Here is a 72,089-nt window from a genome sequence, read left to right on the forward strand (position 1 = left end):
TGTCACATTCCATAGACTCACGATGCTACGGCTGTTGGGGCAAAGTGCTGTAAGCGGGTAATATACTATTAATAATAATATAATAATAACCTGGGGTTTCTACAACAGCGCAATAGCGCAACAAAGGCCTCAAATCGTGTTTACACGAAGCTATGTTGAGTTATGGAGAAAGCCTGTTGCGTAAATTCACCTGAGTTCTAAAACGCGATTTAAAAAAAAATAGTAGTAGACTCAGGTGCCCTCATGGACCGCGAAGGAAGGAAATTCCACGATTGTTGACCCTGGTCGCAAGATAAAACGCCTCTGTCTCCCATCGAACACAGTCTTGTCTCTGTGGAATATTCGTGAGTTTTAAACAGGATCGACAGATCTGGGTTTTCGCAGTGGAATATGCAACTTTGGCAGATGGGCGGTGAGATGTTTAGGAGCCAACTCATTCAAGGCGTTAAACGTGAGCAGAAGAATACGAATCTTGGAGTGGAGGCAGAGGAGGAGGCCCAGAACATTCGCCACTGCTATTGGTCTCGAGCGAGAATCAAACTCGGAAGCTGGTGCGCTAACCATTGCACCACCGCTCCCATTGTATTTGTCACACACACAGAGGTTCACCACATTCGTACATAATAACACTGAGTCTGTGTGTGTATGCGTATGGCCTTAAAATAATCAAATATATAACAGAGCGACGTTTCGGGCAATGGTCCTCGACGTGCTATGAGTAAGGGGAGGCCATTGCCTCAATGACCTCAATGAGGCCATTGCCCGAAATGTCGCCTATTGGCGAGCGAGCCGATTGACTTCTTAATTTTGTTGATTGTGCAGCAGCTGCAGCGGCATCGTCATTTGTTTCATTCCGAGACACAGAAAGCGGGGGGGAGGGGTTGGTGGTTGGGGTGACTGCGTCGCGCACGCAATGCCCTTATATGGGTGGGGGGTGGGGGGGGGAGCTTCCGATCCATTCCGACCGCAGCTGCGGAGGCGCCGTGACGTCACGAGGCGTGGGGTGAGGGGCTCCCTCCATTGCGAGCAGAAACAGCACGAATTAGTTTTTTTTTCTCGTTCCCCGATTAAAACCTCGAGATAACGGGACTCGGTCCATTACGTAATGCCTTTTTATAGGTGCCTTTTTATAACGACGACGATGACGACGATGATGATGATTATTACTTGCGCGCGGCTTGAATTCGCTTTCAGTCCCATTGATGTCACTCTCTCGACGGGACGGCGGGTGGATCCCCCCCCTACCACCCCCCCCCCTCTTGCCGTGACTTAAACCACGCGTGGCCGTCACGTCTGGCAAGCTAAGCAAGGGCTGGAGCCTGGCGAGAACGTGCATCGCAGGAGCTTCGTGCGTGACGGGCAGTGACTGGTAGCCAGCACCACCACCTCCACCACCACCACCTCCTTCTCCTGCACCGCTCATTGCTCAACCCGCATTTGGGTGACCCCCATAGGGGTGACCCCATAGGGGTGACCCCATAGGGGTGACCCCACTGAAGTGAGCCAATTGGTGTGACCCCATAGGGATGACCCCATAGGGGTGACCCCATTGGAGTACCCCAATTGGCGTGACCCCAATTGGTGTGACCCCATAAGGGTGCCCCATAGGGGTGACCCCACTGGAGTGCCCCAATTTGTGCGACCCCATTGGAGTGAGCCAATGTGTGTGACCCCATAGGGATGACCCCATGGGGTTGACCCCATTGGAGTGACCCCATAGGGGTGCCCCTGAGGTCACTGCTGGGATTCCTCTCTCCCCCTCTCCGGAGTTCTCACCTAAATAAACTCTTTAAACTATCAGTGTTTATTTGAGCTCTTTTTCAGAAGCGACCTGGCCACAAATGATAGCTCAACGAAGCGGCTTATCACGTGGACATTTATCGCGCGTTTCTAGATGTGGAGGGAAAACCCGGAGGGTCCGGAGAAAAAAAAATCCACACGCGACCACGATAAAATGCAAACTCCAATTAATGATTTCCAAAAATCTACAGCAGCAGCAGCAGCAGGCGTCAGGGTCGGAGATCGAGCCCGCGACCTCCTGCACACCATGCGAGGTGGTTAACATCTCCTGACCACCGCGGAGCCCCCACCACCTGGCTGACCAACATCGACACACGCGCGACTCCACAGAGGGACTACTGTGATGTCGTCTCGCTGTGGTCTGGGGCTGCTGCTGCTGTTGTTGTTTTGCTGCCCTGCCCATGCTCGCATTTGGTGTTGACAAATCGGCAGGAATGTGTATATACTTACGCAATGTATAATTAAATACTGTACTTTATATGTCTTTAAGTGACTCGCTTACCTGCTATTAACTTTGCACTGCTATTGTGTGTGTGTGTAGTGTTCGTTGTTTGATATTCGCTGACGCCCGTGCCCATGCTGGACATCTACGAAAATAAAGAGCTTCACAGCTCTTCGGATTCCCCCTCCAGTCTACAGACAAGGTTCTGATCCTGAACTTTTATTTATAAAAAAAAAACGAACGACCCAGCGGGATGGGTTTAACAGGCAGCAGTCATCCTGCAGACGAACCCCTGAGAGTTCTAGATTTGAAGCTTTCGTGACTGCAAGGATTCATATTCTTAGGTTTTTTCGGTTCCACCTGAAGACGGAAGCTTGTGTTACCTCCGAAACGTCGTGATTTTTATTTAATTTTTATTTTTGTACCTACGTGACTTTACCGAAAAAACCTAAGAATATGAACCCCTGAGAGGTCAAAGGAGGCCCAGGGGTTCGCTGATAAATGCTGATGGGGAACAATGGTTCAGTAGCCTCGTAGGCCGATGGGATAAAATAAATATACTCTTATATAAGCGCACAACTTTATCTATCTGTGATGAACGCTGCAATTTCCATCGTCTTCATGCAGGGGGCGCTGCAAACCTACGCGCCCCCTGTATGAACGCAGGCACAGACGATCGCTTACGTTGGAATCGATCTGTAGACGGCAGCCTTCTCGCACGACCAGCAGCTCTGTGTCGCCTTATCTCGATCCCGCAATCCCAAACAGGTGACAGTCCGCATCGAACCGAACCCCCAGCAAGGCCATCGACTTAACGGCGAGAGGAAATTGACACGAAATATCGTTTTCAATGAAATCTTCCAGATGTAAAATGATATCAGCGTTTAATGAAGAAATACAATTATCTAATTCAAAACATAATACAATTCAAAGATGTTTCATTTTAAAACTGCAAAGCGGAGCATCGGGCGCTTGCGCGAACGCTCCGTTCGCGTGCAATTTTTTTGTGACTTTCCTGGCCGAAAGCCGTAAATGGTTGCCTCAGACAGCAGACGCCCCCAAACAACCCCTAGATATTTATTTATATATATTTGGTTGGTGAAACAAATCCTGGTCCGTTTAAATAGCAGATCTCGATGAGCGTGAGCGGAGGTCGCTTTCGCCAACAAGTCTAACTTTATAAAGAACAAAACGAGATGGGGTTTATTTTGCCAGGTTGGATGTCCGCCTGCCTAACACGTGGCGCGCCTGCACGGCGGTGACGTCACCGCGCGCATCTCCGCGAAGACGTCACCCGCATCCGACAACGCTTTTGAGCCGGGTTCGCGGAGCCGTCGACCAGTGCAGGATGATACCAGTAGCAAAAGTAGCTACACGTGTAGTAGTAGCTACACATGTAGTAGCTACACATGTACTAGCTACACATGTAGTAGCTAGGGGCCCCGCGCAAAATGCTTTCAAGCTATCAATTACGGTTCAGTGATTCTGCACTTGCTCTATTACTGTAGTACTATACCGCCTTCAACTTTTATGAACGGCTGGGTGTTTAAGGTTAGCGATTTATCTATTATCTGGCTGTATAGCATATAAGAAAATACAATTACTTTACTGTGCAAGTAAAAAAATTATGTGTTTTTAAATGTACGTATTTTTGTTTTATTTAGGGCCCCTGTATAACATACGCTACAGGCCCCAAACTAGCTTAATCCGGCACTGCTGTTAACCCACACGGCTTACCCCGTGTTCTTGTACAGGGAAATTGAGTTGTCAGGTCCATACGGCGTACAGGCGTTTCAATGCGGGCAACATTTTGTTTGTCTATTTGATTGTGTTTCTCTCTTGTGATGGGACTTTGCAGGATGAACGTTGAGATGTCTAAGGGGCACGGGGTGACCAGTAAGGTCTGAATTGGTGTGTAATAAGGTAGGGCACTGATAAGGGGTTGACAGGTATGTAGTGGTGAGTGTAGTGGTGAGTGTACTAGTGGTGAGTGTACTAGTGGTGAGTGTACTGGTGGTGAGTGTAGTAGTGAGTGTACTAGTTGGTGAGTGTAGTGGTGAGTGTAGTGGTGAGTGTACTAGTTGGTGAGTGTAGTAGTGAGTGTACTAGTGGTGAGTGTACTAGTGGTGAGTGTAGTGGTGAGTGTACTAGTGGTGAGTGTACTAGTGGTGAGTGTACTAGTGGTGAGTGTAGTGGTGAGTGTAGTGGTGAGTATATTAGTGGTGAGTGTACTAGTGGTGAGTGTACTAGTGGTGAGTGTTCTAGTGGTGAGTGTACTCGTGGTGAGTGTACTCGTGAGTGTACTAGTGGTGAGTGTACTCGTGGTGAGTGTACTAGTGGTGAGTGTACTCGTGGTGAGTGTACTAGTGGTGAGTGTAGTAGTGAGTGTTCTAGTTGGTGAGTGTAGTGGTGAGTGTAGTGGTGAGTGTACTAGTTGGTGAGTGTAGTAGTGAGTGTACTAGTGGTGAGTGTACTAGTGGTGAGTGTACTAGTGGTGAGTGTACTCGTGGTGAGTGTACTGGTGGTGAGTGTAGTAGTGAGTGTTCTAGTTGGTGAGTGTAGTGGTGAGTGTTGTAGTGAGTGTACTAGTTGGTGAGTGTAGTAGTGAGTGTACTAGTGGTGAGTGTACTAGTGGTGAGTGTACTCGTGGTGAGTGTACTAGTGGTGAGTGTAGTAGTGAGTGTTCTAGTTGGTGAGTGTAGTGGTGAGTGTAGTGGTGAGTGTACTAGTTGGTGAGTGTAGTAGTGAGTGTACTAGTGGTGAGTGTACTAGTGGTGAGTGTAGTGGTGAGTGTACTAGTGGTGAGTGTACTAGTGGTGAGTGTACTAGTGGTGAGTGTAGTGGTGAGTGTAGTGGTGAGTATATTAGTGGTGAGTGTACTAGTGGTGAGTGTACTAGTGGTGAGTGTACTAGTGGTGAGTGTAGTGGTGAGTGTACTAGTGGTGAGTGTACTAGTGGTGAGTGTAGTGGTGAGTGTAGTGGTGAGTATATTAGTGGTGAGTGTACTAGTGGTGAGTGTACTAGTGGTGAGTGTACTAGTGGTGAGTGTACTCGTGGTGAGTGTACTAGTGGTCATTGTCTATTTGTGTTTCTCCCTTGTGATGGGACTTTGCAGGATGAACGATGAGATTAATGAGAACACGCGGCTGGACTAATGAGGTCTAAATTGGTCTGTAATGAGGTAGGGCACTGGTAAGGTATCGGTTCGTCGCACAATTGCGAGAGATACGCCATTACGCTTTACTCTATATCAGATAGTAAATGAGAGAGGGAGAGAAAAAAAGTTTTGCTCACTGGCTGGCTGGCTGGAGGAACGGAGAGACCCACGTCCAAATGGCGTGGGTCGTCTGTCTCTCCGTTCCTAAGCAATAGAATCTATGAAAAGTCCTCGCCTTTGGCACAGCTTGCATGAGGCTCTGAGGCCATCAGAATCGGTGAACGTTTTTAAACGAAATCTTAAAACGTACATTTTAAAGATTGGCTTTTAATTAGGATGCTTTAATCACCTGTTTATTATGCATTTTATTATACTTTTTGTTCATTATAATGCGATGCCATTTGTCCAATGCATCACTCTAATTGTTGCGTAACATTCTGTCAGCCGCTGCATCTGGTCCTGTGAAGCACTTTGCGTCGCGTTCTGTGGGGCCGTCCATAAATGACGTCACGCGATTTTGGACGATTTTTGACCCCCCCCCCCTTCCTTCGTCACAAGGCGTCACAAAAAGTCAGCCCCCCCTCAAATATGACGTCACAAAGCTTTGCCCCCCCCCCCCCCAAAAAAAAAACATGCTTCAAATCGCTTTAAACTATTGTCATTGTTATGCGTATTTAATGTGGCGCTGCACTCTGATGTTGTAGGAGAAAACATTTATTTAAAAGTCTATTTAATTAAGTAGAACGTGTTGTCTATCTTTATTTAAAGTCGCGCATTTTGATGTGACGTCACATTTCTAACCCCCCCCCCCTCGTCCCACATCGTCACAAATATCTGACCCCCCTAGGTGCGTGACGTCATTTATGGACGGCCCCTTTGCACGAATCGTGCTACGTGAGCGAAGTTCCATTGCTCGATTGAAAAGTAACGCTCACCCTTCCGCTCATTGCCACCGAACGAGGCCGTAGACCTGCGGGGAAAGTTTCACCAGCGCAGCGCTTGCTCGCTCGGTCGCTCCATCGCTCGATGGCTCGTGTGGGGGGGGGGGGTGGTGGTGGTGGGGGGCACACGACGGGAACTCCGCCGTGCCGTGATCCCACTCGCACCTCGGGGGGGACCTTTGGAGATTAATTGCGAGGAAACTATTTCTGGCGGGGATTAGGGCCGAGTCGGGTTCCCTCGCTCTTGTATTTACCCCGGCGGTTCTCACCTAATTAGTTTGGACCCCCCCCCCCTATTAAGAGCACTGCCCCCCCCCCAAACCCACCAAAGACCCCCACCCCACCCAAAGACCCCCCACCCCACCCAAAGACAAGAACAAACATAGACCCGCCCCCCCCACCCCCGTATACCCGTCACGGACTGTTGGGGCAAGTGCCGTTAGCGAGCACCCATTGAAGGTCAACACAACACGTGACGGGGTGGTGTGGCCAGCACCGCGCTCGGTCGCCTTTGTCTCCCCAATTACTGGTCAAGATATTTCATCACCGACGTTGATCGCTGGGTGTGGGTCCCTTAGCGCAGCGCGAACGACTAAGCCGTCGCTTCCCACATTTGGCCCAAACCCCGCAGGCCCCGCTCGTGGTATTAGCAGCATTCTCTACGAGTTGGTCGAGCAAAACAAAATTCGCCCGGGGGGGGGGGGGTGTTTGCCTCCTTTGTCTGCCACTCCGTGGTTAGTCTCGACCAATGGCCATCATCGTTTTCGGTTTGGCCATGTTTGTTTGTTGTAGTACAGAGTTAGACTGATGGCCTTATTCTAAGTTGTCTTGTGGTTGTTGTTGTTGTTTGACTTGCATCCCACTGGGATTTTTGCACACAGTGTTGGTGTACGGTGCTTTTTCTGCAATATTTTGCTGTCTTTTCTTGGATTTTCTGTTTGCACATAGTCACTGTAAGATGTTTTCCTGTTCATGTTTTTGTTTTTTGTTTGTTGCGGTTGCACCCGATTCAAGAGCCGAATGGCTCACAGGGCTATACCAAATAAATGAACTTGAACTTGATCGTCCAATACCAATCCCCGCCACTCGCCACTGAGTGACGATGACGTCACCACGGCGCCTGTGCCAGGCTAGGTGCACTGTGCGGCCACGTGAAGTGTCGAAGGTTCGCTGACAGGAGGTCTTAGGACAGACCCAGCAGGTGCCATGGGTCGGCTGACTGAGATGAGTGTTAGATGCACCAGCTGTGCCCCCTACGGTGCCAACTTGCTAAATTTAATCCGCCCGGCGCTCCGCTCGTTGTTGTGAGCGTCGCTCCTCCGCCCACTGTTGTTGCTGGAGGGCGAGTGCCTCCAACTGCCCAGTAGCAGCGTCCTTCACGAGCCTCCTCCATAGTGGCCGATCTTGACACCGCTGGTAGCAGTTGTCGGCAAGTCCACTCCGCTCCACATCCTCCCGTACCGCCATCATCATCACCATCATCACCACCACCATCATCACCACCATCACCACCCCCATTGATTACTCGCCTTGCTGTGTCCCTTCCTACTGTGACGCTTCTTTACCCAGCAAAGCCTCCCCCGAGTCTCTAGACGCGTATGTAGGAGAGTCCTGCCAGGTTGTGTTCGCAGCAAGGAGGTCATGGGGCCATCGAAGACGCTGCTGGCTGCGATCCCAGTCGAAGTACATTTTTCGTCGTGGGTTTTTTTTCGATAGAAAAAAATTATGGTGTCCTCTAAAGCGGGGACATTGCCCGAAACGTCGCCTATTGGCGAGCGTGCTGAGTTATATTATTGATTGTGCACCGCTTGCGAAACGCAGCAGCGATTGGCACCAATGTCGACCTAATCAATATCATGCACGTCATCATCACGCACGTGGAGACAGGGGAGTTGTGATGCGTCACGAGTTCGTGCGTTTTGGGGCAGTCCGGACGAGGCCCCACGGTTGCGAGCTCGCCGCTTGCTGCAGAGAGGATCGCGGTTCGGTTTCCGGCGGCCGCCCTGGTTAACACTGCCGTGTGAGTGCACGAAGCGTGGATGATGACGCTATGACGCGACGGCTGCTCCACCCGCCGCGGACATTCAATATCCCATTGGCGTCATTCGCAAGAGCGGGCCCTCGTGTGCCCACGTCGTGGTACAAATTTTGCCCAAATTCGAAACTTAACTCGGCAAACGACTCGACTGGGATTGCACAGCAGCCATCGTCGAGCCCCGATACTACAAACAGCCTGGGCGGGACCCTGCTGTAAACGAGTCACCGAGATCCAGCGAGGCCTTCCTGGGTAAAGAATCGCATCAGTGATGAATAAATAATCACCACGATAGAGAGCTGTTGTAGTGACCACGTGGTCAGTGGTTACCCCCCCCCTCCCCGGCTATTCCCCCCCTCCCCACCCATAATTTGCTGCGCTCGTGGAAATTGGAGGAGGGGTTTTCTTATGGAAAAGGAAACACATTTAGACGCTATTTGACAAATTTCCCTGTGATCACTCAGTTCTGGAGAGGTGACCGCACACACGCGCGCACACACAGACACGCACGCAATGTACGGAAATGGTCCCGCCATGCAGCGCACGGCTTTGCGACTCGAGTACGCAGCTCACGGGTACTTCCATGAGCAAGCGAAAGTGAAGTCAAAGCTCCCGGCAGGTCGCGAGTGCTGGGGGACTGCTCTGTGCTTGTGGACGATGGCAGCAGCAGCAGCAGCGTTGTGGTCTAGTAGCTCCATGCCAGTGTGAAGTTCTCGCTGCTGCTGCAATGAAGAGACTTTGACTTTCAACAACTTTGATTGCCACCAGCAGCAACAGCACTGGAGGCGATTTCGATTCGAAATACACAAAGTCACCAGCAAACAAATGAAAATAAACGCTACAAATCCACGCGCTGTGGCGCTACAAGCACCGCGCACATTACAAAAGAAAAGTCACGTGGCTGTGGTGGTCAGAGGGAGGGCTTCAGCAGAGAGTTCGGGCCGTCGGAGGAGGAGCGCAGACCACAGTGGGTCCCTATACGGTGGGGTAAAGTGTGGGTACTTCCCACCTCTTCCAAACACATTCTGGCCAGGCGTGGAAGGGAATGCGGGAAGGCCTCCCGCATGTAGCGACGTGAGCAGGACATTGCAGGGGCCGCGCCTTGAGCTTCATCAATCCCCTTGAACCCGAACAGCCGGGACCGGAATGCCTGACCTTTTGTTTCATGTGGGAGACAGTGACCTAACTTGCTGTACTACTTACACAGGCGGCACGGCAAGTGATTTTTTTATTTACCCAGGCGAGTGTTGGCGAGTCTCGGGGACCATTTCCAAGAGAGTCCTGCATTGGGATGTTTGGCCAATTTTTTTTGTGCGGCTATTTGGCTTCGCATGTGCGATGTAGAAAACCGCGCCACGCGTATGAGAGAATGCGGTGACGTGTACAACCTACTTGCTGTGCCGCCATTGCAGGCCACCCCCTTGAGACTCACAAGGCAAGCGTGAAGCATCACCTGGCATGCCAGGCGATTAAATGTGTTTGTGTGTGGTAGCTGGTGGTGTAGCGGTTCGCCCGGTTCGCCCGCTGCACTACGAACCCAGCGTCACGGGTTCGATTCCCGCTCACCGGCCAAGAGCAGTGACGATTATCTGAACCGGTCCTGGGCCTCCCCAAGGTCAACTCAGCCTCAAATGAGTACCTGGTGCGGTGTGTAAACATCGCCACTGGGGAGACAAAGGCAGCCGGGCGTAGTGCTGGCCACCGACCCCCTCGTGTGCCGTCCCGGCCTTCATAGGTGCTACTAGCTAACAATACTTGCCCCAACAGTCTGATAAGGCTATACGGGGGATCTTTGTCTTCTTTAGGTAGCTGGCATGCCAGGCGATTAAGGAAGACTCCGTTTTTGGTGGTTAGGAAATTGAACTGAAACAAAGTGCACTAAGGAATAATACAAATATCCGCCCTGTAGTCCTAACAGGCCGCGTGCTGTAAACGAGTAGCACCCGTTAAGGTGGGCACGACGTCGCAACGACGAGAGGTCGGTGTGACCAACGACGCCCGGCCGCCTTTGTCTCCCCAATGGCGATGTGTACACACCACAGCAGGTACTGATCAATCAAGGCTGAGTCGACCTACGGGACGCCCAGGATCGATGCAGATATTGGTCACCGGTGTTGGCCGCGAGCGTAAATCGAACGCCAAATTTGCATCGCAGCGCGCTAACCGTTGCTCCACCGCTCCCACTGCGCCCCCGCTGCCCTAGGCACGCACGCACTGACAGCCCGCGTGAAGGCGGCGCCTCCCTCCCCGTCACAGACCCCCCACACCCCTCGTGTGCCCAAGGCTTAGGGCAAGGCAAGTGCAGGTGAGGAGGCGAGTGTGTGCGTGTGCGGGGAGCGGTGGGCGCCGTGGTCAGCGCGATGCGCTACGAACCCGGCGATCCGAGCTCGATTCCCGCTCACAGCCAACACCGGTGACGATTTTATGAATTGCTGGGGAGACAAAGGCTGCCGGGCGTGGTGCTGGCCACCCACCCCCCTCGTGTGCCGTGCCAGCCCTCATGGGTACTCGCCAACAGCACTTGCCCCGACCGTGTGTTAAGGCGATATGGAGGATCGTTGTATGTGTGTGCAGGTGACCAACTCCGGTTCGACAGCAGAGGTGTCACACCGAATGAGTCGGGCGTGTCTCAACACGAAGCTTCGGGACTGCTCGGCCACAATGATGCCCTCCCTCTCTCGATGTTTACGAAACGTGGACCCCTTTAATGGAACATCTGCCAGGTCTGAAATATTCAGACTGGCCTGCCTACGATCCATCCTGGATATAACCAGGGGGCATTTCGTGATAAGCTCGCAAGGTCTTCTGGCAGGCAAGGCTGCCTGCGTTGGTTGGGTCATGTAGCCCGAATGCCCAGCTACCGCATGTCCAAGTTGGCCGGATAGAGGGGGGCTATTCGGGCGCGGCAGGCGCTAGAGAAGAGATGGGCTTATGTGGTACAATCGGATGTGTAGCTGAGTGAATTATCCTAAGACTAGCATCAGCGGTGTCAAAATCGCCCGAAATGGAGAAGGCTCGTGAAGGACGTTTCTTCGCATATTGAGGCAGGTAAGTGTGTGTGTGTGCAGGCGAGTGTAAGCATGTGCGCAGGTGTGTGGTGTGCGTGCTGGTGTGTATGTTCGTGTGTGTGCAGGTGGTGACTTCAGCTGAGTGAATACCGGTCAAGGCAGGTGAGCTCAGGTGAGCGGCAAGGGGAACCTCTTAGAGCCGCGCGCGTCAGCCGAGACACGGCTAATGCGCGTGCGTGCGCAGGCTGCGCGTCTGCCGACGCTCTGTGTACACACGCACACACACACGCGCACACACACACGCGCGCACGCACGCACGCGCACACACCCAATTGCTCTAAGCGGCGCTGCGCGCAGTCTTAGAATAGCCTGGGCTCGCATTGTGTGCGCTGCGTCGTTGACGCAAGAGGTTACGTCACGACTCGGCTGCCCTGCCCGCCGCGTGACGCAACGGGCTGCGTCGTGTGCGGGGCAGGTGAGGGTGGACGTGGGGCGTGGGGGGGTTGCCAGGTGTGCTGACGGGGAGTTGTCAGGCTGAGAATAGAAGAGAATCTGGCGGGCAGGTATGATGATGGTGCCTGCCGTATCTGGCTGCGACGGTAGCCAGAATGCTCGGTATGCGTGTAAACAACACCGACCGGTGACTCGCGTCCTCCTGCACGTATCAATATGCATGCAGAAAAAGAAACACGCTCCATCAGCCACACCGGCTTTCTTTTAAAAAAAACCATAATAATATCCCCCCCCCCTTCCAATCCCCCACCGTCAGATGACACTTCGTTTGGATAAAGTCCAGCTCTGCGATATTTATATTCCGCGTGCGATAGCGTTGTGTTTTTTTGTTCTGATCGCTCTTTGCTGGTGTCAGTTTGGTGACCCCACTGGCCGCTCTTGCAAACGAGACTCCTATCCTGGCCTCTTGCTCGAGACCTCACTTGGTTCAACAAAAATAATCTGGAAACAACTCGCTGGTTGTCGTAGTCTGCAAACTGTTCCGATGAAGTGCAATAGGACGGCAGCCCACATTCTGTAGCACGGCCACGGGTAGAAGAGGCAGCGCCAGGTGGTGTGGTGGACAAGAGGCAAGCGACTCCCATCCTGGCCTCTTGCTTCAGACCTCACTTGTTTCAACACAAGCACAACTCCGGACACCTTTTGGCAACCAGGGTCTCATCGGCAGTCATGCTTACAGGAAACCAATGCTGGTGAACTGGCAGATGGCAATAGGCAGCTTACGACGTGGCATGCAAGTGCATTGGCTGACGGGCAGGTAAGCGGGTGTCCAGGTCGAGCCATGGGTGATCAGGTGTACAGGTAGACTCATGGGTGAGCAGGTGTGCAGGTAGACCCATGGGTGAGCAGGTGTTCAGGTAGACCCATGGGTAGTCAGGTGTCCAGGTCGAGCCATGGGTGATCAGGTGTTCAGGTAGACCCATGGGTAGTCAGGTGTACAGGTAGACCCATGGGTAGTCAGGTGTTCAGGTAGACTCATGGGTAGTCAGGTGTTCAGGTAGACTCATGGGTAAGCAGGTGTACAGGTAGACCCATGGGTAGTCAGGTGTTCAGGTAGACTCATGGGTAGTCAGGTGTTCAGGTAGACTCATGGGTAAGCAGGTGTACAGGTAGACCCATGGGTGAGCAGGTGTTCAGGTAGACTCATGGGTGGTCAGGTGTACAGGTAGACCCATGGGTAGTCAGGTGTACAGGTAGACCCATGGGTAGTCAGGTGTTCAGGTAGACTCATGGGTAGTCAGGTGTTCAGGTAGACTCATGGGTGAGCAGGTGTACAGGTAGACTCATAGGTGAGCAGGTATTCAGGTAGACTCATGGGGAAGCAGGTGTACAGGTAGACTCATGGGTGAGCAGGTGTACAGGTAGACTCATGGGTGAGCAGGTGTTCAGGTAGACTCATGGGTAAGCAGGTGTACAGGTAGACCCATGGGTAGTCAGGCTGACGTGTAGATGACGAGAGTAGGCAGGCAGGTTGAACACAGGCAGGTCCACTGCTGGATGTAGGCCTCCCCACGCCTTGACCATACTTCACCACGCTGGTACATGCATACAAAGACCCCCCGTATAGCCTTAACAGACTGTTGGGGCAAGTGTTGTTAGCGAGTACAAATGAAGTTCGGCACGGCACGCGAGGGGGTTGGTGGCCATCACCGCGCCCGGCCGCCTTTGTCTCCCAAGTGGCGATGTTTACACACCTCACCAGGTACTCATTTGAGTCTGAGTCGACTTAGGGGAGGCCCAGGATCGGTTCAGATAATCGTCACTGGTGTTGGCCGTGAGCGGGAATCTAACTCGGGTCGCCAGGTTCGTAGCGCAGCGCGCTAAAATGCTACACCACGCGCACACACACACAATGTGACATACACACACATAGATACACACGCGCATTCGTCGTTATCATCACGACTCTCATCATCCGTGATCTATCAACTGCCGGACGGAGCAATGTGTTTCACTCCGTCTCCACGGTGGCCGTCCTCTCGGGCGCGTGCTCACTCCCCCTTTCCCATCTCTACCCCCCCACCCCCCGGCCTCCAACTCCATCTCCAGCGGCCGTCCACTACGGTTGCGACCCGCAGCACCTGTAGGCGCGACTCCCTCCGCCCCGGAGTCGGTGTGCGAACAGCGCCGCGCGGGTAACTCAGCGTGCGAGCCGGATCCAAGGGCTCCCAGACAGAGACGTCTTCGCAAACAAGATTTAGAAAGGTCACTCGGACGAGGTGGGCGGTGGTGGTGGGTGGGGGATGGGTGCCTCAGGGGTCAGAGACCTTGAGCCACAGCGCCGCAAAGGGACCTGGGTTCGCATCCGGGTTGAAGTCACCGCTTGTGATGGAAGCCTCAGAGAGAGAGGGAAAGATAGGGTGATGGTATCAGCAGGGTCTCACAAATTCCTGCAAAATAAAAAATATTTTAAAAAATACCCACCCCACCATCGGATCTGAAGCCCTGCAGATTATGGGGATGGTGGTGATGATAGTGATGATGATGGCGATGGTGGTGGGGTTGGTGGTGATGGTGGTGATGATGGTAGTGGTGGATAAAGTCCAGCTCTGCAATACTTAGATTCCTCGTGCGATAGAGTTGTGTTTTTTGTTCTGATCGCTCTTTGCTGGTGTCAGTTTGGTGACCCCACAGGCCACTCTTGCAAACGAGACTCCTATCCTGGCCTCTTGCTCGAGACCCCACTTGGTTCAACAAAAATAATATCGAAACAACTCGCTGGTTGCCGTAGTCTACGAACTGTTCCGACGAAGTTCAATAGGACGGCAGCCCACATTCTGTAGCACGGCCACGGGTAGAAGAGGCAGCGCCATGTGGTGTGGTGGACAAGAGGCAAGTGAAATGATCTCGGCAGTAGTTCTGGGGAGTCAGCTTCCAGAGGCACTTATCTGGTACAGGGTGGCGCCTGCTTGCTGTGCGAGAATTCGGAAATGACATTCAATTCCTTCATGGCGTTCCCGTCGAAATATAACTCGGGACAATACGGGAACACTCATTCCAATGTCGTGGAGTGTTACGGTACTTGAAGAAGGCCATTGAACCAAGATGTGTTTGGCCGTGAGACGTTGGGCGGGCGGTGGTGGCTAAACACGACTGGAACCCAGTGCTGTGGAGGAAGCAGCGAGGGTTCGTGGATCACACACGGATGTTGTGAAACTCCTTTCCCATGGGCGTCCACGAGGAGCCGTACCCTGACTCGCCCAGAAAGCATTCCAGTGAAAATGTGGAATCCACCGGTTCCATCTCAAAATGGGATATAGTGTTTCCCCCTCGCACGCGTGGGTTTTCTCCGAGTGCTCCGGTTTCCTCCCACATGCAAACACTCATTCATTGGAAAACAACGCATTCATGCATAGAGGACTGCAGAGCTTGGCCAATTATTGTTTGAGCCGGATTCTCATTTGCGTGGCAGCTGCTGCTCCCTTTCCACTTGTCTGTGCTTCCTCCTCCTGGCGCCTCTGAGTCGCCACCCCCCCCCCCCCTCTCTCTCTCTTTGACAGTGAGCGAATAGTGTGCGCGTTATACGTTGAAATTATATATAATATATATTTAGATATTACATAAGCAGGGCAACCTGGCGTGGATGAGCGCCTGGATGTCTGGCTTTTGGCCAGTTCTCTTAGATGGGTGCAGCTGCCAAGCGATGATTTGTTGCTATCCTTGTTCCTGTGTTTCATTCAAATGTTTGGTTCCACGTTTGTTTATCGCAAGGCTAGGGCCAAGATCAAGATGCGATCATGGCCGAGACGGGTTAGTGCCATCACGCAATGACCTCGTTTCCTTAATTTCGCCGGATAATTGTTGCATAGTTGACATTCGACCTTCAAGGACCCTTCTCCTGCAGTTTCATCACCATCATCACCACCGTCATCACCACCATTGCCATTATCACCACCATCACCACCATAATCACCGCCATCGTCACCACCATTGCCATTGTCACCACCATCATCATCACCACCATCGCCATCATCACCACCATTGCTCTTATCACCACCATCACCACCATCATCACCACCATCATCACCATCATCACCACCATCGCCATCATTACCACCACCACCATCACCACCATCATCACCACCATCACCATCATCGCCATCATCACCACCACCATCATCACTATCATCACCACCATCGCCATCATCACCACCACCATCATCACTATCATCACCACCATCGCCATCATCACCACCACCATCATCACAATCATCACCACCATCATCACCATCACCATCATCGCCATCATCACCACCACCATCATCACAATCATCACCACCATCATCACCATCACCATCATCGCCATCATCATCACCACCACCATCATCACAATCATCACCACCATCACCATCATCTGCAGGGCTTCAGATCTTTCCCTCTGGTAGCCGACATCTGTAATGGCCGTCTTGGTAACCTGCCCTCCGCATCCTGCACGCGTGTCCCACCCATCACCATCAACCACCACCAACTCCTCTTTCTCGTTACATCTGTAAGAGATGGCCCAGAGGCAAACACAATTAAGAAATAATAAATAATAAACAATACATAATTGCTCACCGTGTCTAACGACTCTTGAGTTTGAATCGAGCACTTGACTCTCATTGGTGGGGAGCTGTCACAGGGGGCGGAGCTGACGTGGGCCACCAAATCTGATTGGACGGCGGAGAGTCACTCACATCGGATTGGTCGTCAGAGAAAACTAAATGAGGGGTCGGTTGGAAGAGACCATTATAGGAGACATTAATTGGATTGGTGGGGAGTCGTGGAAAGTTCCAGAGAGGATGGGGAAGAGAATAAAAGGAGAGAGAGGAAAAAGGGGGTTCGGGGTGGCGCCTGAACGGAGCGATGCCTTGACGCGTGACGCACTGTCGGGAAGACGGAATGAAGACGAAGTTCAAGACTCGCCCGGCTGGAACTCCTCCTGTGCGTGTCTATAGAACGTCCCTGCCATGATCCACCCGGTAACTCCAAGTTGTCTTCGCCCGTTCCTCCTCCACCCTGCACACATGTCCTACCCATCACAAACATCACTCCAAGTTGTTCACCCCATCGCTACCATAACATTCCCGGCAAGCACGTGTACTCAAAATCCAGAAGCTTCCCTAGTTTGTATGACTTGCCCTTACAGAACCTACGCATGCAAGACATTATATATTTATAGCTTTTCAAACATACGTCGTTGAATTAAACAAGCGGATCAAAATGAAGTGTGTATTAAACAAACAGCAACATTTACCCAGTGACTTAATGCCCGTGTGGAAGGAGCGGTGGCGCAGTGCTTTGCGCGCTGCGCTATGAACTCAGTGACCTCCATTCGATTCACAGTCACGGCGAACGTCAGTGGCGAGTGAACCGGGCTTTGAGTCCCCGCCCTCCCACCCGCACTTTTACCAAGCCGCACTGATCAGCGTGGTGAAGTATGTTTAAGCAAGCCCCATGATCATCACAGAGTGGGGGGCCTTCATCCAGAAGTGAATGGATAACACCAGTAATCCATTACTCCTGTAATTCATTACTGACGTCTGAAATTCATCACGATTGCAATCCGTTATTCGAGCCTGCAATCCAATACTGAATTTGTAATCCATTACTGATACCTGTGTAGTGACATATATGGGGTCACCACGGCACTTTGCGCCAGTTACAGTCCCAAGGAGAACCAGGGGGTGTGAATGGCCCTCTCTGTCAGCGGCGTGTGCTGGGGCTCCAAGGAGAGTCCATGAGGGATATGGCTCTGGTGACCGCAGAGAGGGGGCATGGGAGGACATAACAGTCTGGGTGAACCCGAGAGGGCACGTGACCGGACAGAAGAGGTAATGGTACGCGTGGTGTAGGGTCCTCGTTCTTCTGGTAAGATCCAGAAGGGGGCGTGCCCGAGGGCGGAGCCAGGCCACGCTTAGGAGCATAAGAGCTGAGTCCCGAGAGCGATCTGGGCTGTCTTCTGGGAATCAACTCGCCGTCTATGTCTCTTCGGTCTCCGGGCTTCGGGGCTTGTTAGTCGTGGACCAGGCAGTGTGTTAACTGACCTGGTCCGGTTATATAGTTACCCCGTGGTGGTTACCACTATGTAGTATCCCGTTGCGTGGTTAGGTAGTGGACCCGAGTACAGAGTTACCTGTTTTGCGTTTATGTAGTTACCCTGTTGAGGCGTTAGAATAAACATGTTGCCTCCAAGAACAAGTGTGTGTCTCCGTGGATGCCACTACACCTGTAATCCACTACTAAGGGGTGTAATCCAGTGAGGCGTATACTCCACTACTGAGGCCTGTAATCCACTTTGAGGGCTGTAATCCACTTATGATGTCTGTAATCCACTATTGAGGCCTGGAATCCACTGCTAAGGCCTGTAATCCACTATTGAAGCCTATAATCCACTTCTAATATCTGTAATCCACTACTGAGGCCTATAATCCACTTCTGATGTCTGTAATCCACTACTGAGGCCTGTAATCCATTACTGATGTCTGTAATCCACTTCTGAGGCCTGTAATCCACTTCTGAGGCCTGTAATCCATTACTGATTTCTGTAATCCACTTCTGAGGCCTGTATGTGTTGTGATAGTGGGTTACGCTTCTCGCTAAGGGACATCGAGCGCTGTCCCCTCGGCGGTGTTGGGTTCTCTCCGGGTTCTCCCGCTGCCCCCCACACGGAGGCAAAGTCCAATTGAGGAAAACAAAGCGACGATGTGCTCTCGTGGTGCATTGTGAGCATCATCGATAAAGTCATTTACAAACTAAGTAATTGCTCAAACATCGCATATCCGTCTCTCTCCGCACGTACGTGGGTATCCGCGTATATCTATCGGCCTTGTAAATTACATAGTCGATATGTAAATGTATGGATCTTTATGCATTTTAATAGGTCTCTTTGTAAGTCTATGGGTCATGATAAGTGTCCGTAAATATGTTGGACTCTATGTGAGTTTATGAGTCTCTAGATGGGGTGTCTGTGGGTCATCTGTGTAATGCTATCTAATCTAAACTAAAACGAAGCTGTTTTTTTTTATTTCACCAGGTAAGGCCCACTGACCTATATAGCTAATTTTCCAGAAGCGAACTGGCGACGAAGAATTGCTCAACGAAAGTGGCTTATCACGTGGAAATCTATAGCAGCTAAATACTCAGAAACGCACGTTTCTAAATATGGAGGGAAAAACTGGAGGACCCGGAAATATATCCACGCGACCACGGGGAGAGAAACATGCAAACTCCAAATATACAGCAGTCGTCTGAGTCGAACCCACGCTCTCCTGCATACCCAGACGAGGGAGATGGCATCTCGCCACTGAGGCCGCATGATCAATCCCTGTCTACGTCCATGGGTCTCTGTGTAAGCCTACGGGGGGGGAGGTTGTGTAATATTATCAATCTCATACTCTTAGTTCTTTCGGTAAAGTCACATGAAATAATAAAAATAAAACAATAAAAATCACGACGTTTCGGAGGCAACACAAGTCTCCGTCATCAGGTGGGACCGTCACTGATGACGGAGACTTGTGTTGCCTCCGAAAGGTCGTGATTTTTATTGTTTTATTTTTATTAATTTTTATTTCATTTTTTACCTACGTGACTTTACCGAAAGAACTAAGAGTATGAATCCTTGCAGTCACAAAAGCTTAAAATCTAGAATTATCAATCTCTGTATATACGGCTATGGGTATCTGTTTAAGTCTATAGGTCTTCGTTTAAGTGCACGGGTCTCTGTGTAAGTATATGGGTCTGTGTAAATCTACGTGTCTCAACGTAAGTTTATGGGTTTCTATGCGAATCTATGGGTCTCAATGTAAATATGGTTCGCTGTATAAGTCGTCTATGGGTGTCTATGACGTACTGTAATATGGGTCTCTTAGTCTTTTGGTCTGCATACGTCTTTATAGTTGCCTGTATATACGACGATGGTTCTCTTCTCTGTCTAAGTAAATGGGATTCTGCAAAAATTGTGGGTCTCTGTAAATCGATAGGTCTCTGTACTGCATTTGTCTATTCTACGTACATATGTATGTCTCCGTAAGTCTTCCCTGCCCCTGTGTACGTCTATGGGTCTCTATCGCAGATCGAGGCGAGTCTACGGGGTCTCACTATGCGAGTTAAGTTGCTCAGCGTGTTTGCCGAGGGGAGCTCCGGTGCGAGAAATTAAACCGAGGATTCCTCCCCCTCCCCCGGCCAGCTAAATGGGGTCCCCCTGCCTCCCTCCCTCCCTCTCTCCCCCGGCCTCCAAATCTCCCTCTCCCCTCTCTCGCATCGCAAGTCCCGCCGACTGCCCACTCCGCGGGCTACGCCACCGTTTCCGCCACACACAGAGGGGGTAACTTCGCCCCCTCCCTCCCCCTCTAGCCCCCCCCCCACCACCATGCACACAGAGAGGGTAACCCCCCCTACCCACCTACCATGCATGCATAGAGAGGGGGTAACTTGCCCCCTCCCTCCCCCCTCCCTCCCCCCTCTAGCCCCCCCACCACCATGCACACAGAGGGGGTAACCCCCCCCCCTACCCACCCACCATGCGTAGAGGGAGGGTAACTTCCCCCCTCCTTCCCCCCTCTAGCCCCCACCCCCCACCATGCACACAGAGGGGGTAACCCCCCCTACCCACCCACCATGCGTAGAGGGAGGGTAACTTCCCCCCTCCTTCCCCCCTCTAGCCCCCACCCCCCACCATGCACACAGAGGGGGTAACCCCCCCTACCCACCCACCATGCGTAGAGAGAGGGTAACTTCCTCCCCCCTCCCTACCCACCATGCGTAGAGAGGGTAACTTCCCCTCCCCCTTCCTTCCCCCTCCCTCCCCCCTCTAGCCCCCCCCCCCACACAGAGGAAAGGCAATTTCCCCCCCCACCACCACCCGCATTTGCCTGCCGCGTTGCTTATCACTGGAAAGTGCCTCTCCGTGTGGAGCGACGGGGAAGAGAAGTGGGCGGGGGAGGAAAAGTGGGGAGTGGGAGGGGCACGCGAGAAGCCGTGACGCAGCTTGCGTGGCTCTGTGACGCGCACACGACGGCGTGGGAGTCGCTGGGGGGGTGGGGGCGCTAATTAGAGAGAGGGGGTTGGTGGTGGTGGGGGCTGGTGGGGGGGGGTTGGTGGTGGGGGGTCGTGGAGTCTCGCGCGGCTATTTCCGAAGCCCCGCGCGCGTTGTCACCGAGCGGCGCGCGCGTGTCCCCAATTCTAAATCAGGCCCGGGCTTTTGTATTTTTAGCAATTTCCCTCTATTTATGTAACGATTCTCGTATTTTTGCTGCTGAGCTCCCCTCAACCCACCCCTCCGTCCCAACCCCCGCCGGTGTAAGCCAGTTAAGGCCAAGTGATGACCATTCCACATTCCTGCATTACCCGCCGGGGTTTTTTGTAGTAGGTGAATGTTTTGTTGTAAATGCCAACCGTGACGCTGCTGATGCTGAATTATTTGCTATATTAGAAGACCCCTATCCCATAACCCACATCCTATAACCCTACGCCCAAATCCGCACCCTCTATACTATAACCCTAACCACATCTCGTAACCCCTATCCTATTACCTTCACCCCATCCCGTAACCCCTACCCTATAACCCTAACCCCTATCCCGTAACTATGATCCTATAAACCTGACCCCTATCATATCACCCGAATCCCTATTCCGTAACCTCTATCCAAAACCCTAACCCCTATCCCATATCCTCAATCATATAACCCACAACCTATCCCCTAACCCCCAATCCCCGAACTCTATTATCTAACCTTTATCCTATAGCCCTATCCTCTGAACCCTATTCCCTAACCCCCAATCCCCGAACTATATTATCTAACCCTTATCCTATAGCCCAATCCTCTGAACCCTATTCCCTAACCCTATACAATATCCTCTTCCCAGTCACTGTAACGTGGCTAAATACTGGCCTCAAAATGAAACCTTATTATCATCATCTGAATCTTCAGCGGCAGATCGTGAAACACTCGCGGTGCAGGCGATGGGCATGGTGTGCACGTGTGGTTTGCGCACATGTCGATTCACACTTGAGTGAGTGCCTGGTGTAGGGTGTGTAACATCATCATTGGGAAGACAAAGACGGCCCGGCGTGGTGTTGGCCACCCACCCCGTCGTATGTGCCGTACGGGCCTCGCTAACAGCACTTGCCCCAACATTATATTAGAGGCTATACGGGGGATCTTTGTCTTTGTTCGTGCACTAATGTGCTCGCGCACGGCACTTGCCCCAACAGTCTGTTAAGTTTATATGGGGAGGAATATTTATCATTGTGTACTTTGGGAGAGGTGGTGCAGCGCTTAGCGCACCGCGCTACGGACCTGGTCATCCGAGTTCGATTCCCGCTCACAGCCAACATCAATGACGAATATCCGAGCCCAGTCCCAGCTGGGCCTCCCCTAGGTCGACTCAGCCTTAAATGAGTACCTGGTGCGGTGTGTAAACATTACCGTTGCGGAGACAAAGACGGTCGGCTTGTGGTACTAGCCACACTAACCCACTCGTCTGTGGCGTTGTATCTGTACACGTGTGTCTGTGTGTGTGTCTATGAACGCGCGTGCGTTTTAACCACGCGCCGAAGGCCACCACAATTAGACTCGCAGCAGCAACAACAACAACGACGACGGAGCCAACCCCAGCTGGGGTCGCGACGGGAATAGCTGTCCAGATGCACCCCCCGCCCGCCCGCCACCACCACCACCGCTCATCCTCACTCCCCTCCCACGCAAAACCCGCTCGAGATCCTAAATTTACCCACAATTTATCCCAATTTTACTCGGCGCGGCGCGGAAAGAGGCCAAAAATAACCACCGCCCCTCCCCCCCATCCCCCGGCGCCCGCGCAGGTCCCGCCCCCCTCTGCGCGGCTATTTTTAGCCGCGCGCGTGCGTCACGGGCGCGCGCCGCGTGCGTCACGGGGGCGGACGCGGCGCGCGCTCCGCTGCGGGGGGTGACGTCAATGGGCGAGAGAGGCGGGGGGTGGGAGAACCGGGGGGGGGGGGGGATATCGGGGTGAGTAAAGGGGATGAGTGGAGGAGGAGGAGGAGAGGTAAAGGAGGTGGTGGAGGTGAGAGACAGAGAGAGATGGGGAGAAGTTTGGGTGGGGGGGGGATGCACGCATCGATTGATTGCAATCGATGATTACCATCGCAATAACACGCGTTGCATCGTGCACAATTAAAACAAAATATTGGTCCCTCCGCCTCCTGGCGTGTCCATCTCGAGGTGGTGGTGGTGGACGTGGTGGTGGACGTAGTGGTGGACGTGGTGGTGGACGTGGTGGTCCACTCAGGGAAGGGAGCAAAACCCCGTGGGGGTCGCGCCCACGAGTCGACTGCAATGCCGCCGCAAAAAAGCGTCAAATGATCGAGACGTGACGGCCCTCGTGTGCGGAGGGGCCTGCGGTGTCCGGCGGGAGCGGTGATCACGACGAGGGGGTGGCTGGGGGGGGTGCAGAGGGGTTTCTCGGGAGGAAGGGGGCGCATCAGCGGCGTGGGACAGGGGAGGAAGGAGAGCGGGCGGGTGGGTATTTGTTGTTTGGGAATTGGGACGTGGGGAAGGGGGGGGGATGCACGCGATGTAGGGGAGGAGGAGGAGGGGGAGAGAAGAGGAATTGAGGGGGAGTGCTGAGAGGGGGAGTTGATGGGTTTGTTGATGTTTGGATGGAGGTGGGGGTGGGAGAATGGAGGGGCGGTGGTACATGAATGGGGAGGCGTGCGTGGTGAGGAGGCGTAGGGTAGGGCATGCGACGTGTAAGGGAGACATGTCGGCGAACAAGGAATGGAGAGAGTGAGGGGGGGGAGGTGGACGGCGGGGGGAGGGGAGGGGGAAGCCGAGACGGAGGGGGGTGAAGGGAGTGGGGTGGAGGGTAGGGGAGGGGCTGGAGGGGGTTGTCCGCGCGTGGAAACAGGAACGCGCTCGTGCGCGCGCACGCAGCAAGCGGAGAGAGACGCGGGCGACCGGGAGGTGGTGGGGGGGGCAGTGACGTCACGGCAGCTCCGACGGCCGTCACGAGCCGCCTCCGCGCGCGCGGCCCCATTGGCTCGCGGGGCTTCGTGACGCGCGTCACCCCCTACTTAAAGCGCGGCGAGGCGGCGTGCACGCGCACAGAACCCAAGGCGCTCCTCCTGTTAGGCGCGCGAGTCTCTCTCTCATCTCATCTCTCCCCCCACACACGAGTCTCTCTCTCGAACACACGCACGAGTCTGTCGCTCGCTCACGAGTCTCTCGATCGTTGACGGACCTGCTCACGCGGGGACCTACTCGCAGGACTTATCGACCGCCACCGCCGCACCTGTGGCACGGATCACGACACCTTTGGGATTTTGACAGCAAGAAGCCATCATCGCTCCGTCTTTATTATCGACGCTCTTCAACTGCACCCACGACCCCCCCCCCCCCACCTCGTGGGAGTCACGGTAAGACGTCCTCCTCACCTGTCTCAAAACTCGCTACGAAGTGAATCGGGGGGTGGGGGGGCAGCCACCTGTGTGAACGCACCTGCGCAGCTGAGCTCGTCTTGCGGTCACTTTGGTTGGTTCGTATCGCAGAGCCTCTGACTCGGTGGTGCGATCGAGTCGCCCTGCCCGCTCGAGCGGCAGTTGTCTCAAATGTCAGCTTCGATCTGTCAGCTTCGATCTGTATTTGTGCATTGACCGGGGGAGGAGTGGGATGCACTGCGTAAATGATCTAACTGATGATGGTAAATGCAGAGATTTCGGTTTTTAGGAGGAGGTGGGGGGCACCTAATATTTGTGGGTTGGGGGAGAGTGGTGGTGGTGCATTGCTGAATTTATATCGTAGGTGGTGCACACACTCGCACACACACATGGGAAGGTCGGGTGCTGACTTGTGCGACTGGTAATAACGGCAGAAGGACGGTAGCGATGGTGTTGGTGAGTGGGTGGGCGGTGGTTGGTGGTGACTTTGTAAAGTTGGAACTCGGGTTGCCCGCTCGGCCACCACTGCCGTGGCACCCTCCACCTTTGAGGCGATGGTGGGGAGGTGGTGATGATGGAGGTGGTGATGATGGAGGTGGTGGTGATGATGGAGGTGGTGATGATGGAGGAGGATGAGGAGGATGGAGAAGCCGGCAATTGCCGGGGCTGCGGGTTGCGTGGCTGTCTTGGTTCCTGGCCATGCAACATTTGCAACGCGCGCTCCGCTTCATGAGATGATGATGATGATGACGATGCTGCTGCTGCTGATGAGGGTGATGATGCTACTGCTGTTGATCATGATGAGAGTGCTGCTGCTGCTGATGATGATGTTGAAAGTTGCGGCACGAATGTAGCGGTTTGCGCGAGCGTGCAAACACGTGGCCAAGGGGGTGAATCCGTGCTATGCAGAATCATGATGATAACGAGTTCATTTGACATGCGTTGTTGATAAAGTCTCTTATGGCAATGCCGTCATTAACCAGCGCTGCACTCATTAGCATACCCACCGCGGGGGGCATTACCATTGTTACTATTCATATTATAAATAATATTGGTCGCGAAAGCCTACGTGTTAAACTCACATGATAAAGTTTACACCGTTAATCCTCCACGCTACTTTAACACGCGATGGATATCACTGCAGGGATATAAAGAGCAGAGCTGCCAATGCGAACGGGCAATGAATGCACTGTGCAATGTGATATGCTTACAATGCCGCTGCTGCTGCTGATGATGATGTTAATGCTGCTGATGATGCTACTGCTGCTGATGGGGGTTGGGAGAGTGTGAAGGGGGGGGGATCGAGTTTGCATCTGGAATTACGATCCTCGTCTCGCGCATTCGACACACCCCCCGCTGGCACGCGTGGTTTACACACTCACACACATACACACAATCACACGCACACGCACGTACACTCACTCGCTCACGTACAAAGAAAAGACAAAGATCCCCCGTGTAGCCTTGACAGACTGTTGGGACAAGTTCTGTTAGCGAGCACCTATGAAGGCCGGCAACGGCACACGAGGGGGGTGGGTGGCCAACACCACGCCCGGACGCCTTTGTCTCCCCAGTGGCGATGCTTACACACCGCACCAGGTACCAATTTGATGCTGAGTCGACCGAGAGGAGGCCCAGCACTGGTTCAGATAATCGTCACTGGTGGTGGTCATGAGCAGGACCAATACACACAATCACCTACATACACACACGTACACTCTCACACATCCATCCACACACGCGTTTACACATATACATTTACACATGTAAACACTGACATTTACACACACCTACCATCTTTACCTATGTATCTGCCCACCCGTATGTCTATCTACCCTCTTACATGCCTACCCACCAACAAGTCTACCCGCCCACCTGTTCACCCACCCACATGTCTGTCTAGCCTCTGACACGTCTACCCGCCCACCTCTCCACGGCTTATAATTGACGTCTGTCCATCTATTCCCTCCCGTTGCAGCTCCACCGACTCCACAACCGCCGCGTCCCTCCCTCAAAGGAGCGGGCGATCTCTTCTCGGGGAACCCTGGCCGCTCAGGTGGCCACGTCCCGGTTCGCGCCCTGTCCCGCGCAGCGCGATGCCGGCATGAGCGTCTGCAGCAGCCGTCAAGCGCCCTCATCCTCCTCCTACCCCTCTCCGCGGAGCGCCATGCCGTGCGCTGCGCGTGTTCCCTTCGCCGCTACGGGGGTCTCGGTGGGGTCCCCGCTGGGACCCTCCGGCGAGGCCTCCTCGCTGCTCCACGCGGCCGCGTTCCCCCAGCTGCCGTCGGCCGAGGCGGAGGAGGAGCGTCTGCTGAGCGAGCTCACGGGCCCAGACTTTTTCCGCTTCAGCATGGAGATCGTGAATGCGGACGCGGCGGCGATTAGCGCGTTCTCGCCCTGCTCCTCCTCCTCATCCTCGTCCTCCTCGTCCTGTTCGCCCTTCTCCTCGTCCGCCTCTTCCTCCAACGCCGCCGTCTCGTCCTCATCGCCCGTCGCCTCTCTTCCCGGCGGATTCGCATTCTTCTCGAACGCGCACGGGAACCGGCACCAGTACCACCACCAGAGCGCGTCGCCGTTCGACGCCGTCTCGGCCCAGGTGCACGCGGCGGTCAAGACGGAACCCCAAGTGGACTACACCTGCCACATGCAGCTGCAGCATCTGCATCACCTACAGCAGGACCCGCAAATGCACCTACAGCAGCAGCAGCACCACCAGCACCACCAGCAGCAGCAGCAGCAGCAGCAGCCAAGTTGGAAGACCTGCATCTCGCCGCGTCCACACTCCACCTCCTGCCCTCGCCTCCCTCCTCTCCGCCGACGTCGCCGCATCTGCAGCAGCAGCAGCAGCAGCTCTACGGCGGTGCCGCCTCCCAGTCTGAGCAGGGCTGCCCCTGGGGGGTGTCCCTTTACGCGGGTCTCTGCTGCGGGCTCCCCGATGCGGAGATGCAGCAGCAGCTCTTGCCCCCCTTCGCATGCACGCAGTCCCCGCCGGACACCCCCACAGCCACAGGGGCTCACGATCTCTCCGGCTTCACGCGCCGCTCCGTCGCCTCTCCCTCGTCATCGTCGTCGTCGTCCTCCTCCTCCTCCTCGTCGTCCCCGTGCCCCCTCGTTTCGCAGGGCGCCGTGCACAGCTTCTCATTCCCACCGTGCGGCGTCGGGGCGCCCGCGTTTGGAACGGGGATGGTGGCCACGACTGAGCTGACCGGACAGCTTTCTCCGCATCATCATCACCATCATCAGCAGCACCAGCAGCACCAGCAGCACCAGCAGCAGCAGCATCATCATCAGCAGCAGCAGCATCAGCAGGGCTCGGGCGAGGGGATGTGCGCTGTGTGTGGGGATAACGCGGCGTGTCAGCACTACGGGGTCCGCACATGCGAGGGCTGCAAGGGATTCTTCAAGGTGAGGGGGGGGGAGCACCCACCTGTGTGAACGCACAAAGACAAAGGTCACCCGCATAGCCTTCACGCACACAATATCGGGGGCAATTGCTGTTCGCGAGTAGCGTCGAGTGACGGCCGCCGCCGCCACGGCATCACGACGCGGGCGGTGTTGGCTAAGCACCACGAACCGCCTTTGATCGTTTTGCGCACACACCGCACCAAGGGCAGTAGTCGTTTAGTCGAGGGCCGAGTCGAGCTGAGGAAGTCCAGGGATCGGTGCAGATCCACGCCGCCACCGCTGCGCGCACAGAGACACACCCTCTGTAGACTATTGGGACCAGTGCAACGCGTTTGGAACTCGCACGACAGACAAAGATCCCCCGTATAGCCTTTGCTTGGCCGTTGGGGCAAGTGCTGCTCGCTGCGAGTAACCACGAGAGCCGTGGCACGGCGCCCATGACGTGTGTTTTGTTTCTCTTCGGTACGTGATAATGATGGCGATGATATTGAAATGATGATGATGATGATGATGTGATAATGATGAAGTGTGATCATGACAATGTGATGACGATGTTGAAATGACGACGATGTGTGAGGATGTTGAAATGATAATGGCGATGTGTTGTGATGATGACGGTGGGTGGCGGTGTTGTGATGATGATGGTGATGATGATGTGTGATGATGACGGTGCGTGATGGCGTGTTGTCTGCGCAGCGCACGGTGCAGAAGGGAGCACGCTACGTGTGCCTGGCGAGTCGGAGTTGCCCCATTGACAAGAGGAGACGCAACCGATGCCAGTTCTGCCGTTTCCAGAAGTGTCTGGGCGTGGGCATGGTGAAAGAAGGTGAGCGCCAACTCCACCCACACACAGACAAAGGTCTTCCCTATAGACTTCACCAGACTGTTGGGGCAAGTGCTGTTAGCGAGTAGCAGCTTGCTTATAAAAGCCGGCACAGCGCTGTTGAGTACACGCACTGCACCAGGCAACCATTGACGATGGAAATTCCACGATAAGATATTCTCTGCAACTTATTTTTTAGCAGAGCGGGAATCGAACTCGGGTCACCGGGTTCGTAGGGGGCAGTACGCGAACCGCTTCAATACGGCTCCGCATGTACCGTACATATACACACATCGCAGCAGCCGAAATTCGCCACCAAGTGGCGGTGACGCCACTAAAACATCGACTGTGCCAAGCTAGGTGCACTCTGAGGCCGTCACGTGAAGTGTCGAAGGCTCGCTGCTGGCAGGTCGCGGGACAGACCCGCGTGCTGCTACGGGTTAACTGAGTTGACTTGCGGATGAACCACCTGCTACGCCAACTCGCTCACACACACAGACACAGATCCCCCGTGTAGCCTTAACAGACTGTTGGGGCAAGTGCTGCTAGCGAGCACCTATGCAGCCTGGCGTGGTACACGAGGTGGCCAGCACCGCGCCGGACCGCCTTTGTCTCCCCAGTGGCGATGTTTACACACCCACACGAGATACTCATTTGAGGCTGAGTCGACAGAGGAGAGGCCCAGGTGCCGGTTCGGATAATCGTCACCGGTGTTGGAGGAGCGGGAATCGAACTCGGGCGGCCGGGCTCGTAGGGCAGCGCGCTAACCGCTACACCGCCGCTCTCCGCTCACTGACACGAAGTCAGACGCACACAGACACACAGGCAGACACACAGACACACAGACACACAGACGACAGGCAGACACACAGACATACAGACACACAGACGACAGGCAGACACACAGACACACAGATACATATACGACAGGCAGACATACAGACACATACACACAGACGACAGGCAGGCACACAGACACACAGACCACAGTCAGACACACAGACACACAGACACGCAGACACACAGACATACAGACACAGACGACAGGCAGACACACAGACATACAGACACACATACACACAGACGACAGACACACAGACGACAGACACACAGACGACAGGCAGACACACACGCGCACATGGGGTGCTGGTGCTCCCGTGGGAATCCGAGCCGAACCTCTCCCCCCCCCTCTGCTCCCCCCGCCCCCCTCTCCCCCTCCCCGTGCAGTGGTTCGCACGGACAGCCTCAAGGGTCGCCGTGGCCGCCTCCCATCCAAACCCAAGAGCCCGCAGGACGGGTCGCCCAGTGCGGGACCCGCGGGGGGCGCAGGGGCGGGGCTCCTGGCGGGGGGTGGAGGGGCGGGGCTCCTGGCGGGGGATGGAGGGGCGGGGCTCCTGGCCGGAATTCTCGCGGCGCACAAGGAGTTGATGCCGGACTTGGGCAAGTTGGATTACTCCAGGGTAAGGGAGAGAGAGAGAGAGAGACGCGTGTGCACACACGTGTACACACACACACAGACACGTGTACACACACAGACACGTGCACACACACACACACGTGTACACACACACGTGTACACGCACACATACACGTGTACACACATACAGACACGTGTACACCCACACACACACACGTGTACACACACACGTGTACACCCACACACACACACGTGTACACACACACGTGTACACACACACACAGACACGTGTACACACACAGACACGTGCACACACACACACGTGTATACACACACAGACACGTGTACACACACACACGTGTACACACACACGTGTACACACATACAGACACGTGTACACACACACGTGTACACACACACACGCGTGTACACAGATACGTGCAAACACACACGTATACACAGATACGTGCACACACACACGTGTACACACACAGACACGTGCACACACACGCAGAGACAAAGACACACGCACAAAGATTTACACACATGGACATAAACGTACAGGCATACACACAAACATCCAAGACTGTTGGGGAGACAGCCAGATACACGCACGTACATACACACACATACCTAGATATATAGATAGACATACCAAGTGCAGTATTACACACATACACGCACATTCCTAGATAGACAGACATGAATAGTATTACGTGCATTCACGCAAATCAATTTAGATAGACATACATACAGAGCATTACATACAGTGCATACATTCCTAGATATACATCATATGATCACATACACACACACACCGATGTATACGATCATAGTATTAAATACTTACATACACCCATACGTACGTATACATTTCCACATACACAAGAATTTATTTTTTACACATCCCATCAGCGGCATTTGGTTCAAAACGATTTTTAAAAAAACTCTGGGCCGGTCTTGACATTCAGTGCCTCGTCATCATCATTATCACCAGCAGCAGCAGAGCGAGGCCTCCATGCTTGAGACAACGCTGGCCAACTTGCAAGGTGTTCACAGGCACTGAATGTCAAGAAGGGCCCACAGTTTGTTCGACACGCGGCGAGCCATCAGCAGCAGGAGCGATCTTCCTGCTGCTGGCGCACCGCCGATCGTCCATATGAACAACAAAACTCATCATTGGAACCTCATTTGCCAGAAGAAAACATGACTCCTTGTAAAAAAAAAAAGTGTCAGTTTTGTTGCCAGATAAAAGGGTAACAAAACTCATCCCAATCTCTCGCCTCTCCCCCCCCCCGTCCATCAGTGCGAGTCCACGGAACAGCAACAGCAGCAGGGACCCGCGTCCCCGTGCGTGTCGGACGCGGAGAGCGTGAGCCTCTTCTACTCCCTCCTCGCCGCCTCCGCGCGCGCCCTCGCCGCCTGGGCCGACCGCACGCCGGGCCTGCGGGGCCTCAGCCCCCACGACCGTGCGCTCCTCCTCGAGTCCGCGCTCCTGGAGCTCTTCGTGCTGCACCTTGCCTTCAGGTGAGACGGGGTCGGGGGTGAAGAAGGTGGTGGTGGAGTAGAGGGGGGGGGGGGGTGATATCGAGCAGGCGAGGGAATCTGGGATGATGCCACCTAGCCCCTCGAGCCATTTCATCACAAGTTCTTGTTCACGTGTCGCTCTCACACCGCACTTCGTAACCCCGCGTGCCCGCGTCTCGGTGCCCCTCTGACCCCCTTGCGTCCGCGTGTCTCCGCGGTGACATCTCTCGCCTCTCTGCGTCTCCGCTGTCCCCGCTGGCGTCTCTAACCCGGTGGTTCCGCGTGCGTCTCTTCGTCCGCCCCGCAGCTCGGACCCAGGCCGTGGCCGCCTCGTGTTCTGCACGGGCCAGGCGCTGCACGTGTCCACGTGTGCGCCCGCCTTCGGCCAGTGGCTCCAGCCGGTGATGGAGTTCGCGCGGGGCCTGCGCGCCCTGCAGCCGCACGCAGACTCCCTCGCCTTCCTCGCGACGCTGGTGCTCCTCAGCGGTGCGTGCACGCACAGAGACAGAGGAGATCCACCGTGTAGCCTCTGGCTGACTGTCGGGGCAAGTGCTCTTCGCGAGCAGCTCGTGTGAAGGCCGGCACGGTGCTCCCTTGAGTGGGTGTGTGGCCAAACACCACCCTGGGCCGCCTTTGTCTCCCGAGCGATGTCTACACATTGCCACTAATTACTCGTTTTAAGGCCGAATCGACCTAGGAATGGCCCAGGACCGGTTCAGATATTCGGTGCAGATGTTGTGGCTGTGAGCGGGAATCGAACTCGGGTTGCGGGGTTCGTAGCGCAACCGCGCTAAGCACTGCGCCGCAGCTCCCCACAACACACGGATTCACACGCAGACATGTGCGCGCACACACGTGTGAACATACACACAGAGTGTACGTACACACGTCGTCAGCGCTGCATCTTTAGCCGTAGGTGTGTTACTCCTCGTGGCGGTGCGGCGAGTCTAATTAAACCTCTCTCTGACCCGCCCCATTCAGACCGCCACGGCCTTCAGGATCCACTGCGGGTGGAGGAGCTGAGGACACGGGTCCTGGCCGCCATGCAGCAGCATCATCATCAGCAGCAACATCATCATCAGCAGCAGCAGCATCTGAGCGCACTGCTCTCCCAGCTCAGGGACCTGCGCCCCCTGTGCACCCAGGGGCTGCAGAGGATTTTCTACCTGAAGCTGGAAGACCTCGTCCCTCCTCCCCCCATCATCGACAAGCTCATGGACACGCTGCCCTTCTGAAGCGCCCGCGGATGAACCCGGCGGGAATATCCTATCGGGGTAGCGTCACTCGGCGCCGCTGACCCGCGCCGTTCACCCACCGCCACACTCGGTGTGGCATTGGAGGAGCGCGCTCGACAGCTTGCGTAGTAGCGCCCGGACCGTTGGATGTACTGAACCTGCGGACCTTCGGAAGATAACCTCTGTGGTTACCGCCGTAGTTAACTCTGGGAGTTGTACCCACGACTCGTGTGGTGGAGATGAACTCACAGGTGCGTGGACCCAGAGGGCGGCTCGGACTCTGGGAGTTGACCTGCAGAGTCGCCCGTGTGGGAGTTAGCCCGACAAGCGGGTGATGGCCCAGCGCACGGGGCAAAATGCGGCACAAGAGGATGGACATTTCCCCCCCCCCTGCCCCCGAGACCGCATCTCATCGCCGTCGATCGGAGCGGGTCACAGTTGCACATCCGTGCCTGGTGTTTGTATTGGGGAGTGTAATGTAAAGTGGGGGGGGGGGGGGTTATAGGGGTTTGTTGGGGTGTCAGCCCCCTGCCCCCACCCGGTGTTAGAGACTTTGATCGCCACGTGTCGTCAACCGCACACCTGGATCGGAGAGCGTACACCCAAACGTTTTCTTTCGTCGAGGAGACAGTATATATATATACTGTAACGTTTATATACTGTAGGCATTTTATCGCTGGTGTCCATTTTGCCATGTCTGTATAGACTGCATTTTTTAAATATGAAGGGGATTTCTTTCTTCTTGTGGATGGAGGAGGGGGGGGAGGGAATTGAATATGTGCCTGGAAACCATACACTTTATATACATAGATACACAAATATATAGAGAGAGAGAACGTTTATAAATATAGAGAACTATTCTAACGATGAAAAAAGTCGAATTTTTAAAAAACAAAAACCTCCACGCGACTCGAGCCATGCCTTGGAAGCGATCACCGAGTGCTGACGCGCGTGATTGTCCCATCATCAATGGGGGTTGTGGTTGGGAACCGTTCATCGGAGCGACTTTCCTGCACGCCGATCTTGTTGCCCGTTCTCCGACGTCGTCGCTCCCCGCTTCGCAAACGCAGTCGCACACAAGCGAGCCCCTTTCGCCGATGGGGTTAAGTTATTGGGTTGGTTATTGATACAGCAACGCCCGTGTTAAGACCGCGAGAGGAGGCCAATGACTCACGAGTGGATGGGCCCCGTTCCGCCAGCAGCGGCGATTATAAAACAGTTGCACGGCTGCGCCTTTGCCTTTTACATTGTTAGGCTTCGGTTGGGCCCGGGGCCTTCCCATCTGGCCTGGAAGCTTGGCCCAAAAGGGGGCCTCAATCGAACCAGGGCAGCACCGTTGGCAGAGTTGTAATTCTAGTTTGTTATTTACCTTTATACAACGGAAAACATTAAAAACCATTTTCGTATTAAACAAATTTTGCTCTTCTATCATTACACAAAAAACAAAAACATCTTTACTGTTGCGTTGCCTTCGACGACTCGCCGAGCCAATCGCAGCGCTGCCCGGGCGTTGCAACAGGGAAGAGCGCTCAAAGCCACTGCGAGCAAAGTTGCTGCAGAGAGTTGCGAGCAACTTTGTCCCCGCTCCCCCACCGTGGCGATGCACGGGCAGCAACGCTCGTGTAGCAAATGGATATTGTCGGAAAGTCGCACCGATGAACATCAGCTCCACGGGTGAACCCATGCCAGCATCGGTCCGCCCGTCCGTCAGTTACTTATTTATTTGACCAGCGCGGGCGCCCATTGAGATTCAAGGCAACTTTTTTTTTTGTCTCCGTGGTATGCGGGGAATGACGATGAGCCAGGAGTCGAAATTCCACATTCCTACGGCGGGGATAATTCTCAACATAGGACCGCCCTATGGGGTTGATATACACACGCAAAAATGTTGAAACAAAAAATTATGCTGATGGAGTTTGGGTTGAGGATGTGTGGTTGATAAAGAGCCTTCCACGATCAGCCAGGGTGGCGCTGTGGTGATCTCAGCGCTCGGCTCGCAATCTGAAGGCGTCCAAGTTCAAATCCTGCCCCGAGGCCGAGTTAACATGCCGACGGTGGGTAAACCGTGGCTTGTGGTTGGAAACGTCAGACCAATCAGACCCCAAGATTCCATGTTTACTTGGCGGTGGTGGGGGGGGGTTAACTCGGCCAACAATCTCTCCAGGGGGCGATAAAACAAACTTTATCGGGGGGGAGGTCAACATTTATCCAATCAAACGACGATTCACCCTCCTTATAGAATGTGGAATTTCCAAATCGACAGGAGAAGCAGCAGCGGCTTGCTTCAGATGACCCCCTGTGTGGCGTCATTCAACGTTTTTTTTCAGTTAAACAAATATCCGCATATAAATATTACCCGTGACCAAAATGATGAACAGGGGATGTTACTATGCAGCAACCAAGGTTAGGCAGCGGTTAACGAATCTCAATGGGATCTCTCCTGGATAAATAAAGGACGGCGACGATTGCGACTGCGTGCTGTGGGCTGGCTACTGGTTCTTCGAACATGTGGCGCGTTCCTGGTCCTGGCGTGTGCGACCACGGGGTTAGCGCCACGCCGCGCTACGAATCCGGTGACCCGAGGTCGATACCCGCTCACGGTCACCAACGCCAGTGACGAATATCTGCAGCGGTCCTGGGCCTCCTCTAGGTGGGCTCAGCCTTAAAATGAGTAGAGTACCTGGTGCGGTGCGTAGAACATCGGCACTGGAGAGACAAAGGCGGTCGGGCGTGGTGCTGGCCGCCCACCTCCTCGTGCGCCGTGCCGGCCTTCATAGGTGCTCGCCCTACAGCACTTGCCCCAACAGTCTGTTGAAGGCTATACGGGGGATCTTTGTCTTGTTATCTTTGTGTGTGTGTGTGTGTGCGCGCCGTGCCGGCCTTAATAGGTGCTCGCTCACAGCACTTGCCCCCAACAGCGTACGGGAAAGTCGGAGTCGTCCGCTGTGGCTACTAAATCTCGTGACCTGGGTTCGACTCCTGGCCATAAGCACTGCTATCACTCGCACCCATTGGCAACTAACTCACTACTAATCCGACATGGACCTCCCTTAGGGTCAACGCAGTCTCTCTATCGAGTAAGCCCACGGCAGCGTGAGCGTGGCGAGAGACCAAAGCGAGCGGGCGTGAGCGCTTCTGATCTTGCCAACATCCCACCTTACGTACGCAGTTTCAGCCTTAATAGATGCTCGCTAACAGCATTTCCCCCCCCCCCTACAGCCTATGAGGCTATACGGGGCAATTATGTGTGTGTGTGCAGAGTATATGTGTGTGGGGGGGGGGAGCGGAGGGGTAGTGGTTTGCGTACTGCATCACGATTCCGGCGACCTGGGTTCGATTCCCGGCGATTAATTCACAGGTCAACTCAAGCCTTAAATAAAATCCCGGGGCGATGTGTAAGCATCAGCACTGGAGAGACAAAGGCGGCCGGGCGTGGTGCTGGCCACACCACTCCTTGTGTGCCGTGCCTGCCTTAAAAGGTGCTCGCTAACAGCACTTACCCCCAGAGTCTATGAAACGAAACGGGGCTGTCTTGTCTGTGTTGTTGTGTGTCTTTGTACTGTGCGTTGCTTTGTTTGCCTGTATGAGGAGCGGTGGCGCAGCGGTTAGCGCACTGCTGTACGAACTTAGCGACCGGCGTTCCGTGCCCGCTCACAACCAATAACAGTGGGAAATATCTGAGCCGGTCCTGGGCCTCCCATAGGTCGACTCAGCCTTAAATGAATACCTGGTGCTGTGTGTAACATCAGCACTGGGGAGACAAAGGCGGCCGGGCGTGGTGTTGGCCACACCAGTGCATTGTTCCGGCCTTCAGCACCTGCCCCAAAAGTATGTTAAGGCTATACAGGGGATCTTTGTTTTTGTGTATGTGGCTATGATTGTTTGTCTGTATGCGATGCCAAACAAAAGACTCGTGTTATGTCCGCTGACACTTATTTAAAGACGCCTATTAAAGGAAGACGCAACCAAAACAAATACAACGTCTGTTGCCGTTTCGTTTTGTACGTCGCGTGGGTCCATACTGCGACAACAGCAGCAGCAGCGGCAGCATCGCCCCCTACTTGCGAGAGCGCGGCAAAACACATTCCTGCGGAGGGAGCTGGTAAGGAACGTTGGGTTGCTCGGTCAATGGCCAGGGTTAACGGCGGCGTGGTGTATTCCGCAAATATGCCCGACTGTGAGGGCGGGCACAAGCCGGCGTGAGTAGGTTAAACGTTGAGTTTTATAAGGGCACCACGGGGTGACCAGCCCCTCCCCACCCAGCCCCACCCCTCCCACCCCCCACCCAGCCCCACCCAGCCCCACCCTCCCCACCCTCCCCACCCAGCCCCTCCCCATCCTCCCCACCCAGCCCCTCCCCTCTCCACCCAGCCCCACCCCTCCCATTTTTTGGATGCACGACCGACGGACGCAATAATCCCTTGTGGGCTGGTGTAACCAGGAGGTTCCTACCAGTAAAACCCTTCTGCTACAGCAAGGAGGCATTTGTTCGCCTAAAATAAGCGTCGCTTGTAATATAAATATAAAGCACGTTTTTTTTTTAAATTCACAATCGATTGTTTTTTTTGGGGGAGTCAGATCGTGTGTCGTGAACCCTCCCTCCACCCGATACACGTGAGAGCGGCATTAATTGGCTGTGTCCGGGAGGAGGAGGGTGCACGACACAGCGAACAAAGCTGTCACGTGCGCCACACGTGGCAGTGTATTGCACGTATGGTGAACTTCTTTCGCACCGTACGTAGTCAGCCGTGCCCATCAGAGGTGCGGATTATTTCTTTAGCACGCTGGTAATGTTGGAGAGTAGTTGTGGGCGCCACGGTAGTGAGATGTTAACTACCTCGCATGGTATACAGGAAGTCGTGGGTTCGTTTCCGACCCTGCCACCTGCTGTATATTTGGAGTTTGCATGTGCTCCCCGTGGTCGCGTCGATTTTTTTTCTCCGGGTCCTCCGGCTTTTCCACAAGTAGAAACATACCTTCAGAGTCTTGACTTAAAGCTTTCGTGACTGTGGGAATTCATCTTTTTTGGGTCTTTCGAAAGACCCAAAAAATATACCTTTAGAGTATTTGGCTAAATTTCGATTTAAAGCTTTCGTGACTGCAGAGATTCATCTTCTTGGTTCTTTCGGTAAAGTCACGTAGAAGGGAAATAATACAATTATAAAATAAAACATTATATTACGTTTTATTTAATAATATAATGGTTTATTTTTTATTACTTTATTATTTCCCTTCTACGTGACTTTACCGAAAGAACCAAGAAGTATTTGGCTACTATAAATTTCCACGTGATAAGTCACTTCGTTGCGCCATCATTTGTGGCCAGGTCGCTTTTGAAAAAGAGCTGTCCAGCTCATTGGGCCTTACCTGGTAAAACTAAAAAACTAAATAAGTTTTTTAATGACCTCTCGGGTATTTCCATGAAATAATGTGCAGGCCCACGAGGCTGACGCCACCCGCGTAGCTGCAAGAGCTGCCCTTGCGCTGGGTGTCCCCGGCTGTAAGCCCGCAATATCCGTAGCTGCTCCTTATCTCCGTGTGTGTGTCTCTCTCTCTCTATCCCCTCGCTTATCTCTCCAGAGTTGTATACTCCGTCTTTCTCTCTCGCGCGCGCGCTTATCTCTCCTGAGATGTATCCTCACGAATCGGTCATAAATAACCTTCATACCTGCAGGCCGTTGGGTCAGACGCAGTTAACGCACAAAGGCACAGATCCCCCGTATAGCGTGTCACAGGCTGTTGGGGCAAGTGCTGTTAAGAGAGCAGCACCCATGGAGGCCGACACGACGCAACCTACGTAGAGGGTGGGTGGCCGAATACCTCTCCAGGCCGCCTTTGTCTCCCTCGTGGAGATATTCAAACATCGCACAAGGTACTCGTTTTTAAGACTTTGAGTCCCCCTAGGGAACCGGCGAAGAAAATCCTCACCGGTGTTGGTTACCGGGTAAGCCGGCTTCGTAGCGCAGCGCGCCAACCGCTGCACTCCCGCTCCCCACACAACAACAACAGCAACAGCCGCCGCCGTTCGCCACTCAGCGGCGGCGACGTCCCCACAGCGCCCGTGCCAGGCTAGGTGCACACCGAGGCTGTTTACGCGACGCGCGCCTAATGGCTCTGCCGCTGGCAGGCGCACCCCGGGGGCGACGTGAGGGAGGTGACCGGCTGATACGCGCCGCCTCTCGCCGCTACATCGTGACAAACCTTTGCGGGCGTTCGTGTCCCCGCGCGAACAAACGCGGTCGGGCGCGTTGGCGACTGGGAAAGATTCCCCCGGGGCTCGTGCTCATGAGCGGGCATTGAGAGCGCTTCGTGTAGCGCGCGCGGTGTCCCTCTCTGTGTGTGTGTCCGAGCCCCGCCGGAGTTCACCCACCAAACCCCCCCCCCTTGCAGACGGAATGGACTCACCGCTAAAAGAAAAGAAAAATAATCTTTCACTGAGCACTGCTTGATGTCCTTTATTTAACCGGGTTAGAGACTGCTTTATTTTACCACGTGAGAAAGAGCCCTTTAATAACCAGCTGGGTCCTTTATTTAACCAGATGAGAGAGTCCTTTATTTTACGACGTGAGAAAGTCCTTTATATAACCAGGTAAGGGAGAGTCATTTATTTAACCAGGTGAGAGAGAGCGAGTCTTTTATTTAACCAGGTGAGAGCGTCCTTTATTTAACCACGTGAGAAAGTCATTTATTTAACCAGGTGAGAGGTTTTTATTTAACCGAGTGACAGAAAGTCCTTTATTTAACCAGATGAGAGTCCACTGTTTGGATTGTGTTTAAATCGCAGTTGCTGAGCTCATCCCCCGCAACGTTAAGCGGCCAGCAACAACCAGCACCGTTATCGGAGTTGTGACAGAGAGCAGTGTGACGCGTCTCTTGACTTGAGCGAGGCGATTGTTGCTGAAAGAGAAGTGAGGTGACCTGCAGTGTGGTGAGTGGGTGGGTGAGTGAGTGGGTGAGTGGGTGAGTGGGTGGATGAGTGAGTGAGTGGGTGGGTGAGTGAGTGAGTGGGTGAGTGAGTGGGTGAGTGGGTGAGTGGGTGAGTGAGTGGGTGGGTGAGTGAGTGGGTGAGTGGGTGAGTGGGTGAGTGGGTGAGTGAGTGAGTGGGTGGGTGAGTGAGTGGGTGAGTGGGTGAGTGGGTGAGTGGGTGGGTGAGTGAGTGGGTGAGTGTGTTGTTGTGACCTGCAGTGTGGTGAGTGGGTGGGTGAGTGAGTGGGTGAGTGGGTGAGTGGGTGGATGAGTGAGTGAGTGGGTGAGTGTGTTGTTGTGACCTGCAGTGTGGTGAGTGGGTGAGTGAGGGGGTGAGTGTGTTGTTGTGACCTGCAGTGTGGTGAGTGGGTGAGTGTGTTGTTGTGACCTGCAGTGTGGTGAATGCGTGGGTGAGTGTGTTGTTGTGACCTGCAGTGTGGTGAGTGGGTGAGTGAGTGGGTGAGTGAGTGAGTGAGTGTGTTGTTGTGACCTGCAGTGTGATGAGTGGATGGGTGAATTTATAAGTGGGTTAGTGAGTGGGTGAGTGTATAAGTGGGTGAGTGAGTGAGTAGGTGAGTGGATGGGTGAGTGAGTGGCTGAACGAGTGAGGGAGTGGTGGCTCTGTGCTTGCGCAAGATGACATCTGCTGCAGCAGCGCTGTGGTTCAGTAGCTCCCTGCCAATGTGGAGGTCCTACTGCTGCTGCTGGCCATGACGAGAGGGCTTCAGCAGAGAGTTCGTGTCGTGTCGTTTCGCTGTTCCTCCGTCGAAGGAGCGCAGGCCACAGTAGGTTTACTCTAAGGCCCATAGCGTGGCTTGCATGTTCACACTCGCACCGCTGTGGCTCGTGTCTTTAAATCTCCATTCATGAAATTGTGCTCATCGGCCTGTCGATGATGATCTGATGCGATTGATGCCTCTTCCAGCGTCTTGGAGGAGGAGGAGGAGGAGGGAGGAGGAGGTGTGATGATGTTTGGGTCTCGAATGAGGATACGGACGTCCACGTTGCTCCAGCAGCGTCCCTACGAACCTTTGGTGAGATTCTCGGATGGTGACAGCAGCGCGACTCCAGACACGTAGCCAGTTATACGGCAGTGTGTTCTCCCAAGGCCACACACACACGGTGTGTGCTGACGAATGTGTTGAGTTATTGAAGCAATCATAGCCGAGCAACTTACTCGCGAGAGGCACGGAAGACGTGATGCTCTCTGCGTGATCCACCAACCCCTGCCCCGTGAGCGCTGGTAGAGAGGCGCTGTGGAGAAAGTGGTGAGGGTGGAGGGGGTGTGTGTACTAAGGGAGGGAGGAGGGGGGCGGCGGGGGGTGCTAACGGCCTCATTATTCGTAGTCACGGACGCCGTGATTTAATTCCTCGCTTCCCCGACACCGAGAGGCATTGAGATGCGGGGAGGCGACCCGCGACCATCATCACCACCAACATCACCAACATCACCAACATCACCACCAACATCACCACCACTAACATCAACATCACCACCACCACCACCACCATCATCACAACTAACATCAACATCACCATCACCACCACTAACATCAACATCACCAACATCACCACCATCATCACAACTAACATCAACATCATCATCACCACTAACATCACCAACATCACCACCATCATCACAACTAACATCAACATCACCACCATCACCACCACCACTAACATCAACATCACCAACATCACCACCATCATCACAACTAACATCAACATCATCACCAACATCACCACCACTAACATCAACATCACCATCATCATCACCACCATCATCAACACCACCACCATCATCATCAACATCACCACCATCATCACAACTAACATCAACATCATCACCATCATCACCAATATCAACATCATCACCAACATCACCATCACCACCACCAACATCACCACCAACATTAACATCATCACCACCAACATCAACATCATCACCAACATCATCATCACCACCACCATCATCATCACCACCACCATCATCACCAACATCACCATCATCTCCACCATTATCGCCAACATTACCACCATCACCACCACCATCACCACCACCACCATCACCACCACCAACATCACCACCAACATTAACATCATCACCAACATCACTATCATCATCACTATCATCATCATCACCATCATCGCCAACATCATCACCACCACCACCAACATCACCATAAGTACCATCAAACAACGTGTATCATCCTCACAAATACAAAAGATCCTCCTTATAGTCAAATTAGTCTTTTGGCGCAAGTGCTGTGAACGAGCAATCATTGTCATTGGTGTGGGCCGTGAGCCGGAATCGAACTCTTCTCCCCGGGGTCATTGCGCAACGCGCTTACCGCTACACTCGCGCCATTCACCACGGCGCTTGTGCCAGGCTAGGTGCACGTTGAGGCCACGTGAAGTGTCGAACGCCCGCTGGCAAGGGGGTCACGAGACAGACCCAGGTGCCACGGGTCGATAGACTGAGATGACTGGCCGATGCACCACCTGTGCCCCCTACTGTGCCAACTGCTCTCCACACACATCCAAACACACCCACACCTCACGCACAAAGGCAAATGTCCCCCGTGTAACCACAGCCGACTGTTGGGGCATTTGAAGATCGGCACGGCAACACGGTGACGGGGCTAGTCAGCACCACGCCCGGCTGCCTTTGTCTCTCTCTAGTGCTGACGTGTACACACGACATCGGGGTCGATCTTGAGTAGAAGCCCAGGACCGGTTGAAATATTCGCCACCGATATTGGCGATGAACGGGAATTGATCTCGGATTGCCGAGTTTGTAGCGCAATGCGCTAACTACTGCCCCCCCTCCAACCTAAATACAGCCCCCCCCTCTCCCACCACTACGCACAGCCCCCCCCTGCCCCCCCCCCCTTCTCATGCCCCCGCCCCCGTTCGAGAGCCGCGTTGTGTTATCAAACACGCCGCCGCGATTCTGCGCAGTCATGGATCAAGAATTTTAGCGGCGCTCAGACAACTTCAACAAAACTCCCGAGAATTCACAACACGCGGAGCCACCGGGCACTCACGCACACACACACGCAAAGACAAAGATCCCCCGTATAACCTTAACGCACTGTTGGGGGCAAGTGCTGTTAGCGAGCGTCTATGAAGGCCGGAACGGCACACGTGGCGTGGGTGGTCAGCACCACGCCCGACCGCCTTTGTTTCCCAAATGGCGACGTTTACACACCGCACCAGGTGCTAATTTGAGGCTGAGTCGACCTAGAGGAGGCCCAAGCCCGGTTCAGATAATCGTCATTGATGTTGGTAGCCGTGAGTGAGAATCGAAGTCGAGCCCCCGGGTTCTCGTGGGTTGCGCTACACTACCGCTCACCACAAAGACAAAGCTCCCCCGCATAGCCTTAACAGACTCTTGGGGGCAAGTGCCATTAGCGAGCGTCTCTGAAGGCCAGCATGGCACACAAGGGGGTGGGTGGCCAGCACCACGATAATCATCATCAGCAGAGCAGACAAATAATCATCATCAGCACCAGGAGTATCAGCAGCAGCAGCAACAGCACCAAGTGAATTATGTTTATCGGCAGCAGTAATTGGAAAAAATCATCATCAGTAGCATTATAATTTCTAGCATTACAGCAGCTGTACAATCAACACCATCATTACCACTTTCACCATGATCATCATCATCATCCCTCTGGGGTGGGTAAAATGAGCAATGCTTGCTCCACTTGGCAGTTCAAGAAAGGCTGACTGCTGATGAGACACTGTCAAAGCCCGTCTGGAGTGTTGCTTGTGTTGAACCAATGCAGTTGGAATTATTCCAGAAGGCGGGTTCGGCTGATGGGATGTGTAAAAAAAGACCTTAATTCTTTCCACGTGGAAAGAGGCACCAATGCTTACACTGCGTTGCGTCTACGTACGTGCGGTGGGGTGGAGGGGGGTGCGATTAGTACGTTTGGCTAAGCACGGTGCGAAAGAAGTTCAACACACATGCATGTGATTTGGATTATGAATTACCTGGTTTTCGCCATAAGAATGTAGAATTTCCACCATGGTCAGGGCGTTGCCACTGAATTGAGCTGAGAGGCTCCTGGGTGAGGAGGCGCCTGGAGGCTGACTGACCGTGTTTGGTTTCTGAAGAGCGAATTCCAGCAATGGAGGGTTGGGAAAGGGTTCATAGACCTCTCTATCTCTCATGAAGTTCTCTCTCTCTCTCACACATAGAGCTCCCTCTCTCTCTCACACACACATAGAGCTCCCTATCTTTCTCCCTCTATCTCACATGGAGCGATCTCTCTCACACACAGACAGCTTCCTCTCTCTCTTATTCTCGCTCACAGAGCTCCCTCTCTTCTACGACAGCAGCCGCCATTCGCCAATAAGTGGCGGGGACATCACCACGGTGCTTGTGCCACACGAGGTGCACTTTTCTTTGGCCGTGACGTGAAGTGTCCAAGGCTCGCTGGCAAGAGGTCACGGGATGGTGCCATGGGTTGACTGCTTTACCAGGATAGGTGTATGAGGTCACGGGATAGACCCAGGTGCCATGTGTTGACTGCTTTACAAGGCTCGGTGTATGAGGTCACGGGACAGACCCAGGTGCCATGGGTTGACTGCTGTGCCAGGCTCGCTGGCAAGAGGTCACGGGATAGACCCAGGTGCCATGGGTTGACTGACATGACCGGCGGATGCACCACCAGTACTCCATTTTGTGCCAACTTGCAGCGTTTAATGTTATCCGCCCAGTGTTGACTCGTTGTTATGAGCACCGTTCCTCTGCCCTCCCATGTTACTGGAGGGCGATTGCCTCCAACTGCCCAGTAGCAGCGTCCTTCACGAGCCTCCTCCACAGAGGCCGATCTTGACACCGCTGGTACCAGTCTTCGGCAAGTCCACTCAACTCCACGTCCTCCTGTACCGCATCAGCTCCATCTCTTCTCCAGTCCGTGCCGCGCCCGTTTAACCCCCTCTGTCCGGGCAAACAGAATCTGCTTAGCCATGCAAGTGGCTGGGCATGCGGGCTACGTGGCCGAGCCAACGCAGCCGCGCCTGCCAGAGGAGTTCACCGATGGGACTGTGTCCAGATCTCCAAGGGAAATGTGAGCTCCTCACACAATCCAGCCTGGCTAAATCCAGGATGGATCATATGCATGCCCACACAACAAAGATCTCCCGTGTAGCCATAACAGACTGTTGGGGCAAGTGCTGTTAGCGAGCACCTATGAAGGCCGGCACGGCACACGAGGGGGTGGGTGGCCAACACCACGCCCGGCCGCTTTTGTCTCCCCAGCGACGATGTTTACACACCGCACCGGGTACTAATTTTAGGCTGAGTCGACCTAGGGGAGGCCCAGGACCGGTTCGGATAATCGTCACTGGGTGTTGGCCGTGAACGGGAATCGAACCCAGGTTCAAGTTCAAGTTCAAGTTCAAGTTCATTTATTAGGTATAGCCCTGTGAGCCATTCAGCTCTTGAATCGGGTGCAACCGCAACAAACAAAAAACAAAAACATGAACAAAAAAACATCTTAAAGTGAATATGTGACTAAGTGCAAACAGAAAATCCAAGAAAAGACAGCAAAATATTGCAGAAAAAACACCGTACACCAACGCTGTGTGCAAAAATCCCAGTGGGATGCAAGTCAAACAACAACAACAACAACCACAAGACAGCTTAAATTAAGGCCATCAGTCTAACTCTGTACTACAACAAACAAACATGGCTAAACCAATAAACTTTTCGAAATCACCAAAATAAAGCCATGAAAGCAATGAGAAAGCAATCATAGGAACTGTGACAGAATTTTCACAATAAATGGCATAAACAACATGTACTACCAAAACCCTGCAGCCATAGCTGGCTGCATGAGTCACTCCACCTTTAAGATCAGTACACTAAATCAAAACACAGGTCATACTTTGTAGCGATCATCCGGAGCGAAACATTTTATTTTAGGTCACTGAATAGCACTGGCAGCTAGGGGTGTACAACTCCTCTAGAGCAGTTTTGAGTGAAGATCTCATAGGTAGTGACTCAAGTTTCAATTTATTGGCAACAGCATTCCAGACCCTGGGGGCATCAATAGCAAAGGCCCTTCCTCCAGTATATGTACGGCAATAGGGAATATTAAGCTGGTAAATGAGTGTAGACCTTAGGTCAAATTTGTTCTTTGAAACAGAGATGAGATCCAGCAGGTAATCTGCAGATTCTTTTGCAAGTACATCATGAATAAATAAGATCTGGTGCACAAGCCGTCGAACATTCAGAGATGTTAAGTTTGACCCAATGTAGAGGTCACAGTGGTGAGTCCTATATGGGCAGTTCAATGCAAATCTTAAGGCCGAGTGATACATTGAGTCAAGCTTCTTCAGTACAGTACTTGGGGCTGATTTATAAACAATGTCACAGTAATCAAGTAGAGGCAGTATGGTAGCTTTAATCAATTCCAAACGGAACATAGGGGGGAAGCAGTGCTTGTGTCGATATAGAAAACCAATTTTAATTTTTGTCTTTTTCCCAATATAATCAATGTGATCTTCAAAATTCAGTTTTGAATCCAGGATGATCCCAAGATACTTATAGATCTTAACTTGCTCTATTTGATCATTATTTAAGGAATGTAATTTGGGGAAAATAACTTCCCGCTTTAGTCCTGGTGAGAAGCATAGCACCTTGGTTTTGGCAGGATTTAGGACTAGTTTAAGAGCAACTAGCTGATGTTGTAGTTTGTTGAAATCACTCTGGAGCTTAGCAATCACGTCATCCGGAGAGCGGCCAGCAGTAATTAGTACCGTGTCATCTGCAAAAAGATTTACCCTGGAATAATCCAGTTCAGTGCCCAAGTCATTTACATAAAGAGAGAACAAGAGGGGGCCGAGAATGGAACCCTGTGGAACCCCTTTTGTTATCTTAACACTGTTTGACCTCCAACCATCTGTGAATACAGTTTGGGTGCGAGAAAAGAGGTAATTTTTTAACCATTTTACTGTGTTTTCGGAAAAACCGAGGCAACTTATTTTACTAAGCAGGATGTTGTGGTCTACTGTATCAAAAGCTTTGGACAAGTCAAGAAAAAGACAGGCGCAGTACTGCTTATTATCAAGGCTACTGTAAATGTGATTCATAGAGTCTAATGCAGCAGATGTGGTGCTGTATTTTTTTCGGAACCCAGATTGTTTTAGATGTAATAGATTGTTGGCGGACAGGAAACTGATAATTTGGTAGTTCAATAATTTTTCAAAAATTTTCATCAACGGGGACAAAATTGAGATAGGTCGGTAGTTATTTGGATCATCTTTAGGGCCCCCTTTGTGAAGTGGACGAACATAGGAATGTTTCCATTCTAGAGGAACTGATGCTTCTTTGATGGACAGGTTGAAAATATGGGCTATAGGTTTGTATATTAGGTGACCAACACTTAGTAGAGCAAAGACGGGAATACTATCTGCTCCGGTAGAGGAGGACCCTTTGAGGAAGGACAGTTGTTTCAGAACATTACTTTCGTGGATTGGCTGAAAACTAAATTCGCTTAATGTTTGGATAGGGGTGTAGGAATTTGCATGAGCAGGGGTGACTCCCAATAGATTATCAAATAGGGTACCAGCTTCAGAAAAATGAAGGTTAAAATTGTCAACTATTTTTTGGGGATCTGAAAAATATTCCCCATTTCGGTTAAGCTGAACGGGCAGATGATCTGTTTTGGATGCTTTTTCGATACATTTGATTGTTTTCCAGAAAATCCTGGCATTTCCATGAGATTCAAGGAGAGTAGAAGAGAAGTAGTCATTTTTTGCATGCCGTATTTTTTTGACGCATCTATTCCTTAAAATCCTGTATTCTAGCCAGTCATTAACCAAATTACTTTTCTGAGCACATGCCCAAGCCTTGTCTCTAGTTTTCATGAGTTTTGTAATCAAAGGATCAAACCATGGTGGACGATTGCCTTTAGTTTTAAATTTAACCAACGGAGCATGTTTGTTAAGAATTTGTAGAAACGTGTACCTGAAGGTCTCCCAAGCCGTAGTCAGGTTTGGAATATCACAGACCTTGTCAATATCCGAGTGAAGCACATCATTAGTAAATGCCTGTATGCTGAAGTGTCTCATGGAGTGCTTCTCAACCAATTTAGGGGGGGCTTTGTGTCTGGCTGATGATCTCACCCCAAAAATGAAGGAGTGATCACTAAGGTTATTACCTAGAACACCAGTCAGTGCGAAATTGTGAGGGGCATTTGTCAATAGGACGTCAAGCAGAGATGACTGTCCCGGATTTTTTAGGTTGGGTCTTGTGGGGACATTTATTAATTGAAACAGGTTAAATTCATCTGCAAAATTTGTGGCCACGGCCGGCGGGTTTAGCCAATTCCAATTTAGATCACCCACTAAAACTATTTCACCTTTAGGGAGGCCCCCAAGAAGCTCTCTCAGTGCAGATGCAGCTTCAACATCCTTACCACTAGGCGGTCTATAGCAGCACACTACCAATATGTGTTGATTATTAGGGAGAGTTATTCTGAGAGCCAGACCTTCAAAGCAACATTTTTTAAACAAGGAGTGAGCTGGTGAACATGCAATAGTATTACGAACATAGATGGCAATTCCACCTCCTTTAGATCCTCGGTCAAGCCGAAAAAGGTTGTAGTTGTCAATCGTAATCTGCAAGTCATTGACGGCAGGAGTGAGAAATGTTTCTGTTAGGCAAAATATGTCCGGGTCAAGATTTGCTACTTCTAGTTTTAGTTGACTTAATTTTATCAAAAGCCCTCTGATGTTGACATGTAGAACACCAACACCTTTTCTGCCAGAAAAATCTACAGAATTATATGAGTTCTTTACATTTGGGCCAGGATGAAGCTCAATACCACCCAGAAATAAGAAAAGTAGAATTAATAGTTTGCACAGGTATTTTCTGTGAAAGGATGAAGAGCGACGAACCTTGGACGAATAGCAGCAGCTCACAGATGGTGTTATTTTTAAGAGCAGAATGAAGTTTGGAAGGAGTGCTGGTGAAGTAATGGGACAAAGATAGGGTTTAAAAGGATACAATGATGGAGTGTAGAAGTGTCTATAAGTTGTTTCATTAGCAGGTGTAGTGGCAAATTTAGCAATAAGTATTGACGCGAAGTAACGCGGGTAGCCGTTTGTAGAGTTGAGTGTGGCACTAGATATGGCCGGGAGGGACAGTAGTAAGATACACAGCAGGTGAATTGACATCTTTAAAACACTAAATTTAAACACACACACAGCTCACTCACACGCAGCTCACCCTCACCCACTCTCACGCACAGCCCACACCCATGCAGCACAACGCACACACGGCCGCACACGCCGCCGCCATCTTGCTGCTGTTGTTGTTGCAGCTGCTGCTGTTGTTGCAGCTGCTGTTGTTGTTGCAGCTGCTGTTGTTGTTGCAGCTGCTGTTGTTGTTGCAGCTGCTGTTGTTGTTGCAGCTGCTGTTGTTGTTGCAGCTGTTGTTGTTGCAGCTGCTGTTGTTGCAGCTGCTGTTGTTGTTGCAGCTGCTGTTGTTGTTGCAGCTGCTGTTGTTGTTGTTGCAGCTGCTGTTGTTGTTGTTGCAGCTGCTGTTGTTGTTGTTGCAGCTGCTGTTGTTGTTGTTGCAGCTGCTGTTGTTGTTGTTGCAGCTGCTGTTGTTGTTGTTGCAGCTGCTGTTGTTGCAGCTGCTGTTGTTGTTGCTGCAGCTGCTGTTGTTGTTGCTGCAGCTGCTGTTGTTGTTGCTGCAGCTGCTGTTGTTGTTGTAGCTGCTGTTGTTGTTGCAGCTGCTGTTGTTGTTGCAGCTGCTGTTGTTGTTGCAGCTGCTGTTGTTGTTGCAGCTGATGTTGTTGTTGCAGCTGCTGTTGCAGCTGCTGTTGTTGTTGCAGCTGCTGTTGTTGTTGCAGCTGCTATTGTTGTTGCAGCTGCTGTTGTTGTTGCAGCTGCTGTTGTTGTTGTAGCTGCTGTAGCAGCTGCAGCCGACCCAACTGCAGTTGCAGGAGTCATACACGAAGCAGCCGCAGCTGTGTGTACTACAGCAGAGCAGCAGCGGGCGTGCGGCCTGGAGGCGCCGAGGCCGAATAGTTGCGTGATGTGGACGTGGAGAGGCGAGATGTTTGGCCCATCAGCTTCATTGTTCTGCTTCCATTGACGAGCACCCTCCACGTAGGCCTCGACGTAGGCCCCCACGTAGGCCCCCACGTGGGCCCCGACGTAGGCCTCGAAGTAGGCCTCGACGTAGGCCCCGACGTAGGCCTCGAAGTAGGCCTCGACGTAGGCCCCGACGTAGGCTTCTATGTAGGCCCCCACGTGGGCCTCGACGTGGGCCCCGACGTAGGCCTCTATGTAGGCCTCCACGTAGGCCTCTATGTAGGCCTCCACGTGGGCCTCGACGTAGGCCCCGACGTAGGCCTCTATGTAGGCCCCCACGTGGGCCTCGACGTGGGCCCCGACGTAGGCCTCTATGTAGGCCTCCACGTGGGCCCCGACGTAGGCCTCTATGTAGGCCTCCACGTAGGCCTCGACGTAGGCCCCGACGTAGGCCTCTATGTAGGCCCCCACGTGGGCCCCGACGTAGGCCTCTATGTAGGCCTCGACGTAGGCCCCGACGTAGGCCCCCACGTAGGCCCCCACGTGGGCCCCGACGTAGGCCTCGAAGTAGCCTCGACGTAGGCCCCGACGTAGGCCACGAAGTAGGCCTCGACGTAGGTCTTGCCTCAGACGCAGCCGGTAGCGAATGCGTCGTCCTGCCTCCACAATCCACGTTTGTCAAGCTGCGCCGCCCCCGGTGGCTGCCGTGGGCTGGCGCGTCCGTTGTCATCGACGTCACGGAGCGCTCGGCCACGTGACCTCAGGGGGTGAGGGTGGTGGGGGGTTTAAATGGCGACCATTGCGCCCACAGCCGCGCGGTGGAGCGGTGCTCGTGGTCTTCTCTGCTTGGCATCGCAGCGCCCCGCAAAGCAAACATCTGTGAGTCGTCGTGTCCTTACATGCTGGTTGCGGTGTGTTGGAGAGCCAAGCCACATTTACAAACCGAGTACGACGTTTCGCCAGTAATTACAACTAGCTTCATCAGGCGACAGCCAGATTTGTGGAGAAGTCCACCTGTTTCGTTCCTTGTATAGAGGCGTAGATGTGGTGACCACCCTTCTGCGCCACGTGGGGAGGGGGGGAATTACTGAGGCAACGTTCATTATGCATGTGCATTACGCGAGCGCGTCATCGCGCTCAGGTTGGTTGGAGCGCCGCTGCGTGGTGACGTCATCGCGCAGGTAGTCAGGTTCGTAGCGCAGCGCGCTAACCGCTACACCACCGCTCCCCACTACCCACGCACACCCACACACATGCACGCACACCCACAAACACCCACACACACGCACGCACGCACACCCACACACACCCACACCGTCTCAACACCCACACACACCCACACACACGCACACACGCACACATGCACCCACACCGTCTCAACACCCACACAGCGGTGCACTCACACGCACGCACCGACTCACGCTGGAGCACCTCGCACGGCACGTGAACACACCACTTGCCTTCATTGCTGTCCAAGCGTCGGGACAACGAAGGGGGTCGCGCAGCCCAAGCTGTAAGTGAAGGGAGTGGGGGGGGGCTGCGGGAAGGAATGGGGGGCGGGCAGGAACCTTTCCCTATTTTTACCTGCGATACCCTCCCTGCCCCCCGCCCCCCCTCCCTGACCCCCGCCTCCTCCCTGACCCCAGCCCCCCTCCCTGACCCCCACACTCCTCCCTGACCCCCGCCCCCCCCTCCCTGACCCGCGCCCCCTCCCTGACCCCAGCCCCCCTCCCTGACCCCCACACTCCTCCCTGACCCCCGCCCCACTCCCTGCCCCCGCCCCCCTCCCTGACCCCCGCCCCCCTCCCTGCCCCCCGCCCCCCTCCCTGACCCCCACACCCCTCCCTGACCCCCATCCCCCTCCCTGCCCCCCTCCCTGACCCCCGCCCCCCTCCCTGCCCCCGCCCCCCTCCCTGACCCCCGCCCTCCTCCCTGCCCCCCACACCCCTCCCTGCCCCCCGCCCCCCTTCCTGACCCCCACACTCCCCCTTGACCCCCGCCCCCCTCCCTGACCCCCGCCCCCCTCCATGACCCCCACACTCCCCCTTGACCCCCGCCCCCCTCCCTGACCCCCACACTCCCCCTTGACCCCCGCCCCCCACGCCGTGTCCATGCCTCACCTCGGGAGTCTCAGGCCCGAGTGGAGCGAGCAGTGGGCAGGGGGGCAGGGGGGCTCCTCCGTTTCCACGGTAACCGCTGTGGGCTGGAAACAAGGCTGAGGGGCGGGGCGCGGGGGACAGGGGCGGGGGGTGGAGAGGGGGCCGGGGGCGTGGGGGGCGGGGTAAATAAGGCGCGCGCATGCACGAGCACGCGCAGCCCCCCAATCCCCACCCCCCCCACACCCCCCACCCCCCTGTGCCGCGCTAATGAGTGCCGCTACACGCGCTCTCCATTCCTCGCGGGCGCAATAGGAGCTCGCAAACAGCGAGTGTGCGTGAGTGTGTGAGTGTGTGTGGGTGAGTGAGCGTGTGTGGGTGTGTGTGTGTGGGTGTGTTAGTGTGCGTGTGTGTGAGTGTGCGTGTGTAGGTGTGTGGGTGTGTGGGTGAGTGTGCGTGAGTGCGCGTGTGTGGGTGAGTGTGCGTGTGACTGTGTGTGTGGGGGAGTGTGCGTATGTGGGTGAGTGTGCGTGTGTGGGTGAGTGTGCGTGAGTGCGCGTGTGTGGGTGAGTGTACATGAGTGCGTGTGAGTCCGTGTGTGGGTGAGTGTGCGTGAGTGCGTGAGTGTGGGTGAGTGTGCGTGAGTGTGGGTAAGTGTGCGTGAGTGTGGGTGTGTGTGCATGAGTGCGTGTGAGTGCCTGTGTGGGTGTGTGCGTGAGTGCGCATGTGTGGGTGAGTGTGCGTGTGTTGGTGAGTGTGCGTGAGTGCGTATGTGGGTGAGTGTGCGTGAGTTTGCGTGTGTGGGTGAGTGTGCGTGAGTGCGTGAGTGGGTGAGTGTGCGTGTGAGTGTGCGTGAGTGTCCGTGTGTGGGTGAGTGTGTGTGTGTGGGTGAGTGCGTATGTAGGTGAGTGTGCGTGTGTGTGCGTGTGTGGGTGAGTCTGGGTGAGTGTGCGTGTGTGGGTGAGTGTGCGTGAGTGCGTGTGTGGGTAAGTGTGGGTGAGTGTGCGTGTGTGGGTGACTGTGGGTAAGTGTGGATGCGCGTGTTAAGGATACACGGGGGATCTTTGTCTTTTGTTTGATGTGGGGAGCGGTGGCGTAGTGGTTAGCGCGCTGCGCGACGGACCAGGCGACCCGGGTTCGATTCCCGCTCGAGGCCAAATCAACACCGGTGACGATCGTCTGAACCGGTCCTGGGACCTCCCCTAGGTCGACTTAGCCTCAAATTAGTACCCGGTGCGGTGCGTAGTAAACATCGCCACTGGGGAGACAAAGGCGGTCGGGATGGCTCCTCTGGCCACCCAACTCCCTCGCTTGCTAACAGCACTTGCCCAAAAGGTCCGTTGAGGCTATAGGGTGTGAGGTTGGATGGGGGATCTTTGCCTTTGTTAGGCGATTAGCAGCGCCTGTTACGATACATGTGTAGTGGTGATACGCGCTGGGGTAGCGATCAGGTGCCAGCGCGTTGTGATTGGATGTGTGGGTGGTGACGCGCGCTGACGGTGAGGGATCAGGGGTCAGCGCGGGATCGTGGGTTGTGTGGTGTTGATTGGCTGGGTGCCGGTGACGTGCTGGTGTGGGAGTGATCGAGTGGCAGCACGGCGTGATTGGTTGGTGAGTGGAAACACGCGTTGGGGAAAAAGGATCGTACAGATAACGCGTTGTGATTGGTTCACTAACAAGCGATGCTCGCATCGAGGTCCGCATCCGCTCCGTCTCCCGGGAGGAACGACTATATAAGGGGATGCGCACAGGCGCACGGGGAGAGTGTAACCAGTGAAGACTGAAGACGGGAAGAAGAGCCAGGGCCCTGCGGTACCTAGTCCCGCTGTCCTGCGAGGACCGGGACTCTGTGTAACCCAGAGGCGGGGGTAGTGTGAGCATGCAGTGTCAGCATGCCGAGTGTGTAGCCGGGGCCTAGAGTCTACACGAGACGAGTGATATGGGTGTAGCCAGAGGCGTAGGGTCTACACGAGACGAGTCTACACAAGAAGAGTCTACCCGAGACGAGTGATGTGTGTGTAGCCAGAGGCATAGAGTCTACACGAGAAGAGTCTACACGAGATGAGTGATGTGTGTGTAGCCAGAGGCATAGGGTCTACACGAGGCGAGTCTACACGAGGCGAGTCTACACGAGACGAGTGAGGCGTGTGTAGCTAGAGGCTTGGAGTCTACACGAGTTCAGTACGGTGTGTTATAAGAAGAGAAGAGGTTACGAGTTGTACAGGTGTCTGGTGACCGTACGCGGAAGAATAGAGACTACACGTTGTATCGAGATGAGTGAAGATTTAATAAAAGAAGTGTGTTACCCGTCAAGGAGTTTCCTGCCGTCATTTCCAATACTTCACATGTGTAATGCGGGCGTAAACGACCTTCCGGATGTGACGTCATGGGGGGAGGAGTTACGTCACGTGGGGGAGAGGGTTCAGGTCTATAAGGGGAGAAACCGGAAGAGGAAGGGGAGTGATTGGAGACTGGGAAAGAGTGAGGCCACGCAGGGCGGAGGGTGAGTGAGTGGCGAGATCGCCACATACACAGAGAACGAGGTTCGGCACCGTCGGCCAACAGTGACCGACCCCAGGGCAGCAGGAGCAGCGGCGGGGCTGCAAGGGGAGTTCGGCAGCGGGAGTCTGCACAAAGAGTTCAGCAGCGAGTCTGCAAGGAGAGGGAGGAGGCTACGAGAGCGACAGCAGCCTGGGGCTGCACGCAGAGGGTCTCTAGAGGAGTGCCGTGAGGGAAAGCATAAAGAACCCAAATAAAGGACACGGAGTCAGAGAGAAGCGTCCGAGTTCTTTATTACACATGCATGCGCGCTCAATAAAAGACCACAACAACGACAACAACAACAACATCAAACAGGCGTCGTTCGCCGTTGTGTGGCGGTGATGTCACCTTGCCGGGCGGTGGACTTTGAGGAGTGGTGAAGGCTCGGGCGGTAGGGGGGGAGTTGGAGGGTGGGGGTTGGCAAAACAACTGAGAAAAAAGAATATTCCGTCTCCAGCATCGGCTTCATCTTCCGACGACGACGACCTTCCTCCAGCGGGGGACCTGACTCCGATGGAAGAGGAGATGCGTGCTGGGACAAGTGCGGGTCCGGGGGTCCAAGATGCCGCCGCGTCGGCGGACCCTTCTGCACCGCAGGACGCGGATTTTAGATGGAGTCAGATGGCGGAGCAACTTCAGGCACTGAAAAACGTAGTGGCGCAGTTGTGTGAACTCGTCACGCCGAAGACGGCGTCGGGAGGAGACGTTGGTGGGCCGCAGGACTCCGCTTTGCCTTCGCTGTCAACGCCATCGGCCACGCGGCACGAAGACGCCATCTTGGGCGTGGCAGGCGAAGAAAGGCGGGAAGCCGCCATTTTGCGCCCTCCGCGGCGAAACGCCGCCATCTTGTCTACACCACGTTGCGACGCCATGTTGAACATGCCACCAGAAGAGTCATCGGCTGGTGAGCGCGCGCCAAGAAGTCGTAGTCGTCACTTAACAACTGTTAAAGAATTCTCCATCGGGGGCAATTGGAGTGCGTTCGCCTGCAGATTTTTGGCGGCGGTGCGCTCGGCGAGGTGGACTGACGCGGAGGCATTAGAAGTTCTGCCGACTCTTCTCGATGACGAGTCGGTTAGATTCTTTCGCTCTATAAAGGCCGCGAAGAAGAAAACATTGCGAGGTGTGTTCGACGAAATGGCAGACGCTTACGAGCCACCGGATGATGCCCATCGCCGGTTTGTTCAACGACAACGAGCACCCGAGGAGTCACCGGTGGCATATAGGGGCGCGGTGCTGGAGCTGGCTATGGCCGCATACCCGGAGACGGAGCCTGACCTGCTGGAACCTCTCATCCTGGGGAAGATGCTGGAGTTGTCCCGTGATCTCGGCATTCCTATGCCAGTGTGTGGTCATGAGAAGCTCACATCCCGGGCTGCGGCTAAATGTCTGGATGCTCAGTTTAACCTTCGCCGCTGGAAACAAGTTACGGCGTGGTCGGGTGGGCCCATCGTCGAGGGGGGAGCCTTGGGTTGGGACCCCAAGAAGGCAGTGTACGTGCCTGACGAGAGCAGCCCGCAGGAGCTGTCAGCCGCCTCTGCTCCGTGGCCGGCCCGCGGTGGGCCGGGGCCGCGGGCTGCGCCGCCGATACGGCCACGTCGGGACGGGGTACCCGCCGCGCGCCGCAACGACATCGATTGTTTCCGCTGTGGGCGTAAGGGCCATTACGCCAGGGACTGCTGGGCCCGCGTCCCTGGTCCGCCCCTGCAGGAGGCCTCGACAGCGGACGCTCCAAGGAAGGATTCTCCAACACAGCCAAGCCGGCCGTGACGCAGCAAGGGAAAGGAGACTCAGCTCGGGGTGCGCCTACCACGGCTGCGGAAACTCTGAGTCCCGCAGCCCTTCCAACCCCGCCGCGGACGCGATCGCGGGACGCCTCTGACGCTGGGCCTTCGAGAATAGGGGACCGGGACGTTGCCAGGCCTCCAATAGCGACAGACGAACTTCAGCCTGTCGCTCTTAAAACCCTGCCACGTTCCCGCTCGGCGGGAGGGCCGCCGACCGTCCGGGACGGCCCGGCGACCCGCACTCGCTCGAAATCCCTCACATTTCGTTAACTTTTTTTTGTTGTGTTCTTGTTCTGTATTGTTGTTGTATGCTTCGTGTCCTTTAACGTATTCGGTCTTTTTCACTCGCATTACTTGTTGGAGTTGTTGTTCAGCCGAGGTCGGCTGGATTTTCTCTACGGGGGAGGGTGGTGTAATGCGGGCATAAACGACCTTCCGGATGTGACGTCATGGGGGGAGGAGTTACGTCACGTGGGGGAGAGGGTTCAGGTCTATAAGGGGAGAAACCGGAAGAGGAAGGGGAGTGATTGGAGACTGGGAAAGAGTGAGGCCACGCAGGGCGGAGGGTGAGTGAGTGGCGAGATCGCCACATACACAGAGAACGAGGTTCGGCACCGTCGGCCAACGGTGACCGACCCCAGGGCAGCAGGAGCAGCGGCGGGGCTGCAAGGGGAGTTCGGCAGCGGGAGTCTGCACAAAGAGTTCAGCAGCGAGTCTGCAAGGAGAGGGAGGAGGCTACGAGAGTGACAGCAGCCTGGGGCTGCACGCAGAGGGTCTCTAGAGGAGTGCCGTGAGGGAAAGCATAAAGAACCCAAATAAAGGACACGGAGTCAGAGAGAAGCGTCCGAGTTCTTTATTACACATGCATGCGCGCTCAATAAAAGACCACAACAACGACAACAACAACAACATCAAACAGGCGTCGTTCGCCGTTGTGTGGCGGTGATGTCACCTTGCCGGGCGGTCGACTTTGAGGAGTGGTGAAGGCTCGGGCGGTAGGGGGGGAGTTGGAGGGTGGGGGTTGGAGGGTTAATTGACCGACGCGGCGTTCCCACCCCCAAAGCCACCACCACCGCCACCCGCGAGCGGGCAGCGTGCCGACCCGGCTCTCGGATCAAGATTAGGGCTCGCAACGAGCTCGCGTTTCCACGTCTCGGCTCATTGTATGAGTCGTGGATTAGGTTGAAATAAAGAACTCGTACGTAGGTACAGAAGCGCGGAACTCCACCGCCAGAACCGCCGCTATCAACGATTGCCCAAGCTCTGTGATCCTCTATTGAACGACTTGGACAGAGAGAGAGAGGGTGGCTCATAGAGAGAGAAAGGACGACTCAGAGAGAGAGAGAGAAGGGACGACTCAGAGAGAAAGAGGACGACTCAGAGAGAGGACGACTCAGAGAGAGAGAGAGAGGATGACTCAGAGAGAGAAGGGACGACTCAGCGGCGCCAGGAGCAGCAGCGACGCGGCGAGGAGCCGGCGCCAACCCACCCCCCAAGCTCTGAGATCCTCTTCATATGAAGGCGTCATTGTCTCATTGGCCAATGAATGACGAGTTTTACATGTGGGAGGAAACTCCTCCACCCTCTCTACAACCACCACCACCACCACCCTGCTATTACTTATGGGGAGTCGGACCTCCCCTAGGTCGACTCAGCGTGCGTAACACATCAGCACTGGGGAAACAAAGGTGGCCGGGCGTGGTGCTGGCCGCAACACCTCGTCCGCTGTGCCCGCTGTCATCGCTGCTCGCTCACACCACCACCCACTGCGCCAACAGGAGCCACACAAAGACAAACATTCCTCGTGTGGCCTTAACAGACTGTTGGGGCAAGTGCTGTTACAGACACCAACACACACACACTGGGGCAGGGTCTGCTGAGAGAAACTTAATGAGAACCCATCCATCAGCCCCCCCCCCTTCTCACACATCCCCCCCCCTCTCACGCATCCCTCCCCCCTCCCACGCATCCCCCCCCCCTCTCACGCATCCCTCCCCCCCTCTCATACATCCCCCCCTCCCACGCATCCCTCCCCCCCTCCCACGCATCCCTCCCCCCCTCCCACGCATCGCCCCCCCCTCTCACGCATCCCTCCCCCCCTCTTACGCATCCCCCCCTCCCACGCATCCCCCCCCCCCCCCACGCATCCCTCCCCCCCTCCCACGCATCCCTCCCCCCTCCCACGCATCCCCCCCCCCTCTCACGCATCCCTCCCCCCCTCTCACGCATCCCCCCCTCCCACGCATCCCTCCCCCTCCCACGCATCCCTCCCCCCCTCCCACGCATCTCTCCCCCCCTCCCACGCATCCCCCCCCCTCTCACGCATCCCTCCCCCCCTGTCACGCATCCCCCCCTCCCACGCATCTCTCCCCCCCCCTCTCACGCATCCCTCCCCCCCTCCCACGCATCCCTCCCCCCCTCCCACGCATCTCTCCCCCCCTCTCACGCATCCCTCCCCCCCTCCCACGCATCCCCCCCCCCTCTCACGCATCCCTCCCCCCCTCTCACGCATCCCCCCCACGTATCCCTCCCCCCCTCCCACGCATCCCCCCCCCTTTCACGCATCCCTCCCCCCTCTCACGCATCCCCCCCCCTCTCACGCATCCCCCCCCCTCCCACGCATCCCCCCCCCTCTCACGCATCCCCCTCCCGCTTGCATACCGGATCCTAGTACAGTCCACAATGTTTGATGCACGTGGCCGAGTTGTACATAGTAACGGTGAGTTGTCGTGGAGAGCGGTGCTGTGGGGGCAGTTGGTGAGTGGTGATGGATGGCGATGAGAGGTGGGTGCAGGGTGCCGCGATTAGCACGGTTGGATACGTACGGTGCGCAAGAAGTTCAACGTACAGGGTTGTCAGTGCAGGGTGCCGAGTGCTGGATGCGAAACTCCGTGCTGGGGGGGGGCGGGTGGGGGGGCGGTGGAGGGGTGGTGGGGGGTGGAATGGGGTGGTGGGGGGTGAAGTGGGGGGGTGGTGGGGGGTGGAGTGGGGGGGTGGTGAGAACTTTGGGCGCTGGGGCAGCCGCATCGCGATGCGCGCGGAGACGAAACCCGGGTGACGCGTGACGCACGGAGACGCGAACTCACGCACACTCGCACACATACACACACTCACATACACACACTCATACACACACTCACATACTCATACACACACTCACATACTCATATACACACTCATACACACTCACACTCACATACACTCATACACACTCTTACACTCATACATACTCACACACTCACATACACACACTCATACACACACTCACATACTCATACACACACTCATACACACACTCACATACACACACTCATACACACACTCACATACTCATACACACACTCATACACACACTCACATACACACACTCATACACACACTCACATACTCATACACACACTCATACACACACTCACATACACACACTCATACACACACTCACATACTCATACACACACTCATACACACATTCACATACTCATACACACACACACTCACACACACTCATACACACTCATACACTCATACATACTCACACACTAATACACACACTCATACACACACACATACACACACTCACATACTCACACACACTCATACACACACTCATACACACTCATACATACTCACACACTCATACACACACTCATACACACACTCACATACTCATACACATACACACACTCACACACACTCATACAACAACAACAACCGCCATTCGCCACTAAGTGGCGGTGACGTCACCACGACGCTTGTGCCAGGCCATGTGCACCTTGAGGCCACGTGAAGTGTCGAACGCCCGCTGGCAGGAGGTCACGGGGCAGACCCAGGTGCCACGGGTCGACTGACCGAGATGACCGAGATGACTGGCTGATGCACCACCTGTGCCCCCTACTGTGCCAACTTGCTGTGCTTTAGCCACCCGGCGCTCCGCTCGTTGTTGTGAGCGTCGCTCCTCCGCCCTCCGTTGTTGTTGGAGGGCGACTGCCTCCAACTGCCCAGTAGCGTCCTTCACGAGCCTCCTCCACTGAGGCCGATCTTGACACCGCTGGTACCAGTCATCGGCAAGTCCACTCAGCTCCACGTCCTCCTGTACCACATCACTCCATCTCTTCTCTAGCCCGTGCCGCGCCCGTTTAGCCCCCTCGATCCGGCCGAACAAAAGCTGTTTAGGCATGCGGTGGCTGGGCATGCGGGCTACATGACCCAGCCAACGCAGCCTTGCCTGCCGGAGGAGCTCACTGATGGGACTTTGCCCAGATCTTTCAAGGACTTGTGAGCTCCTCACACAATCCAGCCTGGTTAAACCCAGGATGGATCGTAGGCAGGCCAGCCTAAATGTTTCCAACCGGCGAAGATGCTCCACTAGGGGGGTCCACGTTTCGCAAGCATAGAGAAGGGAGGGAATGACCGTGGCCGAGAAGACCTGAAGCTTCGTGCGGAGCGACAGACCAGGTAGCTTCCACACAGCGTTACGCAACCGATGAAAAGATATTGCCGCTCGACTGATTCGGAGTGAGACCTCTGCTGATAAACTGGAGCCGGTCATGAGCACACTGCCCAGGTATGGGAAACTCTCTACTCTCTCCACAACTGCCCCATCACCGATTGGGAGTTGTGGGGGCGGAGTGCCCGATGGTACAAAATACCCAGGCAGGTGCTTAGTTTTGGTGGGGCTGATGGTAAGGCCCCACCTCTTAGTGGCACGCTCCAGTCTCAGCAGCAGCGTCTCCAACTCCTCTTCTGAATGAGCAGCTATTACCAAATCATCGGCATACATAACGTGGTTGACCAATAGGGAGCCATCCCTTGATCGCACCCGGGCGTCGATCAGCCTCCCATTGTATCTGTACCAAATGGTAATTCCCCCGGTACAGCTATTGAAGGCTTCACGAACTACGCAGTCGAAAGATGTTAAATAATGTGGGAGCCAGAGGACATCCCTGTCGCACCCCAAGGTGTACAGGGAAAGGCTCCGACTCCCGGCCACGTAGTTTTACCCGGGCCCGCTCACCATCATGAAGGTCCTTAATGATCGTGAGCAGAGGGTCAGGGACTCCGAAAGCACGAAGAACAACCCAGAGCCCAGTCCTACTGATGGTATCATAGGCCTTGACCAGGTCAATAAAGCAGAGATGTAGGTCTTTTTGGAATTCCCTACACCTCTGCTGTAGCAGACGGACAGAAAACATGGCATCTGTGCAGGACCGCCCTTTCCTGAAACCACATTGGGGCTCCGCAAGCCTCTCCTCAGCATGCCTAGCAAGGCGATGTTGAATAATCCTTGCCAGGACCTTACCCGGCACACTGAGGAGTGAGATGCCCCTGTAGTTGTTACAGTCGGTACGGTCCCCCTTCTTAAAGAGGGGGACCACCAGGGCATCCTTCCAGTCCTGCGGAACCCGTCCAGTGGTCCAGACTGTTGTTATGATGTCATATAGGGCAGTCTGTGCACAAACGCCACCCTCCCTGAGCATTTCGCCTGGGAGATCATCTCTGCCCGGTGCCTTCCCTGGTCTCAGACTCCGGATCGCCCTCAGTACTTCCTCAACAGCCGGTACCTCAGCCAGCCACTCACAGGGGGTGACCTCTTCCAATATTTGAGGCACCGCAGCCTCAGCAGGGTTATCCCCACTTTGTGCCATGATGTTTTCCTGGCTGAGAGATTTTCCCTCCCCCAGGACCTCACAGAAATGCTCAGCAAATCTGCAAACCTGTTCCTGGGGGTCGGAGATTGGATCACCGTTTTTTCCTCTAATGATGGTAATAGGTGTGGCGCTGCAGGTTACTTTTTTGATGGAGTTAAATAGTGATTTGTGATCGCGGGCCACTGAGGCAGACTCCATCTCCTCAGCAACCCGCGACCACCACCCATCCTTACAGCGCCTCACGGCTCTCCGAACCTCCGAGCGAAGACTGCGGTAAACCTCCTCATTCTCTGACGTGGGATGCTGTAGGCGATGAGAGTGGGCCTGTCGCTTTTTCTCAATTAACCTGAACACCTCCTCCGTCAGCCAGGGTTCCCGGGGAGGTCTGGACCGCGTACCCAAAGCAGCCATTGCAGCTGCATGAGTCACAGTCTTAAACCTCGCCCATTTACCCTCGACATCAGGTGGAGTGGGGGACGATGCCAACCCCAGCTGCAAGCGATGATGAAATTCTCGCTTGCAACTTTCATCAGCTAGCTGAGACCAGGCCACTTTTGGTTGGAATGGGATCCTGGGTGTACACCCACCACCGGAGTGGAAGAATGGCAGGCGCATCTTACAGATGACTAGTCGATGGTCAGAGGGCAGATCAGCTCCACGGTAGGTCCTGGTGTCAAGGACATGGGCTCGCATCCGCTGGTCCGTCACTACGTAGTCCAGCAGATGTTCTTGCTTGGACCCGGCATGCATCCATGATGTTGTGTGGATGCGCCGATGCCGGAAGAGCGTGTTGGTAATTACAAGCCCATGGGCTGCACAAAAATCTAGCAGCCTCCTACCGTTATTATTGAGCTGATCTGGCCCATGCCTTCCAATCACTCCAGACCAGGTGCCAGTATCATGACCAACTCGGGCATTGAAGTCACCCAACAAGATGACTCTGTCCCGAGTGGCCACTTTAGCCAGCACCTGTGACAGGAGGTCATAGAAAGCGTCCGACTCATCGGCTTTGCCTGCATCCCTCCACAGATGTTCGTCTTCGGTGGGGGCATAAGTAACCACGACCACCACTCCTCGCCTCTGGTTGATGGGAAGGCGAGCCCAAAGTATCCTGGGGCTTACAGCTTCCCACACCTCACCGCCACGCTCCCACGCCCCCTTCATTCTTTTGTTCAGAAGAAGAGCCACACCCTGTTGTTTGGCAGTCTCCTGCCCCGAGTAGAGGACTGTCCACCCCTCATGGTGGCAGGAGCCAGAACCGGTCCACCGGACCTCCTGAATGCCACAGAGATCCAGGCGGTACCGGTCCAGCTCCCGACAGAGGAGTGGCAGCCTCTCCTCCGCACTCATACACACACTCATACACACTCATACATACTCACACACTCATACACACACTCATACACACACTCACATACTCATACACACACACACTCACACACACTCATACACACTCATACACTCATACATACTCACACACTCATACACACACACTCATACACACACTCACTCATACACACACACTCACACACACTCATACACACTCATACACTCATACATACTCACACACTCATACACACACTCATACACACACACTCATACACACACTCATACACACACACACTCATACACATACTCATACACACACTCATACACACTCACACACACTCATACACACTCGCACACATACACACACTCACATACACACACTCATACACACACTCACATACTCATACACACACTCATACACACACTCACATACTCATACACACACTCATACACACACTCACATACTCATACACACACTCATACACACACTCACATACTCATACACACACACACTCACACACACTCATACACACTCATACACACTCATACACACATACACACTCACATACTCATACACACACTCATACACACACTCACATACTCATACACACACACTCACACACACTCATACACACACACATACACACACTCACATACTCATACACACACTCATACACACTCACACACACTCATACACACACAGATACTCACACACACACACTCATACACACTAACACACTCATACACACACACACTCATACATACACACACTCATACACTCATACATACTCACACACTCATACACACACTCATACACACACTCACATACTCATACACACACTCATACACACACTCACATACTCATACACACACTCATACACACTCACATACACACACACAACAACAATAACCGCCATTCGCCACTAAGTGGCGGTGACGTCACCACGACGCTTGTGCCAGGCCATGTGCACCTTGAGACCACGTGAAGTGTCGAACGCCCGCTGGCAGGGGGTCACGGGGCAGACCCAGGTGCCACGGGTCGACTGACTGAGATGACCGAGATGACTGGCTGATGCACCACCTGTGCCCTCTACTGTGCCAACTTGCTGTGCTTTAGCCACCCGGCGTTCCGCTCGTTGTTGTGAGCGTCGCTCCTCCGCCCTCCGTTGTTGCTGGAGGGCGACTGCCTCCAACTGCCCAGTAGCGTCCTTCACGAGCCTCCTCCACAGAGGCCGATCTTCACACCGCTGGTACCAGTCGTCGACAAGTCCACTCAGCTCCACGTCCTCCTGTACCACATCACTCCATCTCCTGTACCACATCACTCCATCTCTTTTCTAGCCCGTGCCGCGCCCGTTTAGCCCCCTCGATCCGGTCGAACAAAAGCTGTTTAGGCATGCGGTGGCTGGGCATGCGGGCTACATGACCCAGCCAACGCAGCCTTGCCTGCCAGAGGAGCTCACCGATGGGACTTTGCCCAGATCTTTCAAGGATTTGTGAGCTCCTCACACAATCCAGCCTGGTTAAACCTAGGATGGATCGTAGGCAGGCCAGCCTAAATGTTTCCAACCGGCGAAGATGCTCCATTAGGGAATGACTGTGGCCGAGAAGACCTGAAGCTTTGTGCGGAGCGACAGACTAGGTAGCTTCCACACAGCGTTACGCAACCGATGAAAAGATTTTGCCGCTCGACTGATTCGGAGTGAGACCTCTGCTGTTAAACTGGAGCCGGTCATAAGCACACTGCCCAGATATGGGAAACTATCCACTCTCTCCACTACTGCCCCATCACCGATTGGGAGTTGTGGGGGTGGAGTGTGCGATGGTACAAAATACCCAGGCAGGTGCTTAGTTTTAGTGGGGCTGATGGTAAGGCCCCACCTCTTAGTAGCACGCTCCAATCTCAGCAGCAGCGTCTCCAACTCCTCCTCTGAATGAGCAGCTATTACCAAATCATCGGCCTACATAACGTGGTTGACCAATAGGGAGCCATCCCTTGATCGTACCCGGGCATCGATCAGCCTCCCATTATATCTGTACCAAATGGAAATTCACCCAGTACAGCTATTGAAGGCTTCACGAACTACGTGGTCAAAATAGATGTTAAATAATGTGGGAGCCAGAGGACATCGCTGTCGCACCCCAAGGTGTACAGGAAAAGGCTCCGACTCCCAGCCATGTAGTTTTACCCGGGCCCGCTCACCATCATGAAGGTCCTTAATGATCGTGAGCAGAGGGTCAGTGACTCCGAAAGCACGAAGAACAACCCAGAGCCCAGGCCTACTGATGGTATCATAGACCTTGACCAGGTCAATAAAGCAGAGATGTAGGTCTTGTTGAAATTCCCTACACCTCTGCTGTAGCAGACGGACAAAAAATATGGCATCTGTTCAAGACCGCCCTTTCCTGAAACAGCATTGGGGCTCCGCAAGCCTCTTCTCAGCGTGCCTAGCAAGGCGATGTTGAATAATCCTTGCCAGGACCTTTCCCGGCACACTGAGTAGTGAGATGCCCCTGTAGTTGTTACAGATGGGGACCACCAGGGCATCCTTCCAATCCTGCGGAACCCGTCCAGTGGTCTAGACTGTTGTTATGATGTCATGTAGGGCAGTCTGCACAAACGCCACCCTCTCTCAACATTTCACTTGAGAGATCATCTCTGCCCGGTGCCTTTCCTGGTCTCAGGCTCGCCTTCAGTACTTCCTCAACAGATGGCACCTCAGCCAGCCACTCACATGGGGTGACTTCTTCCAATTATTTAGACACCGCAGCCTCAGCAGGATCATCCCCACTTTCTCCCACGATGTTTTCCAGGCTGAGGGATTTCCCCTCTCCCATTGCCTCACAGAAATGATCAGCAAACATGCAAACCTGTTCCTGGGGGTCGGAGATTGGATCACCGTTCTTTCCCCTAATGATGGTTACCGGTGTGGCGCTACAGGTTACTTTTTTGATGGAATTAAAGAGCGATCTGTGATCGCGGGCCATTGAGGCAGATTCCATCTCCTCAGCAACCCACGACCACCACCCATCCTTGCAGTGCCTCACGACTCTCCAAACCTCCGAGCGATGGCTGCGGTAAGCTTCCTCATTCTCTGACGTGGGGTGCTGTTGACAATAAGAGTGGGCCTGTCGCTTTTTCTCAGCCAGTCTGAACACCTCCTCTTTAAGCCAGGGTATCTGATGAGGTCTGGACTGTGTACCCAAAGCAGCCATTGAAGCTGCATGAGCCACAGTCCTAAACCTCGCCCATTTCCCCTCGACATCAGGTGGAGTGGGGGGCGATGCCAACCCCAGCCGCAAGCGATGATGAAATTCTAGCTTGCAACTTTCATGAGATAGCTGAGACCATGCCACGATGGGTTTGAATGGGGTCCTGTGTGTACACCCACCACCGGAGTGGAAGAATGGCAGGCGCATCGATGGTCAGTGGGCAAATCAGCTCCACGGTAGGTCCTGGTGTCAAGGACATGGGCCCGCATCCATTGTTCCGTCACTATGTAGTCCAGCAGATGGTCTTGGTTGGACCCGGCATGCATCCATGATGTTGTGTGGATGCGCCGATGCCGGAACAGCGTGTTGGTAATTACAAGCCAATGGGCTGCACAAAATTCTAGCAGCCTCCTACCATTGTTATTGAGCTGATCTGGCCCATGCCTTCCAATCACTCCAGACCAGGTGCTAGCATCATGAACAACTCGGGCATTGAAGTCACCCAACAAGATGACTCTATCCCGAGGGGCCACTTTAGCCAGCACCTGTGACAGGAGGTCATAGAAGGCATCTGTCTCATCGGCCTTGTCTGCATCCCTCCACGGATGTTCGTCTTCGGTGGGGGCATAAGTAACCACGACCACCACTCCTCGCCTCTGGTTGATGGGAAGGCGAGCCCAATGTAGTCTGGGGCTTACAGCGTCCCACACCTCACTGCCACCCTCCCAAGCCCCCTTAATTATTTTGTTCAGAAGAAGAGTGTTGGGACAAGTGCTGTTTGGCAGTCTCCTGCCCCGAGGAGAGGACTGTCTACCCCTCATGGTGGCAGGAGCCAGAGCCGTTCCATCGGATCTCCTTAATACCACAGATATTCAGGCGGTACTGGTCCAGCTTCCGGCAGAGGAGTGGCAGCCTCTCCTCTGCAATGAGCTTTCGAACATTCCACGTGGCCATCCGTAGAGGCTTTTTGTTGCTTCTGGAGGAGCCCCGAGGGTAAGGATTCAGTCTCCTGGCTCCGCCAAGTGGGGTTTGGCCAGGAGACGTCATAGATGCCTGTCCCCCCGGGGCCTCCGGCACAAGCTTAACACACATACAAAGACAAAGATCCCCTGTATAGCTTTAACAGACTGTAGGGGCAAGTGCTGTTAGCGGGCACCTATGAAGGCCGGGACGGCACATGAGAGGGTGGTTGGCCAACACCACGCCCGGCCACCTTTGTCTCCTCAGTGGTAATTCTAACACACCGGCCCGGGTACTCATTTGAGGCTGAGTCGACCTAGGGGAGACCCAGGACCGGTTCAGACAACCGTCATAGGTGTTGGCCGTGAGCGGGAAACAAACTCGGGTCGCCGGGTTTGTAGCGCAGCGCGCTAACCGCTGCACCACAACCATCTACAGTATGGACACACACACACACAAAAACCACATTTCCCACAGCAAGTTTTCTAAAATCGAACTCCATAACGTTGAGATATAATTCGCCGCTGATGTTGGTCCACACTTTGATGTACCATCTTCCCCTGGGCGAGCCAGGAGACGGCTCCTCCTCGACGCCCACCCACGCGTGGGAAGGGAGTTTCGCAACATCTGCGCCTGATCCACCAACCCTCACTGCTACTGCCACTTCCACGGCGCTGGATTCGAGGCCACGTGCAGCATCACCACCACCACCACCACCACGTGCAGCCTAACCACCACCACCACCTCTCTCAAACCTTCGCCGTCTTCATTCCAATCAGTTCGCTGCCCCCCGTCCTCCAACAAGACTGCGTTCGTTTCCAACCCGGGGAAGAGGGGCGGGGCGGTGGGGTGTAAGGGATTTTGGGGGCTCGGGTAGTGACCGAGGTGGGAGGGGGGGCATGTGAACGCTTTCTCCATCGCCCCGCACCTCGTACCCGCGTTCTGCAATTTCACGCGACACGCGTGCTGCTGGTAGAGAAGTCATTGCGGAAATGTGTTCCCCAAGAAGGAGACTTCCACAGAGAGATGCCGCTGCTGCTGCTGCTGATGATAGTAGTAGTAGTAAGAGTAATAAAGGCGGTGGAGATGGGAGAGATGTTGCTGTGTGTCGAAGGCATCTTTAATTTCCTCTCTCGGGAATTGTGTCTGAGCTCGACGATCATGCCCCGAGATTTCCCCAAACTTTCTCCGCATTTAACCCAGTCACGTCCTCCACGAGCCGTGTCTCTGGTAATAACAAACAACAACAACGACAATAATAACTCCTCTGCCATTTCACTGCTGGATGAGGGTCTCCTCCCTATCCAACGCGAATCTCATGAGGATATGTGAGCTCCGCACACGACAATCCAGGCTGGTTCACCCCGGGATGGAACCGCAGCAGATGCAGCCCTGAATGTATATTCTTGGTTCCTTCGGTAAAGTCACGTAGATAGAAAATAAAAAATAAAATACAATTTAAATTAAAAATAATAATTACAATAAAAAATAAATGCAAAAAACCACGACGTATCGATCGCAACACAAGACCGCTTGAATATGAATTCCTGCAGTCACGAAAGTTTTAAGCCCTGAATTATTTTTCGGTTTAAAGCTTTGAATGAATTCAGACGCTGTCTTTCCGACAGCCCTGCGTTGTGGCAGAAACGTCGTGAGAATTTTATTTTAATATTTGTTTTATTTGTAGTATTTAATTATTTCCCTTCTACGTGACTTTACCGAAAGAACCAAGAAGATGAATCCCTGAATTATTATTTGCATATAGCGGCGATGGTTTCACTTCCACCAACGTCATGTCGTCAGTCGTGGACTCCTGGGGGTTGTTTCACCATACTTCACCGCGATGAGCAGGGCGGGGATCCTGTGGGGGAGAGATAAGAAACCGGCTATGATATCACTCGCCACATGGATGCCAAACTACATTCGTGTCGTGTTTTAAAGTTCGGTTAAAGTCAAAAGGGATAACGATGATTCTAGATTTGAAGCTTTCGTGACTGCAAAGATTCATACTCTTAGTTCTCACCTGATGACGGAGACTTGTGTTTATTGTTTTATTTTTTATTAATTTTAATTTCATTTTTTTACCTACGTGACTTTACCGAAAGAACTAAGAGTATGGATAACGATGATGGCCGGAGATGAATGACGGACTCGCAGCCAAATGAATGGAGATGGAGCCATAACGGCATCAGCTGGTGCATGACAAGGCACGACCAGCCGGGGTCGGGAATAATCGCGGAGTGAGAGCCGAGGAGTGGAACGCGTCCGAGAGGAAGGATGTCCCCCCCCCCCACAGCGTAGGAGATGGAGCGACTGCCGGGTGGATCGCGGCTGGGGGAGGGATGGAGGGAGGCCTTCATCCAGCAGTGGATTGGCCACGGCTGATGATGGTGATAGACACGCGTTGCCTGTCTCTATCGGTGGGCGTGGAGGTCTCGATGAGGTGGGACGTGGGGGAGCTGATAAGCGCCGGTTATTGTGGTTGCGTTGTTGTTGTTGTTGTGGAACCATAAACTCACTCGATATGCAGCGGCGCGCTGCTCGCCTGAGCTTTGGAGTCGTGGGGCATAAACGGCGTAAGGCACTACCACGAGAGTACAAAGTACGCCTATGTATGCAGAGTGTGTTGAACTTATTTCGTGCGTAGTTGGCTGTGCTAATCGGACGCGCATTCGTTATTGTCGAGGTGGATGTGGCGATGGAAAATTAATTCCCCAAACGAAGAAGAATCGGCGCTGGTTAAATGTCACGCATAGTGAAGGAGGTGTAGGGAGCGATTGAAGGGTTGAATGATGAATGAATGAACAACTCACTGAGTGAAAGAAAAACTCACTTAACTATTGATGTATTAAGCGAATGGTTGAGTGAACGAATAGCTGATGTGTGAATGGAGAACTAAACGAACTATTTACTTATTCCATAACTAAGTTACCTATTGACCGAGTGAATAAATGACTGAATGAATGAGTGGTATAATTTTTTATGAATTATCTAAATGAATGAGTGAATGAGCGAGTTTGTGAATGAGTCAATGGATGATCGGATGAACGAGTGAATCAATTATTGATTGAGTAAATTAGTAAATAGACGAGTGAACGAGTGACTGAATGAGTGGATTACCGAGTGAATCGATGAACGAGTGAATGAACGAGTGAATGTACGAGCGAATGAGTGAATGCCTGAGCCCGTGCCCGCGGCACGCCCGCACCACGAAGAGGGATCGAGATTCTCAGACGTCGCCAGGGGCGACAGAGGGGGCGGGGGAGTAGGGGATGAAGGGGGGGGCGACCCTGCAGGTCCCCCCCATTCCCATGACCCCTGGCGGGTGGCGGAGGGAGATAAAATTGGTACCACTGCTTGAGAATCAAGAGTAGTCGCCTTTAAGAATGGACTTCCAGCGTCACAGGAACGCGGCATTTCCACCGCTCCTTTAAAGAGGGGTGAAAAAATAACTTTATTACCCACCCCCCCCCCCCCGTGCCATGAACACACGGCGAGGAATTCGCGGTGTCGCAGGTAACGGAGGTCGTCGCAACAGGCGCGTGGGGCGCGCGTTAAAACAGGGGAATCGGGTGGCCCGAGTTTGATTGATCACCCCGCTCACGGTCAACGTCAGCGACGGCGAATATCAGAACCGATAATTTAGCCTCCCACGACCGAGGTCGACTCGTTCCTTGAACGAGTATCTGGTGCAGTGCGTAGACATCGGCGGCACTGGGGGAGACAAAGGCGGCCGGGCGTGTTTTTTTTTATTTATCGATCTCACCATCACCGCCGTGTGCCGTGCGGGCCTTCATAGGAGCTCGCTTACAGCACTTTGCTCAACAGCCTGTGTGGGCTACACGGGGGGTCTTTGTCTTTAGTGTGTGTGCCCCCGTTGCCAAGGACACGGCCGGTATGCTGGCGATGGGGCCGGACCCCTCCTCTCCTATGGGGGGGGGGCAGCCCCATCACGAGAGCCTAATCCCCCCTCACCCCCACAACGCGTGTGTCTGCGTGTGTGGGGAGCGGTGGTGCAGCGGTTAGCGCGCTGCGCTACGAACCCTGCGAACCGAGTTCGATTCCCGCTCACGGCGGCCAATACCGGTGACGATTACCTGAATGGGATCTGGGCCTCCTCTAGGTCGACTCAACCTCAAATTAGTACCTGGTGAGGTGTGTGAGCATCGGCGCTAGGGAGGCAAGGGCGGCCAAGCGGAGTGCTGGCCACCCACCCCCTCGTGTGCCGTTGTCGGCGTTAATAGGTGCTCGCTAACAGCACTTGCCCCAACAGTCTGTGAAGGCTCTACATGGAATATTTGTATTGTGGTGAGTGGTAGTGTAGCGCGAACCGAGCGGATCGAGTTCGATTCTCGCTCACGACTACCAACACCAGTGACGAGTATCTGAAGCGATCTTGGGCCTCCTGTAGGTCGACTCAAGGTCAAATGAGTACCTGTTGCGGTGTGTAGTAAATCGTCGCCATTTGGGAGGCAAAGTCGGCCGGACGTGGTGTTGCCTTGCCAGCCTTCGTAGACGCTCGCTAACAGCACTTGCCCCCCCCACAGTATGTGAAGGCTATACGGGTGACCTTTGTCTTTTTCTTGATGCTGAGTGTGTACGTGCGACGTTGTTTAGTTTGTTATCTCTGTACTAATATTCCACCTTATCTCGAGCCCATCTCATCTAATCTCCAATGCCCATCTCGCATCGTCTCCAATGCTTATCTGGAGCCATTCACCCCAGCGCTTATCTGCGACGGCGCTAACCCTACAGGTGAGCGGGTGGCTATTGAGTGGCCACGTCGCCCG

General features: G+C 54.0%; 1 protein-coding gene and 1 long non-coding RNA gene across 2 annotated transcripts; one reads left to right on the forward strand and one right to left on the reverse strand.

Moving 5' to 3' along the window:
* The first annotated feature begins 8,909 nt into the window (after window positions 1-8,909).
* LOC144943388 (uncharacterized) lies at window positions 8,910-35,940 on the forward strand. Its single transcript, XM_078870747.1, has 11 exons — window positions 8,910-8,994; window positions 10,659-10,680; window positions 11,791-11,858; window positions 22,701-22,804; window positions 26,272-26,586; window positions 26,679-27,698; window positions 28,395-28,524; window positions 29,749-29,981; window positions 31,245-31,465; window positions 31,773-31,951; window positions 32,447-35,940. The coding sequence occupies exons 1-11, from the start codon at window positions 8,910-8,912 to the stop codon at window positions 32,698-32,700; spliced, it is 2,631 nt and encodes an 876-aa protein (XP_078726873.1). The 3' UTR covers window positions 32,701-35,940.
* Window positions 35,941-43,483: 7,543 nt separating this feature from the next.
* LOC144943593 (uncharacterized) lies at window positions 43,484-59,030 on the reverse strand. The gene is made up of 3 exons (XR_013639512.1): window positions 58,998-59,030; window positions 51,846-51,940; window positions 43,484-44,617 (listed from the first exon to the last, which is right to left on the reverse strand). It is a non-coding gene; the product is annotated as an uncharacterized LOC144943593 (long non-coding RNA).
* Between the last annotated feature and the right edge of the window lie 13,059 nt (window positions 59,031-72,089).

Source organism: Lampetra fluviatilis, chromosome 31, assembly GCF_964198595.1.
Source record: "Lampetra fluviatilis chromosome 31, kcLamFluv1.1, whole genome shotgun sequence".
NCBI classification, from domain to species: domain Eukaryota; kingdom Metazoa; phylum Chordata; class Hyperoartia; order Petromyzontiformes; family Petromyzontidae; genus Lampetra; species Lampetra fluviatilis.

Bases quoted from the DNA above. Each gene is read 5' to 3' on its own strand.
- LOC144943388 (XM_078870747.1), top strand. From the start codon at position 8,910: ATGCAGCGCACGGCTTTGCGACTCGAGTACGCAGCTCACGGGTACTTC. The intron at 8,995-10,658 runs GTCGCGAGTGCT...CGTGTGCCCAAG, and splicing joins GAAGTCAAAGCTCCCGGCAG to GCTTAGGGCAAGGCAAGTGC. The intron at 22,805-26,271 runs GTGACGTCAATG...CTCCCGTTGCAG, and splicing joins CGCGCGCTCCGCTGCGGGGG to CTCCACCGACTCCACAACCG.